Source organism: Amphibalanus amphitrite, unplaced genomic scaffold, assembly GCF_019059575.1.
Source record: "Amphibalanus amphitrite isolate SeventyFive unplaced genomic scaffold, NRLGWU_Aamphi_draft 001198F_arrow, whole genome shotgun sequence".
Lineage (NCBI taxonomy): Eukaryota > Metazoa > Arthropoda > Thecostraca > Balanomorpha > Balanidae > Amphibalanus > Amphibalanus amphitrite.
This window is the reverse complement of record NW_024882692.1, coordinates 10,888-82,707: the sequence shown is the minus strand read 5'-3', so window position 1 is coordinate 82,707 and position 71,820 is coordinate 10,888. Positions and strand designations below refer to the sequence as shown.

Genomic DNA, 71,820 nt, shown 5'->3' with positions numbered 1-71,820 from the left:
TCCGCAAAACGGTAAAAAATGAGCTTTGGGAAAAGGTCACATACAATTTCTATTATTTCAAGCTTCTATGATGACTAGACATCTTAATTTTACACATGCTGTTAAGCTACTTAACCCTATTAGTGGCAGGGGGGTTGTTTTTATCCACCCCTCAGGTTTTTCGGGAATATCTCCGAAACCGCTGAAGCTACGATGCTGAAATTTTCTGACTTTTCCTAAAACTAAATTGGGCACATTCCCTGAAAATTTCAAGTTCATAACTTTACCAGGGGCGGCTCCAGAGCACTGGGAATTGGGGGGTCCTATTCGTGAAGCGAGTCATTTGGGCGAAGATCACGATGCTGCACCAGTTTTACGAACAGTGAATGAAAGGTATTATGTGATAACATATACAGTTATTGTGCATCCTCTTTTGACACGTTTTTGCTATAATAGGCGGATCCAGGCGTCCAAAAAGGGGGGTTATGTTTTACCTCCCAACATAGGTGCCCTGACACCGCCTATGCATGACCATTGACCAATACAATTGTAGTCGTTCTCTCATAAGAAAATTGTAACATAACAAGACCATTACCACCCTTTTTAGAAACAGTACCAACAAAAACCTTATTTACTATAGGGGAGAGTGGGGCCAGTTGAACCACTTTTTATATATTGACATGCACAGCGAGATCTAGTTGTCATATCGAAAAACGCACAATGCCATGAAAAAATATGCTCTTTTGGCTTTATTCTAAGATATGTAAAATTATGTTTCAAACATATTTTGCTGCCAAACGCATGCTTATAAAACAGCTCTACGCCCGTTTCAAATGACCCCGATGCGAGGGTCAATTGAACCAGCCCATGGGGTCAGTTGCACCTATCCTTAACAATGGGATGTTTTCCTCTTTAAGGCCACTTTCTTAAGGAGATATTTTGTCCGGTTTACTTTTCCAAATGCTACATTCAATAGGTCGTTGGAAAGCTAAAAGTGCAAAGTTCCTCATAATAGGTGACATAAAGTACATAGACTATGGTAAAATGGGAGGATGAGAAAAATGAGAAATATATCAGGCTATAGTGTGCTTTCAAGCAAAAGGCTGGAGAAAAAGGGGTAAAAAATTGAGCTCTATTAAACTACTATTTCAGTTTAAAAGCTCATTTCAAAGGTGGACTATTTCCTTTAATGTTTACAGCCCCTGAACAATAACCATTGCAAAGGTCACCGGGGTCCATTGAAACGGCCTGTGGCCCTGTTTCAACTGACCCTCAGAGAAGCGTTTAAATTGACCCCATCCGCTCCCGCCATCTCGCACGCGCCGTAAAGCACATGTCAAACGAGCTGGAGGGACGGCATTATGCTGAATGAAGGGCCAAATAAGGTGTTATTCCGGAGCCAGGAGTTCTTCTTTCAGCAAACAAAGGTATATGAGATATCACAAAATATTCATAAAAACGATTTCTCCCAAACGCCCCTCAAAAACACAAAAACAAGTGTCAAATCAAAATTACCGTCCGTTTGCCGCCCAAACGCCGTTAACAAAGGAAGTGGTCGAGCGCGGATGCGCAGTGGTGTCGGCAACGCCATATGTTGCATATTGTTGAAAATAAAGCCATGTTTCATCTGACCCCGTGTTTCAACTGGCCCCGCTCTCCCCTACTTTTTGTGTACCCCCAATCTCAATGATCTGTATCCGCCTATGATTTTTGAAAATGCATATTTTTAGGATCCATGTGAATTCCTGGTTCATTCTCTATCGATCGGCAAAAGTTGCGTTAAGATTGGTTCAGAAACCTGGCCGTGATAAACGGTCTAAAATGTATCTGCAATTTGCCCGTTTTTACCCCTCTCTACCCCCCCCCCCCCCCTATTGACATTTTTTAATTTTTATTTTTTAGAAATGTAGATCACGTTGAGCAAAATCGAATGCCGTTTGAATTTTGAAAATCGGCCCGTTAGATCTCGAGATATCAAGGGGGGGTCGTAAACAGCCCCCCCCCCTGCCACTAATAGCGGTAGCCAGGAGCCTGCCACTAATACACACAGAAAAATATTAACACCGTTAGCGGTGTAATTGCACAGTACATATCTGAGCACTTGAGGAAAGTTAATTTAGTCCCTTCCCCGCTTAAATTACTCGCGCTTCCAAATGAACACCAGGAAGAAGGTAATAGAACACTGTTAAGAGGGTTGGGTGTTTTGCTACATGTAGTAAAACACCCAACCCTTCTAACAGTGTTCTATTACCTTCTTCCTGGTATTCATTTGGAAGCGCGAGTAATTTAAGCGGGGAAGGGACTAAATTAACTTTCCTCAAGTGCTCAGATATGTACTGTGCAATTACACCGCTAACGGTGTCAATATTTTTCTGTGTGTAGGGTTAAGTCGTTTATCGTTTTCGTGCTGGAAACGAAAACAATAAACGACTAGCGGCCGAAAAACGTAGATTGGATGCATATAATTTAGGCTCATTCATTGAAAGGATGTCTAATTGGGGTTTTGACTGTCTAAAAAATGTGCAATTTACACCATTTTATTGTCACGTTTGGATGGGAGGAAAAGGTCGAGACGCTTCAGGCCGGCCGGTGCCGCAGAAACTGGGCCCGTCCTGTTCGGATGGTGATGTATCAATGGGAGGGGGGGGGGGGCACGTGACCCATTCGCTCAGACGATCCCCATGGAGGTGGATTCTATCAGAGCTGCCCTCCTCCTCGAGCGTGCTCGAGCACCAGTTGAGTGATGGGGGTGAATGTTAGCCGGGCAGAGAAGTGTGATCGGTCAGGTTCAGAGGTTAAAAGGGACGAATTAAGGTCGTTTCAATGAGCCATCGTAATAAATTATTTCTTTGACATTATCTGGAGTCAAGAGCATAAGCTTCTTCTCCGGACCTTGCTTGCCTATCCAATTCGGGTGTCCCCCATTCTACGACTATTGACTGAGGTTACGAAATCCAGCGATAGCGGAAGCGCGTAATCTCCCCAGAATATGACGCAGAAGCAGCCGACCACATGGTGTTTTCTCAAATCCGAAAATGTGCGTCACAAAAACCAGTCGGCGGGCGGGCGGCATCTGCGCGCCTGGGGCCGATCAGCTGACCGGCCACGCCACCGCCCGGCCCTCTGACGTCATCGCCGCCCTCGGAGCGCCCATCTTATAAGCACGGAGCCGGCCGGCCGACGCATATTCGTTCGTCTGCTTCGAGAGTCGGTGGTCGTGTGTTCAGCTCTTCCGAGGTTTCGGTAAGTCTGTCAGCAGGTGAGAGTGTCTTAGTGGCGTGCATTTAGGTCGTGCACTGTTGTAAGCATGCACTGTCTCGTCGGGTGGTTGCCTCTCGCGAGTTTTCTTACACTACGTGCTTCTCATAATTGTCGAAAGTTGAAGCTACTTGCAAAATTATTTTGTGAACACTTGATGGTATCAGAAAAAGAAATATTTTTAATGCACCGTTTAAAGAGACGGAATTTTACAACCTCGAGCGAGTTCTGCCCTCCTTGCAACCCTGTGAAGATAAATCCCTGTGCACAAGTGCCGTCTTCCATGGTACTATTTCGGGCCCACTACGCTGTGACATTCAGGGACGGAATCTTCCATCGGACTCGTGGAAAGGTTCCTGGCTCCCCATAGGTGCGCATCGGCACCCGTAGTTTTCCATGGCGTTATTTGGGGCCCAGGTCACTCACTGCGCAGAGAGTCGTTCATTTGAATGTTCGGGTGACGTCGGGTGAAAATAAGAGGAACGTCGCAGTTGCCTGCTTTGGCTTGCACTTGCAGTAGTGCCCATAATGGCCATAATGTTAGACGATCATTATTTGCCTCAAGATATTGCTGTTCAAAATTTGTGGTCGGTTATGATGGGCAAGATATCAGTCTACTTACTTCGCTACAGATTCCTTCAGTGTGGAACCTAAATTATTGATCTCAAAGATGTTTGAGCCGGGCTTTAATCCCATCGGTTTGAGGCTTTCAAAGGACTAAATTTGGTATTTACTATTATAAAGTATCATGTAATTCAGCGCCTAAAATGAATTGACTCCCTAGTTGAAAATATGAACATTAAAGGGACCCTCCCACCTTCGAAAAAGTTTATGAATTGGCATGAAAGTGATGTCGCTCGGTTCAGAAAGAGCGAAAACGAATATCTACCAAATTTCACCGAAAAATATTCACCGGTTTTCAAGATATTAGACTTTTACTTTTGTTTACTTTTTTTGGGATCTCCGCTGTTTCTAGCGACTTTATTTTAGAAGTGCGGCGTTTGCGGCAGATGTTGCGCGCAAATAGCATATACCACCGCGTACTACAAAACGTTTTAGTCAAACATTTAAAAATCGTTAGATATTTGCGCTGACGTCACACATTCAGAGGGGTATTCCTAAGCATTAGCCCCTCTGAATCAAAATGATGCAATTTTGAAATTCAATATTTCCGATTTAAGGCATTTCTCGATGTTGTGAGTGCCGAAACCGGTAATTGTGAGCCAGGGACCCCATTTTGGCTATCTCAACTCAAATTTAATGTTAAGGTGGGAGGGTCCCTTTAAATCAGTTCCTAATGCAAAACCAGATGTAGAGCCCAGCCAGTTTGCATCACTACTTCAAATATGAAGTGAAATATAAATACATCCGGGAGTTCTGACTTTTCTCAATAACACAGTTGGACTGATTCTATCGAGCTGCCGGTATTATTTCACCGCTTTGGCCCGCTGGTGGAGCTGCATCAGCGGTGACCCAGGAGCGGCGAGCTGAGCATAGCAACGGAGCGATGCAATTTGCAAGTAACCGGCCTCTCACTGAGTCGCCGACCGGGCTCCGGAGAGAGGAGGGGGAGCGGAGAGAGGAAGGAGTGCCCGGTGTGACCGCAGGGCCGCGATCACTCGGTCCGTCCATGATCCATGACCGTGCACTCTCGGCCTCGGACTCATTCGCCCACTGGAGGGTCTGCTCGAGCCGAGCGAGCCGACTGGTATGACCACTGACCACAGTGACCAGACCAACCAGACAGGCTCTGAGCGGGTGCCGAGTGGCGCTGGACAGATCCGGACACATCCAGAGCGCCGCTGTGGCGTATGTCCAAAATTCTGTCCGGTTAGCGCAGGTCCGTGCCGTCGAAACGACCGTAAATTCTGTCCGGTTCGCGTAGCGCCGCGTCACTGCCGCGGCCAACCGGCTGGGTGTTCGGCGGTACAGTCTACCTTCCCAGTCGCCGCCCAACACCCCAAGGATAAGCGCGCACCGTAACCAAAGTAACATTGGCCTAAATGGCCCTCCAGGGCCCCAGGCTAGTCTTAGCAGTAACAGCCGATGATTGAAGGAAGGGTGGAAGCTAGGTCAGTGTTCAGACTCTCTCCTGATACTCTCCGGGCTCTGCCAGAGGTTAAACGCTAGCCTCTGACGGTTGTCCGCTCTTGGCCGGTTTACTGCCGCGAAATTTTTGTTTTGCGCAAGAAGAGCTTCCACTTTGAACTTTTTTACAGCGATCTCCAAAATGAAACGCTTGGGTGTGGGTGGTTCAGGAACCTTTTTTGTTTGACCTAGCGGTGATTTAGCAGGCCGGGACTTTGATTATACGGCTGAATCTCTAATTTGACTATGCATCAGTTCGGCCCTGAACGGTTGTTGTGCTCGGGCCCAGATTGCATGTGGTTCATCAATGCTCTGATTTCCGGCGCTCAAGGGCATTTCGGTCACACCGCTTCCTGCGGCACAGGCTTCAATTTACGCTAATATGCCCTCGAGGCACGAAATGAACTTCAATTGCGCCCGAACGCTAGATCGGAACGGCCTAAATTGGCGCCCGTTGCGCTTTATTGTGCAATAAGGCACAGTGATCATCGACGCATATTTCCTCCGACCGACGTATCAAATTATTTCGCTCTGAGCAGAAAATAATGAGCGACTCTGTTCGTAAGGTGGAGACGGACACCGCATCTGTATAGTTTGTTGGAAGTATTCCATGGGATCTAAAGTAGCTAATAAAGCTATCAACATTAAAAATGCACAGCATCTGTCGCTTATGGAAAGCTAACAAATTTTCTTTTTGTTGCAGATATAAAGTGACAAGATGTTTACCAACAAGACTGTTCTGGACCGGTGAGTTTATTTTCTTTTTGTTTTGTGGGTGGCGGGTGTTGAGTTGAGCATGACGCTCTCACGTCTAGGTATACATAGCTGCATGGTTTTACTGTTATCTGTTTGTTATATTGATATGGTGTCCCAACGCATAGGACTATCTAGGCAATCCTTTCCGACTTCGTCCCATAATTGCATGAAGGATTTCGACCGTTCTATACGGCAGCCATGTATACTATTGCAATATTGCATGAGTAGTTTACCGCCGTCTTGTCAAATGTCGACTAATGTATTGAATACTGAATAGCCGTTAGCATATAATGTGATTTCCCCACAAAAATGCATGTGCCCCTTTACGTTATCTACGGCATTGAGCTAACCATTAATTTGCATGCATTGGGCATCACTCTCCGTTTCGGGTCAGTTCTGTACCTTAGTGCACGCACTAAGTACCTACCACCGGGACCCCCTTCCCACTCACTCGGGCGCCGCGTATTAACTATGTATTTCCGCTGCCCCCGGCCAACCAGGCGCCTGCCCTGCGTTCACAGGTACCTGAGTCTACCGATACCTGACAACACCACGCAATGCATGTACGTCTGGATCGACGGCACTGGAGAGCACGTCCGTGCCAAGACCAAGACGGTGGACTTCATCCCCAAGAGCCCGTCAGGTGAGATGGGGGACATGGTGAGGTCGAGACCTGAACAATCGGTGTCTTAAATCGTCTGGTTGGCTAGGATGGCTGCTGAAAAAAATGTAGAAGGTTCACAGGCGGACCACAGCGTGCCAGATTGTTTCTATCGTTGCACTGTTGGCGATAGTCACCATACTGGTTACTTAGTGTCATGTGAGCGATAGCTCTCTCTCTCGAAATTGTATACAAACCACTTCAGAGTTGATGATCATAGCGGTAGAGACGCTGCGATAGAGCTCTCTGAGAGTGCTTCAGATGACATTTTTTATAGCGGGCTGACAGGACACTAGACGTGATAGCTGATTATGCAATTATTTCAACGGCAGATAGCTACATAATAAACGGTCAATACTGGGCATTGGATGTAACCGTCCAATGGTAATTCAATGTTCAGACGCGGGCGCTGGCTTCTTAAAAGCACCGTCCTCCACTAGGAAGGAAGCAATCATGTAAGCTCTGGCAGAAACGCGGAAGTCATTTTATTTGTCATTTCGTTCTCTGTAACCCTTTCCCTCAAGGACGATACTTATCCATCACGTTTGAGCTGTCTGCCTGCAGGAAACCCTCTCGTGCACGCTCCTCTAACGCGCTCCTTCCCCTCTGCAGAGCTCCCCATCTGGAACTTTGACGGCTCGTCGACCGGTCAGGCGGAGGGCAGCAACTCGGACGTGTACCTGTACCCCGTGGCGCTCTACCGGGATCCATTCCGCCTCGGCAACAACAAGCTGGTGCTGTGCGAGACCTACAAGCACAACCGCAAGCCCGCCGGTAAGTCAGAGAGAAGGACCGTCCATGTAGACAATTGTTTGCTATAGTCCTTGACCTACAACTGAGATACATTGGGGGAAGGTAGTGGTAGTATGTGGTTGCAAATAAGGTGTTAGCACATTCGGTTTGAGTTAGTTTTAGTCAGTTAAAGCTGGCGTGGTATTATGATGTCACGTCCTTGGGGTAGGCATTTAATCCGCTTACATCTAAAAACGTAAAACCCTGCACGATGGTTTGCAATAATCTCTTGCAACCACGAGCGTCCAAACAAAGCCCTCATCCGATGCTGAAATCGAGCATCAAGTGCGGCAATCTACTCGCGATTGCTAGTTGCCGCCACGTTATCGAACATCTATCTCGACATCATCCGGGCCGTAACTCCCAATTCGGCGCTCTCTGGCATTGGCGCGCTATCGCAGCCCATCCGCCGCTGCATCAGTTGCATCATCGACAGAGTCGAGGCTATGGGCAACATAGGAAATCATTCGATTAGGAAGTCAGACATTGATCATGCAGTTGGCACTGCGGTGGAAGTGACGCCCGTCGCCGGTTATACCTTCCCTAATTCCCTTCCTCCCTTCCATCCAGGGTTATGACCCTGGGTCCCACCGACGCGACCAGACACACCCCCTGTCTCGGCGACCACGCCTCCTCAAAGCGAGAGGTTCTCATCAAACGGAACGACTTCGGTGGGCCGACCCCACGTCAGGAATTTATCTGACCTTGCGGACTGTGCGCTTCGTGCGTCAGGACGTGTTATCGTACACACGCACACGCCCCCTGCGGTCGTCCCCAACAGGCGGGCTCTTCGCACGCCTGTCCTTTCCAAGGTCAACTCTGTGGGTGGAGTCGAGTGGTGGGTTGGGCCCAGACGTCCTTGGCTTCACGTAATTCGTGGTCTAGCGGTTCTGGGTGTGCGGTTGATGGCCGCGTGGCTGGAGACCCTAGGGCGAGGGTCGGGGTACAGACCCGGTTCGTGCGACCCGGGCATTAGCGCTGACCTGGCCGCGGGGTTCGTCTGACTGGGTGGCAGAATGGGCACCGGGATCTGTAAACTCTGCCGTCTCGCTTTGTGAAACTCTCCTCCCGTGCTGATTGCGACTAAACTCTGTTTACGGGCACCCGGGGCTGCGGCGCACTGCGCAGTAGAGTCTGTCTGGTTACATTGGGATGTTCCCTGGAATACGTTCCGCATAGCCCAAGTGTTTATATGTCTGCCAAAAACATGATTTTGTGACTTCAGGTTTAGTACATGACGCAACGCTTTGACGTGCTCGAGCGTCACAAGCTCGGAGCAAATTGTTTATTCAGATGTATTCCACATGGAGATTGGATAATGTTAATGAAGCTTTCGGAGCATATGCCCTCATTAAATAAACATTCAACTGCAACCGTCTGGGTTTGGGACTTCACACCAATGGCGTCAAACACGACGGCAGTATGGTAACAATATACACATCCAACAGAAAAACCTTCATTCCTCTGAACAAACCCCGCCCCCTGAGCTCTGACGTCCTTCTCCGTCTCTACAGACACCAACTTCCGCCACACCTGCAAGGAGGTGATGGACAAGGCCGCCGAGCAGCACCCGTGGTTCGGTATGGAGCAGGAGTACACCCTGCTCGACTCCGACCAGCACCCGTTCGGCTGGCCCAAGAACGGCTTCCCCGGACCGCAGGGACCCTACTACTGCGGCGTGGGCGCCTCCAAGGTGTACGCCCGCGACGTGGTGGAGAGCCACTACCGCGCCTGCCTGTACGCCGGCGTCATGATCGCCGGCACCAACGCCGAGGTCATGCCGTCGCAGTGGGAGTTCCAGGTGAGAGCCGGGGCTCAGGTATGTACAGGAAGGGGTGCGGGGAGAACGCAGAGCGACGCGCCGAGGTCATGTTTTCGCCGGATGCACAGAGCGAAAACAGCGTGTTGATAATGCCGCGCGCGATGTGCAGTCACGCATTAGGCACGCATGCGATTGTTGTTTGCGTCTGCCTCGGTCTTCCGTATCTGAGTGTCGGATGTCAGCATTGCCCTTGGACGCAGCGGGGCATTAACGCAAACCAGTTTCCCTTGCGCGGAAGATAAGGCTAGCGGTTAGTGTAGGTCGCCTGCTGCCGTCGATTAGCGCAGCAGACGACCTAAATACAGCGTGTCGCCGATCGCTTGGCCGTCTATCTTCACCCCGATCTCACCGCTCCATCTCACTCTTGTCGACAGGTCGGTCCGGCTGAGGGCATCCGGATGGGTGACGACCTCTGGATGGGCCGCTTCCTACTGCACCGCGTCGCCGAGGACTTCGGCATCAACGTGTCTCTGGACCCGAAGCCGATCCCGGGTGACTGGAACGGCGCCGGCTGCCACACTAACTTCAGCACGCTGGCCATGCGCGAGAAGGGAGGAATCACGTAAGTAGTCGAGGGACTTTGGTGTTGGGCTGTTGGGTGCGGATTGGAGGAAGAAGGCGGCCTAGTGTAGCGACGCCATTCCGCGATAGAAATGCATCAGATGCACTTGGTAATGCAGGGAGTCCGACGTCATAGGTCCCGTTATTTCTCGCCCGGCCGGTTCTGAGGCCGCTGAGCTGCAGCAGCTCTCAGAACAGGGAGTGCCGAGCTGCAGCTCTCTCCCCTCTCCCGGTCATCTCTCTCACGGCGTCCTTGCTCGATCACGAGGTGACAGCGTGCCTTGAAAGGCACCGCGGCGGTCACGTGCACCAAAAGAGCTGCACACGTGATCATGGCCGGAACGGGCTGACCCGGCGCCTGAGGCGGCCCGTTGCGAAAAACGGCACAAGCTGGAGGCAGCCTTTGCTGAGATGGAATCGCCTGATGGGATGGGTTCCACGTAACACGGGCAGCTCATGCCAAATTAGTAGTCAGGCTGGGAGAAACCAAATGGCCAAATAGTTGCTGTAATTGTCTAAATTGCAGCACGCTATTGTGTCTGCCCGAAGCCGGTATATGGTCGAGAATAGCAAAGCTGATTTTTAATATTGTGTGTCCCATTGTAATGGAGAGGATCACCAGGGACCAAAAAGATGCTATCCGGGTATCTTGTTTGCTGGGACGAGGGGCCGGAACGGTATTGGACCCTAGGGGCTTTTCAAAAGCATTGACGTCATCAGAGTTTACGAACGGTGGCGTGAGTGCGGCTGGGGGCCGGAACAACGCAATTTAAATCACGCCATCTCCATAATGGGCGTGTTTGAAGGTCGCTCGTCTCGCGGACCGGGAGGGGGAGAGACAAGTTGTTTAATCTTATTGGGACTGGGTCGGACGGGGCGGGGCCGGGCGGAGGGCACGTCCACTGTCTCCGGGGCCCGGATCGCGAGCTCACTGACCTCGCGTTCCGCGCTAACCTGAAGCTGCGAGACGAGGCGAACCGGTAATTTCGGTTGTGAAACGCAGTATCATATTTAAACAATCATTGTCGGACAAAAGATGTCATTAGGTACCTATCGCAAAAAGCCTAACCGATAGGTTGTCAAACGGGACCGTTATTTGGGAAACCTACGCTTCAACACGACGTCAACGGCCCGCAATTGGGCCTCTGTTGGAATGGCGCGGTCGATGCTAACTGTAGGTCTCCTCTGCTCCACAGGCACATCGAGAAGGCGATCGAGAAGCTGGGCTCCAACCACGCCCACCACATCAAGATGTACGACCCGAACGAGGGCCGCGACAACAGCCGCCGGCTGACCGGCCGGCACGAGACCTCGAGCATCCACGACTTCTCCGCCGGTCAGTACCTACCCCTTCGAGCTGGTACCTTGGTACCATACGGTACTTGAGGTGCTCTGTACACCATCGCTTCCTCAGCCCATCACGGGTACACGGCTGGGACCACTCACGGCTCGAGGGCTGCCCTGGCCATGACCGATCGGTGACGATAACGCCCGCTCCTCAGCTCCGATCGCTGCTGAGTAGGCTAAGGTGCAAATATACCCATAAGTGGGTCAGTTAGACAGATAGGCATCGTGGACATCTAGTGCCGATAGGACGCTAAAACACCGTCCGAACTTTTTCACGCCCTTATCTCGAATCACTTGAGAGATAGCTTCGAAAGTTCAGAACGCAAACAAGTGGTGTGATGGATTGCTTGTCGAGCGATACAGTTCATAGCGCTTTTGTCCTCAGCGAGGCATATCAAATTATATCTCATAAATTTGGAAGGGTATTGACAAATAACGAAGCGTATGTTGATTTTTTTTTCTTCAAATACGGGAAGCTGCTCACCCTTATTTTGCTGCGCGAGCGTTTCCCGTTTGTTTCCGTGTCTGGCTCGTCACCACCAGTCGTGCCAAGGCCGGTTCACTCGGTCATTTCTTCTGTCTAGCCGGTTATGGCCAGTTGTATCCCGCCACGTCGGTGACTTCAAGGTCTCACGCACCCCAAGGAACGGTGTTACGAGCCTTAACAACTGGCTTCTCCGAACCGGGCTGGTAAAAGGCGACCAGCATTTAGACCAACACATACCAAGCCAATGACTGGCTATTACTTAATATTCGCCACTTTTCCGCTTTTTAAATTAACTGAATCAAATAACAAAGGTTCGATAAAGTTAGAAAATACCGGAGCCTTTGCGCGTTAACGCCTATCAGCCGGGCGGGGCGTGGTCTATCCCTTGTCGTGGGCCCGCCCAGACGGTCACGTGCCGCCTGTGAACCTACCGTCACGTGTTTGTCTGGGCCGGCGGACTTGTCCGCTGTCGCATCAGCTCTGTCTGGACCGTCTCATACCGAGCGATGTGCGTCTGAGGCGACTGATGTACCGGTCGAAGGCCACGAGTGACGAGAGACCGATATAAGTCAGATCACAAACTATAAATAAGGTCAAACAATCGACAGAGCGCGTCTGGTCGTCCACCGGAAAAATAGTCAATAAACCAATAAACGACCCTGGCTGGAAAAAAAGCCCACTTGAAGGAGATCCAGCACACCACTTATGAATCATTTCCCGAAGCTTTTGGGCGACTATTGAGCTAAAATGTTGGGCACTCACTGCTGCCCTAAACCAATAACTTCCTCCCGTTTCTGTCGCTGACCGATGCGTTCTCTTGTCCACAGGCGTGGCAAATCGCGGCGCCAGTATCCGGATCCCGCGCCAGGTGGCCGAGGAGGGATACGGATACCTGGAGGACAGGCGGCCCAGCTCCAACTGCGACCCGTACCGGGTCACAGAGGCCATCGTGCGCACCACGTGTCTCGACTAAGCGGGCCGCGTCCGTCCGTCGAGCCGCAGCCACATTCCGCCTCCGTCAGAGCAGCGTCCGCTGCCGATCGGCGTCCGGACAAAGAAGTTCGCTGTGGTACATGTCCTCGAGCGTCGTCAACTAAGATGGAGAAGTTCGCATCAAGATTGTACTGTGTGATTTAAGCCGAGCGTCGCGTTTGCCATTCAGCTGTCGTTTTTAGGCGGTCATTTTAACGCATTCCAGATTGACTGCCCATGGTGGTTGGTTTTACACGGTTTTTATCGCCATGGTTGTGGCTGAGGTATCGTGTTATAATATTTGTGAGCGAGATGATTGATTTTATCATGCGTTTATAAGAGAACACAATGACTTGTCTTCCTGTTGTTTGGGCGTACGGAGGGCTTCTCGTCTAGCCGTTCTGCCTGATTGTGTCATGGTAGCTATGCCCTGTGTGTCCCTGTATCAGGATTGCGATGGGACTCGCCATTCATCCTCGTGTTGTACATAAGTGTCGAGCTGTCTGGTTTGTCGTCCAGCCAGCTTTGATGTAATTTGTAAATAAACGGCGAAATGATCAGAGACTGGAGTCTGAGGAAGATGGAGCGAGAGGGGCGCGACGCGAGTCGCTGAGTGACTCCACACAATCGTAATAACGTGTTCACAAAGCATTGGTACGTTGACGGCACAGGAACACATACCTACAAATATAATGAATATCGATTCAGCAAACAAAAAGACAGCATATGGCTTTGATACAATGTATCTTATGGCTGGTTGATCTGTTTGATCGTCCCCGACGACTGACGATCAAATTAATGTCGTCTGCAATGATCGAACGCGATTGCGGATGAAAAGGGGCAATACACTGTAACGACGGGCTTACTGTTTTATGACCTGAAAATGGACGTGATTAACCCTCGTCCTGGCAGGGCGTTTTTCACAACATGGCCTGGCAGTGGGGGGGGGATGCGACCCCCCTCGCGATTGGCTCCTATGGCACCTAGAAACACGAAATTTGGTAGGCATGTGGGCCCCCTGGAGTTTTCGCCCCTGTGCAAATTTGGTTGCTCTATGTCAATATTTAGGGGGGTTTTGGGGGTATGAATGTAAAAATTTCGCTAAAAACAGGTCAAAAGTTTTTCGCTTTTAACTTTTGATCTAATTTAGATAGAGCAAAAAAGCACCAGTAAACTCAGCACGTCAAGGCGCGTCGAATGATATACTGTTTTGGTACTTAAAAAGCTAAGCACATCTTAAGTAGGGTAGCCTGGGGCAAGACGCCCCAGATAATTTATTTTGCTACACAACTTTTGTCCCACATCACCTGGAAGGCTAAATTTGACCTACATGCGTTCTTTGGACATTTTACTTTAAACTCCACCCCTAAAATTCATTCACTTATGATCGGACTCCTAGCTAGGAAGTGATTTGTGAAGCAACTGCAAATGGGGCATTTTGCCCCAAACCCAGGGCAAAACGCCCCACAGCCTGGGGCAAGAAGCCCCATACTCTAGATTAAAGATTAAACATGCTAGTTGACTTAAATCTTATATGAGAGGCCTGTTAGACCTTGGGAAGCACGGCACTAAAGTTAGCTCCTTCCACCCTATCAGGTGTTCAGCTAAAACACCATTGTATGAGCAGGTTTTTCACGTGCCTCATAAGGCCAAATAATAAATTATTGCAATGGAAATGTTAACAAACTACTTCCTTTGACATCCAGTTGCTGAGAAAAGTACATATAAATGCATAGAAACTTACTGTTAGCCAGCTACCAAACATTAGGAAGTGGGTAGTCCGAACAACACATGAGGTAAAACGCCCCATGGGGCGTTTTGCCCCGCGACCTACTGGGGCGTTTTACCCCATCACGTAGTTCGGTCAGAGAACAACGCCTTGCACTCCAGCAAGGCATAATTTAACACGAACCAAGCCGGCATTATAAGCATTAGATAAAGTTGTTCAAAATACATTAAAGTCGTTAACCTGATGCGGACCATAAAAGAACGCCATGATGCATAAGCTGACAACAAAACATAAAAATCACTCCAAAAACACATTTCTGGCTATATCTTCCTAAAGAGTCATCACAATTTCTTTCCAGTCTGCTCATATAATGATCATATAGTGCACGTTTTATAGAAGAGATGATGTTTCTCCAGAACCTTGCCAGTTCCGAGAAAAATCGGTGAGGCGTTTTACCTCGGCGGGGCGACTTGCCCCGGTCTACCCTACAACTTAAGTCTTAAGAATGGTTGAAAGGCTTAATATTGCATATCATTCGACTCGGCCCTTCAAGAGGAGCAGAATGATACCATTTTGAAAGCTGTATCTTTATTTTGTGACAAGTTATTGGCACAAACGTCATTTGACCTCAGTTGACCTCATTTGACCTGATCCATGGATAAGTACACCAAACAAAGAAACACCAAGTGATATAATGTTGAGTACTAAGATTTCAAAGCACAAAAAGATAGAACGAAGCGGATGTCTCCAGTACCTATTTTCCGAATTGAATATTTTCCCATAGGCTTAACATTACGATGTAATGACCTCTAACTGACCTCAGGTCAGTGACATAAAAAACGAACTATATGTTATACAACTTGGTAAACTTAGCACATCCTGAATGTTTGAGGGAAATCAGTCCAAAACTGTGAGTTGGACAGGTGCATAAAGAAAATTGAAATTTGACCATGATATTGTACCGGTTTTTCTGACCTGGTGACCTGACCCAAGGTCACCCGGACCTGAAATTTTGAGGTCATATGTAAAAAGGTTGCCCCATACGCTGTGCCAAATTTGGTGGCGCTGCCGTTTTTACGCTATCTTTGAAAAAACCTTAGGGGGGGGGGGTCGCATCGATCCCCCCCCCCTGCCAGGGCGAGGGTTAACAATAAGGCTAAAATTGTTGAAAAACAATGTAAAAAATAAGACACTTAATGCAGTGGAAACACTCAATAGCGCATAGTAATTATTAATGCGCCTTAAAAGGCTGAACTGAACAGCAACAAAGAAAAAAGTGCCCATTGCATAATATGCACGAATGCTAAAGCTACTGAATAGAAGTTGTAAAAGTGTTCACAATTAGATGCAGTTTGTGTCATACCGTTTGTGTGTTTACTGCTGAGTGTTGATCGAAGCTAAACTCGAAGCATCAAATCCCTGTGGTTTTGATACCAAATTATTCGTCACTACTTACTAATCGGAAAAAGCCATGTTAATCTTTTCGAAGGCAAATACAAAGGATATCAGGAGATTTAGGTCCGCCCGGAGTGCACGGCTGTTATGCGGCGCAGTCTAGCTGCCAGGGCCCAGAAAAAAAAAACTCTTAGAGATTGGTGGGATATAGGTATTCATTGTTATCGCTGACGACTCCGAAGGGTAAGGGGGCAGGAGGGTCAATCGGCCTCTCCCACATGCATCCAAAATTAATCAAGAGTTGTCCGTTTTTTTTTCTCCTAGGGAAAATTACAGTTTTTACTTGAATAGTTTGTTTTACGTTCTGCGGCAACGCAAACGGAAACGAACCCCCAGTTTACACAACTTGGAGAGTTTTGAAGAGCCCTCCCCCCATCCCCAACGGCTACTATGACATCTCTGAATCCTTACATGCGTACCTATAACGCTCACTAATTCGCAAATTATCAGACCATTGACCATTACATATAATTGAAAATGAGCACCTCTCTAAATCAGTTAATAATGCACATTGCACGTAGAAGAAAAAGATAAGAAGCGTTCGAAATCTCATAAAAAGATCAATAAGAAACATTTCCGTGATTTTTCCTCAGGCCAAATTTGAGGTCACCCGAGGTAAAAAAGGGAAAAGTTAACATACTTCGAGCATAACAACATGACTTCGAAAACCTCGATTATCCTCGAGAAACCTCGAAACCTCGAAAACTAAAATAGCGAAAAAAAAATATGAAAAGAACCGGAGAGGTTGCTCAATTTTCCATTAATAAGGTGTCATCAGATGCGGCCTGTCAACACTTTAGGCTCCAGAGGCTATCAAAGTAAAAAATGTACCTAACGAATATTTTTTTTCCTAGTCGGGATAGGAAAATAATTTTGCCACAATCGTGTTTCTCGCGTCAAGCCAGTTCGAAATACATACATGCTTACCTTGAAAGGTCAATTTCAAAATATGACCTCAGGTCAAGGTTACGTGATGACCTCACTAGGTGGTGTTGATTGTTTCATATGAGTCGATACGTCTTGACGAAACAAACACAATGATACCAGTCCAGTTTTGCTTTTTCATTTCCAATATTCAACGAGTTAAAACAGTTTGCGACCTCGGATGGCTTTTGATAATCTTTCAGAAGGAATTAAATCGGGCAAAAACAACACCCATAACGTCAACGATTGCCTAAGGAAGCATGATATTGAAAGAATAGGAGCGATTTTATGTGCACCCTGGAGGAATTATTTGCCCAGTTTTCTATTGACTTATAAGGGAGAGGTCCCGGTAGCCAGTACCTATCAGAACTTACATAGGAAAAACCGAGCAAAATGAATTTTAGACAATCCTGTTCTCGTCATTTTTAAAAAGTTTGGAATTGATTGCGTGCAAACTGTAATAATGGTATCTTCTCAAACTTTTTTACGAAGGTGGGGACGGGGTCACATCAAGTGACCTTGCAACTTGACCTGAAATGAACTGGTCAACTTAAAAAAGTTGTTTAACGCTTCTATGAACATATTTGAAATTGTTTTAACGGACTTCCACTGGGTAGTGGGTAAAAGTTATTATTGGTCCCGGTACTCCGACTTGTATTGAAAAGTCTTCGATGGGGCACACATAGGTTTAAAATTAACTAAAACTTAAATTTAAAAAGATTAACTATTAAGACATGACTCTTCAGTCTCACTTAGCTTCTATGAACGGCACTAAACATCTATACATAACCCTACGTCACACCGGTTTGTTCAGATAGGCATAGGCGAAAAACCTAAGGGGTGTCCAAACACCCCTTTCCCCAGCCCAGCTAGAGTTGATGAAAACCATAAGCCAAATATAAACAATCAATCAGTTGATTGACATAACGAGTTATTCTACATTAAAAATTGTTGTTTCTTTAACATCTAAGCAATCACTTCCCCAAAACTGGCAGCACCATTCAACAGTAAATCCTAAATAATATAATTTATAAAAGTCGATCATCTGGCGCACAGCATTGCTCGCGTTATAACTGCCGACCCCTCCGTACCCAATCGTGCCAGGGCCAGGGGTCTAGGTGCCGCGCTACGTACCCACTCGTGCCAGGGCTGTAAGCGACGGGCACCGACCGGTGCGGTATGTCGACTGTCCCCGAGTTTCCCGATGTCCACCCGTGTCAAATTTATGCACAAGTAGGTGAGACTAGAACGCTGCGCAGTCACTTGATAACCTGCTGAAGGATGCGCAATGTCTGCGCGTCTAGCATAAGTCAGGGTCCTTGTCCCGGCCCGGTGGCGCACCACAATACGAGCATCGTGACAAAACCGAGCTACGCGGTGCAGAGATTGCGAAACTAACGGCCCTGCATCAGCACGTACCTATTACGGTCATGGAAATGTTCAGAGGTGAGGTAGCAATGACCATGCGACTGTTCTTTCGCCTCAGGAGGGATATTTTAACCCGCGCACCGACGGGGGTCTGCGCCAACTTCGCACCGACGGGGGGGGGGGGCGGATGACCGCCCCCCCTGAGATCTCGAGAACGAAGCAAGATAGCGACAAGCGGTAAACGGCATCGGATACGCACGGCCAGGATCTACAATTTTTACTAAGGTCATTTTCAGGTCAGGTCAAAGATGACGTCACAGGGGTCGAAAAAGTCAAAATGGCGGCGCTAGATATGGAGAGAGTTTTTCTCGAATAACTTTCGAATTAGTCAAGATAGGAACAAACTAAGGGCATCATCGTGATCCTCTCGTCAATCCGCATCGAATGATTTATATGTTGACCTCGAAAGGTCAAGGTCAAAGGTTGACCTCAGGTCACGTGACCTCGAGGTCATCATGTATATCATTCGATGCGTCTTGACGAGCTGAACACAATGAGACCATCCACGCGTCTGTATCTTGTTCCTGTACGGAGTTATTGGCCAAAAACCTTTGGTGACCTTTGATGACGTCACATGACCTCACAGCTGCCCAACAGCAAAACAGACCTCAAGGTAGTGAAGGTTGATCGTATATGAAGTCATGTATGGTATATGGGGCCATTCCGACCCGTTTTAGTGGTAAAAACAGGGAGTTGATTTTTCCCCCATTGACTTATAATGGGGAGGTCGCGAAATTGACCTGACCTTAGGTCACCGATATCAAAATTCCGAGATATACAAATTGTAGCTACTAATGACCTAATAATATCCTGCGACTTTCAAAGGCCTCCGACATCTACTGTAGCTCTGGCACGGTGACAAAGTTGCAAAAAAGTGACTTGAGGTTGGGTCATTCAAAGTGACCTGTTGACCTGACCTTAAAAGGTAGGAGGTTCAAACTTGCACACCATGTGTAAAATTGATGAGGTTATAGTCATACCAAATTTCGCGGCGCTACGCGCCGCGGTTTTCCCGCTATTCGCGAAAAACCTCAGGGGGGGGGGCGGATATCCGCCCCCCCCCCCGTCGGTGCGCGGGTTAATGAGGTGAACTCTGAACCCTCTTTAACATTCACTGGAGCATTATTATTGTAATTAGCATGAAACTAAAAAGATGTGTTTGACTTATGTTCCTTTCAAAATAATCGATTTTAGTTCAGTTTTAATCTTCGGTATGTTTTCTTGCTTTCTGGTTAATGCCATAATGCTGTCATTTTACTGTTATTTAACGTTACTTGAACTAATGTGCCTAAAGAAGAAGTCCAGAGGATAAAAGTCATCTATCGATGTCAATAATCTATCTTTTGTGATACCTACGATCCACCAATTCTTTCGAGAGTCACAGGGTGGAAAGACATTCATTAAATCCATTCTCATATTAAAACTAGCCCAACCCAAAACCAGCCACAGCCAGATTCTTCATGAAAAGTTCAGCAGTAGACCTCCACCCTCATGGTTCAACATGAGCACGGGTCCAGCGGCCTGGCTGCTGACCGGGGTCTGCAGCAGACGGGTCGCGGGGTCACCTGTATCACGCCAGCGTCACGTGCAGCGTGACAGCCGGCGGGCGGTGTGACGCCAGCGGAGCCAGAGCCGCTGGAGGCCAGTAAACAGGTCAGCCGGTACGGCGGGGCACGTGACGCGGTCCTGGTGGGCCGGCACTGCCCATTAGACGCAGAGGAAGGCCGTGGCGCAGTGACGGATGGTGCAGAGATCGAGTGGGAAGAGCGGGAAGTGGTATAAGAGTGATGGATGCAGCGCATTCCAAACAGCCTTCGGAAGTTCATCAGATTGTCCGTCCAGCTGCCAGTTTCGGACTCGGAGAAATACTGGAGGGAAGGTGATCGGTGCCACACCTCTTGGATGTGGCCCATTAACTAAAGGAAATGAGCCTTTTTATGCACTGCCGTTGCTCCTTTACACAATATATGTATAGTTTGTCCTCGGCATGAGGATTGGGGAAGCCGGGCAAAGGCTGCGAAGGTTATCCTCAGAAACAGGATGCTCGGGAAAGTAACAACGCAAAACAGAAGAACTGGCTTTAGTATACCTACGTCTCTGAGGACCTTCAAAACGTTTGAGACAATCCCTGTCTTCACAATGCGACATCGGTGTAGTACGATTACGTAGGTATGTGCTTGGTCAATAGACGTAAAATAATGCGATAAATCAGGAGATACCGGGACATGATTATATCGATCATTTACAGACTCAAATATCAAAATGCTCAAAATAAATGACAGCTGAAACACGTTTTATCTAAACAAAGTCTTAACAAAGTTAAAAGCGGAAACCTTAATCCTTAGCGACGGGTACAGGTATTCGCAACCAACCTTTCAAGTTCCCTTTGCCAAACATGCATTGATTTTTTAACACCATGATACGTGGAGCACACGGAAGGCGCCGCCGTGTAATACGAATGAAAACCGATCTAGGCATGGCGATCACCCAGACCAACCAAACGTGCAACTGGGGTTCGCCACGTCGAGCCTCCGTTCACGAAGGCCTGGTACGGCAAAAATATAGTGTGCCTGCAGTTCGTGACAGGATATTTCCCTGGCTAGACACCGGATATCACGGGCGAGAGTTGCTTATCATCGAGGCTCTACGCTACACCCATGTGCCTATGGTGTTGCTGATGACAATGATGCTGGCCCGCAGAGTACAGGTCAGGGACTGGGGTCGGCCGTGATTGATACCTTACACTGGCACTTGACTGAATAACGACACTCACGGCATGTATGAGTTAGTACTTATCCTACAGGAGTCACTTTCTCCGAAACCATACCACGACTGCTAGCTGAGCTGCGATTCGAAATGCAAATTGGCCATATACAATGGAAAGCAAAGCTGGTTCAAATAGGATCAGATAGCCTCGGAAGGCAGAACTTTTATGACTTTATGCGTAGAGAAACTATTTCTCAATCAGCGATGACAGTTCCCCACTTTTTCTCTGATGAGAATTGGCGAGCAGCGTGGCATGATCATTGATCATTTAGTACCTACTATCTAGTGCTGATTAAAAGAGCACGAGACATAACTCGCCGCCCGAAATAGCTTCTTGCAAAGAAAACGATCACGCGATAGTTATGAATGCGCGTTACGGAACGCAACTAACTCTAAAAAAACGATGAAAAAAGACTGAATAAAAGAAGACTAAAAGAGACGCCTAAAAAATTTAATAAAATCCCTTTCGAGAAGAATGCTACTGATAAATAGGTGCGCCCGCACCGGATGCTATTATAGTATGATATAAACATGTTCTGGAAGCTGGACCATATGAGCCACGCCCAAACATGACCACATTACACAACTTCCTTTACGCCAGACTCCAGTCATTACGCAACCACGCCTGCGTAATGACTGGAATGACTGCGTAATGACGATCGACTCTCTGGCCCAACGAACTTTGACCGGTCAACCACGCGTATTTGACGAGCCCCCACGCGCCAGAATCTGGCTGCCACAGACGCCTCCCTCTGTGCAAGCTGTTATCGGTCGAAACTGGCGTGAGTGGTGCTTGGGGAAGTAGTTTGCGCCAGTCGGCGACCGGTCCAACCCGACAAATCCTGTGCGCCCGAGACCGACACACCCCCGACACACCTCCGACCGGGGCACACTGCACGTGCCGCTGCAGGACGAGATAGTGCAGCACTCGGCAGACACGAGAGGGCCGGCACGAGACCGGCCTCGTGCTCAGGTACTCGATACTTTGACTCACTTGGAATAAGGCCGATATCGCAACGGGAATTGTTGATAGGTATTCGAGGAAAGCCTCACGTGACAGTGAGGGCACCTTGCGGGTGCGAGAAGATGGCTTAAAAGAAGGGCATCTGATGGCTAGAAGCACTGAAAATGATTGTGTCAAAGCACATGTCCATTCACCCGCGCTTGATAGGACGTTCAGCCGAACGCTTTGGCTGAGGGGTGAGATTCCTTTGCGTGAACTGGACAACACGGGCCGAACGCTTTTGGCTGAGGGGTGGAATTCCCTTGCGCCCATCAAACAATACGGAAGGGATTCTGTTGTTTCTGAAGGTTAACGCTGCGAGACAAATAAACATATACATACTTATGTATGCAAATACCCAGGTGTTTGGGTCTATAGTGGCCGATGGGCAGCAAGGCGGAAGCATCTCCAGATAGACAACACGGACTAGGAAGTTGATGTTCAGGGCCGTATCCCACGTGCCGTTCTATCCAACTCTACCCTGTCAACCTGGAAACGCACCACGCAGCATGACGGAGAGCATCCAGTTCGAACCCATTCCACTTGAGTTGTTCACCTTCACCAATGTATATTATATGCACGCCGTACAAGGCGCTACAGACGGCAGTAAGTGCAGGATATAGCACCGCCTTAATCACTGGCGGAACCAGGGGGGGGGGGGCATTTGGGGCAGATGCCTTCCCCGCAGCGCCCGAAATCGACGAAATCGACGAATTTTCGGTATTCGGGAATAAAACGAGAAATGAACAAACTTTTATTAGCAATAGTTTGTTTTAAACTGCACAGCAAAGCGTTAGAAATCGAAATCCAAGAGTTTTTGGAATTTGGAGGAACTTTTCTTGGTAATATGCCCCCTCAGCGTCCCAGGCCACCTTCCTGGATCCGCCAGTGCCTTCGTTAGCACAACTCATCATTCTCATGATGCAATTGACTGCCAAAGTTAATGCAAACGTCTAACGAGCACCCAAGAGAGTGTCTTCTGTCCTAAGCTATCGATTACCACATGGATTAGATGCATGATATACAACAGGTCCCTCCGACGGCATATGCACAGCACCCTTTCTGGCTATATGATCTGGACGATACCGGACCCCGGTCACGGCATAGCACCTGCCAGTCATCGCAACAAGAGAATATTACAGGAGAAACCGGACTACAATAAACATAGACTACATAAACAGAATGCTTAATGACGTGTGATGCAACTCAACCCGGAATCCGGATGAAGGAGGGATTAGAGCAGACTTAAAAATGGCAAGTGTCCAATTCAGTATTGAATGAACCCTCACTAATAGAAAGGACCGATGAGTCATTCAGCTCGAACATGCCCTGCCGATGATGGGTATACGTGACCTCTCTTTGCGTTTTAGACGAGCCTGGAGCCAGAGCTTCATTATATAAGTAGACAGCAACCAGCCGACCACTAACGTCAGAGCCATTGACGTCCGTACTTGTGGAACTCAACGTGTCTCTAACTGGGTCTATTTACACATTTGCTTTTTGGGAACGTTTCCGCGATTCTGCAGTGAGATGGCGTCATGACCAGTGAATGCGCCGTGGACGGCGTAAACAGGCGGCTTTTGCCAGATAACGAGCCGGCCGCATGACCTTTCTTATGTAATGGCTGGGGGCTGTGCGGCCATGATAAACAAGGGTTTGGCCAGAAAACTGCGAATGCATCTCCTTCGCAGAAAACTGCGAAGGAGATGCGACCCATCCTATCAATGACGTCATCGGCTCTTTAAAAGAGGTCATAGAGAAGACGACGCATATCGTAACCCAGTCACCATAGCGAAAAAATCAGAGCCCAGAGGAGTTACGGCATGCAATTCGTATTTTACGAATCTTAAGAGCATTGAAATAGCGTGGTAAAAACACTATAGAGGAATTCAGAGGAATTCACACATGGTCCGCAGAGGAATTCACAAAATTCTACTACTTTGAAGTCCAACATGTTCAGATCATTGTGAAATTCTGATTTTTTATAGCTATCTAGATAAAGTAAATTATCTGATGACCACCACACGTGCTCAGTTCAAAAGCACCGGCCGGCTTCCGGACGTTCCGCTGCACCGGTCGGCAACGGTCTGTCCTGTCCTCTGCAACCGTGACACGCGCGCTCAAAATGCGACGCAGTTCATTCAGCCATTCGATATTCTTTTTTATCGAAAACCGGCCATTTATCGGAGAGTTTCACGCATTTATTCTCTGCAGAAATGGGAACACGAGTACGTGTGGATATGCCTGGTTTGCGCAATATGTACGGAAGTATTCGCCGAAGATATGTGCACTTGTTGGGGCCTCTCGAGCCTGCCTAACCGACTAGATCTAGATACTATCGCATTTTACTCCAAACGCGTGCTGTGCGTAGACATACCGTGCAAGCGACCTGAAGCCGTGTGCGTAGTGATCTCAAGCTGTCCGATAATGTCTCTGTAGGTCAACAGTTATAAATCCAATAACATAGTTCGGAGGCACACAGTTGCAAAACCGCAAAAACGACCCAAACAACATTCTTTGGCCTCTCAAAGGAAACAAGGACAAGTCTTCCACAATCCAGATTTACGATCTCTTTCTACTACACAAAGCCTCTGTGTCGAGGGCGCGCTGTGGGACCGGGGAGGGCTGGGGGGGGGGGGGGCTGGGCGGATACGGTCAAAGTACAGAGGCGAGTTTTTAACCGCTGTCGGTCGACAGATAGGGAGTGCACTAAGCACACAGTAACAGTGACCGGCCGGGGCGCGGGGTGGGAGGATAACCATTGGAGGTGGTCAGTTGCTGACTGGTGGGGATGTCTGCCCTTGACTGCCGAGTACGCTGGTCAGCCTCACCGCTGGGCGCTGACCGGTCAATGGGAGCCCGTCGGTCTCTGGAGGAAATCCATCTGGTCATTGGTCAATAAGCGTTCTACCGGGCACTGGAAGCGTCTCAAAGGACGTCCCCGCCGTACGCCGGCTGGGCGCAGTCATCCGGCCAGACAAACACGATCACGCCGCAGAGCCGTGCACACAGCACAACACAACCAAAGGTCGTGATCGAATACGACGGTCATGATATTTGTGAATCAATGTGGCTATAAATAGCCCTCAACTTGCATGAACTGTATTTTTCCAGCGTCTGGCACGCTGCTGCAAAGGTGTGTCGAAACCACACCCTCCTGGAGCGTGTCATGAGTTATTTCAAAATCAGTTTAGATATCCTCTAACAGATCATAGCCGAGAGAGGTGTCCCCATAGCATTACACAATCCAAATCCAAACAGACTTCCCGAAACATCAATGTCAACCTGACAGAGATTGGAAACAAAGGAGCCTCATCTGCGCGGGTTTATTGTCTCCGACACACGAGCACGAGCCAGGTCCCCCGACCTCACTACAGCAGCGATAGCCCTCTGATCGACCGTTGAAACGGTCACAGAGTCCTAGAGCCTCTCTCACAACACTCACTCACACACGCCGCGTACACAATACAGCAGTCTGGGCGCGACCCGCACCCCGCGTCAGACCGCACAAATGACGGATACACGTCGACGGACTGACAGACAGAGAGAGCGGGCAGAGAAGAGAGGAGAGAGGGAGGGAGGCGACCGAACGGGGAAGACGTGGGGATAGCGAGACGGCGGCGGGGACGACGGATGAGGGAGGGGCTCTCTGGCGATCACCAGCTGACCGAAACGCCGGCTGACGGGACTGAGATGCCGCTGTAACAATTGACGGCGCGCGGGCCGCCTCTCCGTCCGATATGTCGCTCAAAGTGCCGGCTGACAGAGTCCAGCGGCCGAGCCTTCCCGCGGAGCGTACCCCACCTAGACTGTCCCTCCGCGGAGTAGAAGCGCCCGCGCACACCGCAGAGACAAGAGCGACCGGCCAGAGACAGCCGCAACAGCGAGCGGAGCTTACCACTTAACACCGACTCGTAATATCTTAGGTTAAAGTCTGGGAAACGTAACAATGGGACGCGGCACCCCGGCGGCCGGCGTCGAATACAATCTCTATAGCACGACACAATCAGTACGGCGTGAGTCTCTGCTGGCGAGCGACTGTAGCGCAGCGTTCTGGCCTCTACACTGCTGGCGCACTGGCGCCGCCGGCCGCACTCACCGAGACCTCTCTACGCCCTGTGGCGGCGCCCGGGGCGGCGGCAGGGTCCTCCCTCCCGGAGAACGCACACGAGTCGGCGCGGGCTCGCGCGGCGCCGCCTAGCGCGGTAGCGGGACCAGCACCTGCACGTAGGTGGTGGGGAAGTAGCCCGTGCGGCCGTCCAGCGTGCCTTCCAGCCAGTTCTCGTCGATCTGCTGGGTCAGTGTGATGTTGTCGCCCTCCTGCAGCCGAACGGAGAAATACCAGCGTCAGAGGCAGGAAAATCCAGGGACAATGTGGCACGGGGCACGTGGCTCAGTAAATTGGAAGAGGAGGGGATTTCTCAGGACCTGCCATAATGCACAATAAGATCACTCACGATCATTAATACGAGTACGTACTTCCCGCTCTACAATACCGTGCAATCATTTACCAAATTTCTTTGTTACATACGAGCTGATGATTTACATACGAGCACATACGAGCACTTAGCTGATGATTTCTCGATCGACTATGCAAGATCCCAAGCGAATTCCGTCTAGTTTTCAGTCTAGTCTGAAGCACAGTCGCTCACCTTGAAACCGAGTTCTCCGGGATTCTCAGGCTCGAAGTCGAACAGAGCCTGCGCGCAGGGGTTCTGCGGGTTCGGCGTCCGCGCCGGCGACCGCATCGGAGAGGGCAGCGGCGAGCCTATGACGGAGAGACGGAACAGTCAGAAGGCGTCAGACAGGAGGGTGGTGTCCCACTCAGGAGGATGTCACATTGTCACAGCCAACAGGGGAAACGAGACACTTAGGGGGATGAGAGGCTACGACGGCCTTGTCACGGAGAGCACGGGACAGTTAGGACGGCGGAAATCCAAAAGCTTTTACAAAAACAAACGAGCTTCTCAGTTGCGAAGGCAATTAGAGTATGAGGACAATCAAATGTCTGAGAAGATGGACAGCTGCAAGAAAAAAAAAACGAGAGCTTTCCGTTAGGGAACACACAATGAGAATGAAGCCAGAGAATGACAGTGTCTATAGGCAAGTGGGAGAGGACATGACCCGCCCAGCAACCAATTCATTTCAAAGCCAGCTGAATCAAAGTCAACTGAAGTCTACAGATAACCCAGCTCTCGACTATAAGCAGGAAAACTTTCCGTGATTGCATTAGTCAAACAGGATTCCACCGGTTGCCAGTGCGGATAGGGCGGTGGGTAGAGGTATCACGACGCTCCTCAACCGGAGAGGATGTCAAACAGGGGCTGGCGTTCTGTCAACACTCGAGCTGCACAATCAGGGAGCAATGCGGCCACTCAGAGGGTGGACCGAGCAAAAACTCCGGTGGAGGGCTCGGCACTTCAGGCCGCGCGAGTTTATCGTCATGAGGGGACGCGACAGACTTTCCTAATGGGGCTGATAGATCGTCATTTATGCTGGTATTTGCCATGAATCATTTACAATTGGCTGATATCGTAAACCGAGTTAAACAGGATCCCACCGATCAAACGCCTTCATAGCGTTCTTAGTCCAATTATAGATGGCACAATCAATCCAAATTTTTTAGATGTACTTGAAAACAAGCTTTTCATTCATCTGTTCATTGTGTCAGGCGAAGTACGCCGTGCGATGAGCACCACTAGGATGCATGTCATTAACTTGCCCGGCCCGTGCAGTGCACCTTTCGGTCACTGTCTAATGGTGACGAATCGCTACTGAATGGCTCAGACACAATAGCCGCCACAGCCAGACACAATAGAGACAACATTTCACAGACCGTCCCCAGAGGTGTTTGTATCGGGTCTGGACCCTGTCGCACCGTCTGTGAAGGGACTGCGTGACTGAGAGTCACGTGGCGTGGTCGTGAAAAGTCCTTAAGGTCATGTCAGGGGGTGTAAACAGGATGATTGACGTTTCAAGGTAAGGGTGGGGCGGCACCCGGACCGCTGAAAGAGACGCGCAGTTATTCAAATAAGCAAAGTCGTCTGGACTCGAGAGCTAGTTCATACATCGAGGGCGAATGACGACAGTTATGCAATGAGGTGTTACAATTCGAAAACAAGGCATCGCAATGAGTACTTAGATCACTTGGGATATAAAATTGAGACATAGGGTTATGTCGATAATGCACTTCAGGTGAAATTAATTTCATTGTTTTCGATGATGAACACAGTTTTCAAAAGAACCATCACATATTGCGTTGCTTAGCTATCAGTCTTTATAAGCAGATATATTGATCGCTGGAATCTAACTTACTATTCAAACAGAATCCGTCTGTGAGTCTGTGAGTCTGTGTGTCCGCACATCGTGTAGTGGGTTCAATTAACCTCGCCTACAGGGCAGACGGTAAGTCGTAGGAAGTTGAAATTTGCACACCTTCTAGGTGACAGAACGGGTCAGCGCCATTTCTAGGTTCCGACTCGCTGGGGTGCACGGTTCGCGCGTGGGGCGCGCTGGAAGAACGCCAATGAAATTTTGATCGGTTCTTATCAGCGTTACCGCTGGCGTCTTGCTGGTTTCCCCAGATTCTCACGAAAATTTCCCTATTTTGAAAATCATTTTCCTAGATGCGGCTATTTTCCTGGAATCTGACGTACTTTCGTCATTTTAAAGGGACCCTCCCACCTTCAAAAAAGTTAATGAATTGGCATGAAAGTGATGTTCCTCGGTTCAGAAAGAGCAAAAACGAATATCTACCAAATTTCATCGAAAAATATTCACCGGTTTTCAAGATATTAGACTTTTACTTTGTTTACTTTTTGGGATCTCCGCTGTTCCTAGCAACTTTATTTGAAAGTGCGGCATTTGTTGCGCGCAAAGCAGCATATACCACCGCATGCTACAAAACGTTTTAGTCAAACATTTAACGGACGTTCGAAAGCCTGATGACGTCATCAGACTCCCGTAATGGTTAAGAGATAGGGACCACGCTGGTCCCACCCTGCAAGTAAAGGGAAGAAATTTCTTGAACACCATAAAGCTGCGGGGGTTGCGACCAGGATAAATGGTGGTTTCTGAGCCTGGCCGCAAACTTGGCTATCTCAACTCAAAACTAATGTTAAGGGGAGGGTCCCTTTAACCATTCGTGTTATAGTCGCTGCGTCGTAAACAGCAATTAACTACATTCTGTACCGTAACGTAAGAGATTGTAATGAAATTGCTGGCATACCTATAGCAAATTACTCTATGTGGTATAAAATACGTGCGTGGTATATCGCAAATTGTGGTGTGTTGCGGGACGCGGGAAACTATACCGTATTATTTCTATAGATGGCCTTGTACCGTATAGGTAGTGCTGGCGATAAGAGACGAGTCGATGCATTATTTCCCATGCCGTCAGTTTGACCGTAAAGAAGTGAAATGCGCTAGAAATTGTAAAAATATTTTTACAATTTTTGGTTACAATCGCGCCAAAACAAAAACTTTGATGTAAAAAATTAGCCGCACCCGATATGGTACAATACAAAGCATGGAAGCAGTTTGTTTGAAATAATAGCAAGAATCATATATGCATGTATAATTATGTAATTCTCCCTATGTATTTCAAACGAGAGTATCAAACCTGAATTTTGTGAAAAAATGTTCTCATATCTATTTCATATGACATGCGGAAGAATAATTCATGACAACAATGATTTCGATTGTTGAAAAAACAACAATTTTTCGGGTTTCTGGTATTTCCCTAGATTTCGTGGCAAATCCATATATCCCTAGATTTTCGCTGTTCCATAGAAAAGGGAAATTTCCCTAGCAGCGGTAACCCTGGTTCTTATATCATCATTGAGAGCCTGGGTCGACGAACTTACTGAGCTAAATGCATGCCGATCGGCGCCGGGTGCCTCGCATTGGCGGATCAGCAAGTTATTGATTTTAATAAATGGTGGCGAAAAATGTGTTGATTGTCGCAAAATGGGTACAGTTTGTGATAGGAATTTACAAATGCACCGCATTTGCCGCAAGGCGTCACACTGGTCACAAAGCGTCATTTTTGCCGCAAATTGCACAGTTTTGTCAAATATAGTTCGATAAGGGTACAATTTGGTGCCAGGATGCATGCTCAACCAACAGGTTCAGATGCGCCGCGTTTGCCGCAATGCGCCACGTTTGCCACAAAGCGCCATTTCTGACAAATTTGATTAAGGGTAATAGAATGCCACGAATAGGAGCAGGGCTAGGAGCAATTTTAAAGTCTGATTTTTTTTTAAATATTTATTGGATCTAATTATTATGTGACCTGACATGACCCCAGTCGCAGGTAGTGGTAGTGGCAGGTAGTGGTAGTGGTAGGGGTAGTGGTAGTGGTAGAGGTAGGAGTAGTGGTAGTGGTAGTGGTAGGGGTAGTAGTAGGGGTAGGGGTAGTAGTAGGGGAGTAGTAGGGGTAGTAGTAGGGGTAGTGGTAGGGGTAGTGGTAAGGGGTAGTGGTAGGGGTAGGAGTATGGGTAGTAGTAGTGGTAGGGGTAGTGGTAGTGGTAGGGGTAGGGGTAGTGGTATGGGTAGTGGTAGGGGTAGGGTAGTGGTAGGGGTAGTGGTAGGGGTAGTAGCAGGGGTAAGGGTAGTGGTAGGGGTAGGGGTAGTGGTGGGGGCAAAAGTAGAATTGTGGCCCGGGCTGATCCCATCGGACAAGAGGTAACCTTTGTGACCTGGCCTGACCCAAAGTGACTGGGGCTGACCCTCTTGACCCGTCTAGACCCCGTATCAGCCAAATTTCATCCAACAAAGCCCTCAGAACAGTTCTTTTTTAATTCTCTTCACATTTCCGTCCATATCTATGCTTCTAGACGACACATCGATTTGAAACGAACACCATTCGAAAGCAAATTGGCTGGTGCCGCAATTTTTTTCCTACCACGCAGCAGAGCAAGTGGCGCAGCCGCTTGTCATTCCACAACTTTTGTCAATATTACTATTTGAGGAGGGTGCGTCTGTCCGTTACCGAGGTCCCGACTTGGTCGTGCTTTGCGTGGACTACAGGTCAGACCGTTGCACCTAGCCCGGTGAAATTTGCACAACTTATAGATCAAGGATGCGCGACGTGCCTTTGAGGGGTCTCAGCTCGATCGGGTCGATAGGGAGCGCGTGGCGCGTGCTCAAAAAGTGCAAATTCGCGTCATAGACTTTACATGTAAAAATCGGCGTGCGAAATCGGGCGAAAACGGCTAATTTTGGCCGACACGGGTCTAGTTCCCGTGCAATATCTTGGTGACCAGGGGTCCGACCGGCACGGGGAAAACAGCATCGTGTACAGAATTGAACGGGCTATTGAATGGTGTGCAATGCAGAGGATAGCACGCGCCACGTGCACCGGAGAGGGCACTTTTATTTGAAAAATTGCGGTTTTTGAGGGATTTTGGAATTAATTTTATTTTTAGGTGACCGTTAAATGGAGCGAGTTGAATCAACGCCTATTTGCAAGAGAAAGGTACCGCCTCTCATATAAAAATTGTGAAAAGCTGATTGATCCAAACCAAGGTGGTGCAAATCACAGGAGAAAATGGTGTTTGTCAATTTTGTGCCGTTTTGTTCATCAAAATGGTTTTGCTCCATGATCTGATATATCTGGCGATTGAAAATGGCACCGTTGGAAAGAGCATTCAATTCTGTCCAAGGTTCAGTCTTCATTTTTGCATGATGAGCAGCAGTATTCTTAAAAATGTAAATGTTCCAAACCATTACATCGTCATTTTTAGCGAAATTCATCGATGGCTCTCAAAAGACTTCACGCCAGTTTTCGAATCATTCTAAAGTAGAACGCATGATAATACGACATGGGCACCTCGATGCGATGTATCTTTTTTATTACAAAAAGCTTGGCCGTCAAAAAGCAATCGAACGAAATGGATACCAGTCAAATCGACACAGACCAACCCAATACCCACGGGTCAAAAATAACCCTTCTTCGCGTTGCGGAGCACGCGGGTAACCCTAGTTGCTCCTATAACCAAAACAACTCTAAAAATGATAAAATGGTGGATAGTGGCTGTAAGATATTGCCAAACAATTATACGGTGAATTATCGCATCAATGTTAATAATACCGTACGCACTTACGTAAATGCAGACATCAATGCACAAGAGATACCCTTCGGCTTTGAACTCTAGGCAACTATTCGAATATATTGATAATCGACAATACGATTCGATATGCGAGTAACGTGCACCAAATGCATTCCCTTGCTGAAATATCGATGTGAGCGACACCTATCCGCTCCATGCAGGAAGCGTGCCGTAAGGGAATCAAAATAAGCATATGCTCAATTGGCAATAGAAATATTTACCATCTAATCATTTTCATCCATCGCTAAGTTCGATCATATAATTCAAAACTCGTAATCAAAACTATCATAAATGAACACACAAATACAATTAACAGATATAGCATAGGAAACACTTCACTTGGAGCCGCGTGTAAAACCTGAAATAATCCCATCAGCGAAACTAGCATCCTCTCCCATCATGCCACACCAAGTACCACACAAGCACCAAGCAACACAATCATAACACCAGAAAAGAGAAGAAATAAGCGAAAAGAAGCAGTCATTAAGCAATGCGGCGTCGTTTGGTTACCGGCTGGCGACTTGGGCGGCTGGCCGGCCGGGAACAGGGGCTCCCAGGTGTTGGCAGCGCCCGCGTCCGGAGTCGGCAGCGGGGAGCGCTGCGGTGTGCTCTCTGCGACACCGAGGGAGCGAGCGGATACGCTACAGAAACGTTCCTACAGAGGTGCATAGCCTCCGCGGGGTGCATAGACACAGAAGGGAGGGAGGGAATGAGGCCTAGCGCCGTCCCGAAGGCACATAGAGACACAGATGAGAGTGATCGACACGGAGCTGTCCCAGAGGCACACAGAGACATACGAGAAGAAGGTAGAGATAGAGGGACGGGGAACAGAGCCGTCCAAGCAGCACATATAGACACAGAAGAGGGGCGAAAAGACATCCCAGAGGCAGCAAACACGGAACGAAGAGACTGATGTCCGCTAAATAGCAGTCCCTGGAGGCACGCAGACACAGAAGGAAGAAAGAGACTGAACGATCTCAGAGGCACACAGAAGGGAGACCGAGACACACAGCCACCTCAGCTCCGACAATGTGCGAACCACCACCATCTTAGCCGTAGGAGGTGACAACACATGGAAAGGGAAGTAGAGAACAAGACAAAGATATACAGAATATGAACAGCAAGGAGCTGAAAACAGTTGAGTTCAGCTAGAAACACCAAAGCCACACACGTACTTAGTATATGTAAGCATGTGTTATCCAGCGACAGCTGAGATCTCAAGTCAGTTAGTAGAAGCAAACACCATTGTTAGAAGACCACCAACACACTAAACCCACTCACTCACGTCTTTACCACCACTCATGACACGCCCTCTGATTCTCCACAGTAGTTTCCGAACTCACCGCTAGGGGCGCTGCCGCTGCTGAGCGCGCCGTTGGTGCCGTCCGGCTGGTAGGTGGCGTTGCTCTGGATGCCCAGGTCGGCCAGCGTCTTGGGTCGGAACTCTGGTCTCGCGCGCGACGCCGCCTCGTTCTTCTTCTCCTGCAGGGTCTCCTGAAGGGCGGAGAGGATGTCTGCACACTGCCGGTGGTGCTCAAGAAGTGACTCGGTGAACGTCGCCAGCTGACTAATCTGCTCCACCTGGCGGGCAGAGGGTAACAGACACACGGTCAGAAAGTGATCTGATGGAAGCAGGGCATATTTTAACAAATTTTTACTGCGTCCCAAAGTTGAGCAGAGGGCACGTGCTACGACTAAGGGCACAGGACAAGGAACAGAGTAGGGCACTGAGGAGGGCAGAAAGTAGGACACGGCAGGTTACAGGGCATGGCACAGGACATTTTAGAGGGAAGGGTACAGGTCAGGGTACACAGCAGGGCACAGGTGAGGGAACCGGTCAGGGCACAGGGCAGGGACGCAGTGGGTCAAATCAGCAGGGGCTACGTCCCAAGGCGAGGGGGCTGCGTCCCATAGTGGGACGCAGTAAGTGCCTTAAAATATGCCCTGGATGGAAGTTTCCGCTACCCAGCATACATGGGGTGACTGTATATACCTGTGCAGCATTTAGCGCAACGACAGAGAGCTTGAGCGCATCACAAGGGCAAATATGAAGGGCGATAAACTTACGCCGTCTCGTATAGATATTTTCACACAACTGGACACTGGCCGGGTCACGGCGACAGCACTAAGGAGTAAGAACGTCGTCTTCCTCTCACACTGAGATAAGGATACGAATTTCCAACGGTAAGAACAGGGTGTAGCTAAGCTGGCAGCCACCCAAGTCAGCCAAAGAATGGGCCAGGACGACGCATTGTTTTACATCAAGTGAGACGGCGAAAGGGTATTGGAGACACTCCTGGCGTGAGGCCAGATGGGCAACTGTTCGCTTCAACTTCGAGGGCACGAGAAACGACGGCAATACATTAATTTAATAAAGTTCTCGCTAAAAGCTTTAGAACTTCTCTGCTATGACACTAACTTATTAGTGATATCGATTGAAGCATGATTTCGGAAATGGAGTTCAAATGTTCTATACAAAGTCTTTGACTGATCGAGCGTCAATATCAGGGTTTACAAATTGTCAATCCCCATGCACCCGATCAAACACACCATGTAATCCCTGCCAAAAAACGCACTCAAGTCATTGGCACAGCATCAAAGCTATCTGTCAAACACCTCATCACCTTTCACCACAAACTGCCAAAACAGAGCGCCAGTGTTAAACCCACCACCGTGATTACCGTGTACCTACCGAATGACGAAATCACCAACACCCAGTGACGTCACCACTTACGTCGTTCTCCAGCAGATTGTGCATGCTCATCTGGGCGAGGTGGAGCGATTCAGCAAACTTGTCCTCGGCGATCCTAATCTCCTCATCCGGAATGTTGGTCCCTGGGGGCGGGAGGGAAAGGGGTTATACTCAGGTCATTCACCGGGTCATTGAGAAAGGTTACGAGGTCATTGGCCCGCCGTTACGTTGCCAAGGAAAGTGAGCACGCCATTAAATGTTTTACGGGAACACAAGGTAAGCAAAGTCAAGGAGGAGATGGCGAGCCTTGGGAGGTGACTGAAACCAAGATTTAACTATAGGGATGAGAAAAAAAAGCAGAATGGCACACGCGTCATGCAGCAATGATAGATTGACGACTTTCTAAAATGTGCCGCCCTAAAAAGCAAATACAGCAAAATGCAACGCGATTGAGGCAAAAGTTTCTCCCTTCTACCAAGCAGTGTGTCTGTCGAGTCTAATAAAATTCGCTTTCCCCATCTTGACCCCGACGCTATTCCTCTGCCTCATTCCTCCTCTCCTCTGCCATCGCCTGTGCCGTCTCAGCTCGCCAGCCCGGCTGACCTTCCGGGCTGGCTTTGACGTTTTTGCGGGCCGTCTGGATGGCGGCCCGGCGGCGCCGCTCCTGATGACTGGCTATATCTCACCAGGCGACCGACGGCAGCGACGGCGGCCGGGAGGGAGGGTGGTGAGATGATGAAAAACCGCCGCCCGCCGCCGGCAGGTCATATCACCGAGCCAGACAGGCGCCCGTAAACGAAAGATGAACGGACAGAACGACCCGGCTATGTCTTCTGCAGCATGAAGGGTGATGATAGTGAGACTGGACACTGGAAAACATCTTCAAGTTGAACCATTAAAGCTTCAGCTTCTCAGCACTTGGAACACCAAAAAGTACGTGTTCCTAAGACTCTGCCGACCCAGCGACAGCCATCCCCATAGAAACGACCACCACGCGCCCGGAGAGCGACACCCCAGCTCTGTCAGTCATCAGCAGCCGCCGGAGATAACAGTCTTTAGCGTCAGCCGGCAGACCATCACCTCCGCGGCAGAATAACGCAGTCCGCAGCCGAATAACGCAGTCCGCGGCCGAATAACTCGGTCCACTGACGGCAGCTGCGGGCGGCAACAAATAGAGTCGGCCAGCCGCTGCAATATGGGCCGACAGAGTAGCCGCCGGGCCGGACGGGAGATTGGGCTCATCATGCGGCCACGGTCTGACGGCCGCCGGGGACCGGGCCGGGCTCTCAGAGCGGCTAACAGCTGTGTCACATCCCGTCTCGTGGGATTGCAGAGAGACAGAAGCGGGAGGTGTATAGGGGGCATGGCACGAGTCAGGACTGAGGCTGGGATGGAAGCCTCTTTGAGAATCCAGCAATCACGACATGTTGAGATACTAGGACTCCTTGGTCGAAATAAGTCTGCTTGTAAAATGCGACACCACACGTCCAAACAAAACAAGACTCTAGCCAGTCTGCCTGCCTCTAGAGGGCAAACTCGAGTATTGGTGACCACCTGGGCAGATCAGGAGACATCATGAGACCGGCACAGCGTTGGGACGAGTTGTCCGCCGTTCATTCTGACACCCCGGTGAAGCAGCACCGTTGAGTCAGAAAGGCAGCCATTCGCACAGTCCACAGCAAAATGGCGGACCACCCCAGAGCCCGTACCAGTCGGGCCGACATCTGGGTGACCGGGCACAGGAACCGTGACCGATACCGCGAACAGAACCATATGGACAGATACGGCTGGTTCAGGCCAGATAACGGGTGCTGAAAGCAGGAAGCGAGACATGCTAGGAAGATGTTCGAATACATTTATTGGATCATTAGGCTTGATATTCAAATTGGTCGTCTAACGACGAAAAATAACAAAAGAACAGCACAATGAACCATATGGTGTCGGGGTATTAGAAAGTCAATTAGACACGCAACTGAATTATGGAAGCAATCAGCCAGGCAGGCCCAATGTTGATTGCGCGATGCATCATCAAATTCTTGCTGATGAGTTTCTCCTACAAGTCATGACCAGTCAAAGCCAATTTAGTGACGGCTGTCTGTGCAGATGCCAAACTAAGTTTCAGACTGACAAAAATACAGCCCAATAACGGAACTGACCAGCAATACATCATTCTAGAACCCCGAGCGCAATCTTTCCACGTCATAAACCAAATAAAGACACTGCAGAAAGGAGTAATAACCCAATATGTCGACTCCACAGCTGCACCGGAAAAAAAAAAATTGTCGAGCCGCAAATGTGATCAAAGGTCCAGCGACAGCACCACACACGGACGGATATTAATACGGAAACGGATACAGACTCACATAAAAACGGAAAAGGAAATTGACTGACCAGTGACCACCTGTGCTGCGCCGAACGCTGCATATTTGTCTTAGCTAGTCGCGAAAAATACAAGATAGTTAATGGATCCTCCTGAGTGTAAGTGTAAGCTGGGAAACAAAACAATCTCAGACAAAATAAGCACTTCAGCAAACGCCTACTTTTTACGTGCAGTCAACATAGCCAAGGCAGAATCACGGAGCTCTACAGGGACCAGAGATGAATACAAACGACCACTGCGGGTACCAAACGACACCTATACGACTCTCTGGGGGAGGTGTGATTGTATCAGAGCGGAATGAGTGGCGCGCGACACTCCCAGAGTCGCCGGCAACGGAACGACACCCCAGGGACTGCTGTGATGACAGCAGGTGTGAGGAATGCAGCGCCAGTGGCGACGGCGGCGACGACACGGACAATATGGTGGAAATGGACGAGCAATGTGCATGTACCGCAGTCTGAGGTTTGTATATACAGGGATGAGCAGCGCGGTGTTACTCAACTACGGTATATATGGTATAGGCGGTACGGGGTACGTGCGTGCGGGCCCGTAACTGGGGAGCGGGCCGCATAACTGGGATCAGTACGTGTATAACTACACTAATAAGGTTGATGGGTGGGGCATTGCAATACTGCGGCAAACACATGCGGTACGGTCGGTACGGGATAAGAGAGGTACGGTACGGGCGGTACGGGGTACGGGCCGTACCTGGGGTGCGGGCCGGACTGCCCATCACTGGGGAAGGGCTGACAGAGCGGCCTCCTGACCGGACAGAGCGCGACAGGTCAGGTCAGCAGATAAACGACACCAAACACATAACCCGGGGAAGACAGCACATGGACGCTTAGTAGCTCATCACAGCTCAGCCAAAAAGCAGTAAACACTAGCATTCAATGGCGGGCAAATTATTCTTTTTGGCGCCTCAACTAAGCAAACAGTTTTGAGCTAACTCGCAGCACGTTAAGAAGCAAGCAAATTATTCCACAAGTTGGAGCACAACGAGTTATGAAAGGGAAATATCATTTTATAGCGACAGTGATTTTCCCTTTCATAACGAATAAGAACTACCTGGCTATGACAAGCAAGCCAGCCGGTAGGAGCACTCAGACACATCAAACACAGGAAAGCATGCTTCGATCATTCACATATCTGGGCAAAAATATCAACGGACATGCCGCTCTAATCCAGCCACATAATGCCCCGCAGTTATGCCGTGGGTTTATCCGAAACCCCACCCACACCGGTAAACCCCAGCCACCGAGCCGAGAGCACGCCACGTTCCACACACCATCTCTTCCCCCAGCGGCGCCGTGTCCTCACCTCTGTCCCGCTTCCTCTTCTTGCAGTCGTAGTCGAGCCGGCGGCCCTGCAGCTTCTTACGGTGGTGCTGTGGGGAACAGGAGAAGATTAGTGATGACGCAGACGTAAGATAAGTACACAGGACAGGAAATCGCTTAGAAGCATACGTAAAGCTGCGAACAATCTCCGATGCTCAACTCATCACCTTCAAGAAGCGAGATATAGAAGTGAACACTTTTATCACTGTCACAGACAAAAAGAAAAACCAACAGCAGTGCAAGCTCAATGAAGCTGAACTTTGACCAGAGCATGGCTAAATAAATATAAAAAGACAATTGCCCCATCCCTGTTCTTTGTGTGCCAATTAAAATGGAGAAGCGTATAAGTCTGACCCTACAGACTGAACAAACATTTCAATAACATTATTGAGTGACCTTTATTGAAGTCCCACAAAAGCGCATTGATGGGATCATACTTTCGCATTGTGAATTTCAAAGCTGAAATATTGCCGTCGGTGGCTCAACCCAAAGTTAAGGTAAAAGAAAACATTGAACGATAATTGATGTTCATGAATATTCTTCGCTGCTTTAATCCAAATACGACTGCCTCAGGAAACTTCTCGTTAGTTATCAAAAAGTCATGGATCATCCAATGCATAATTAAAATCATTACTGCAACTTTACCTCGCTTATGGTTCACAAGAGCTCTTTGAAGGCATAGCATTCCCCATGCATCTCTGGGTAGAACATAACAGTTAATTGTTTATTGTTTATTAGGCATTGTCAGCCACAGGCAAAACCCAATGACGGCTGAGGTCAAAGTAAAATATAAACACGCACACGCACACACGCACACACACAAGACACACAATATTTCATCACACCTGCCTACGCACATGCATATGCCTATACCCACCACAGACAAAAAGCCGCGGGACACTTTAAGACAGCAATAGCTCGTATAAAAGTGGCAAAAGGCCAAAACACTGAGATACAATAAAAAAGGAACAATAAAATGACACATGATCTGTAAAAAATGCAAAAGATAAAAGTAATGCAAACAATAGCAGCCTACGTGACTACGTCATACAAGTACCAAGGCCTCGTGCGTAGGCACGGATGCGCGCGGTGCAGTGGGGACTAGGCTGAAAGAAATCCTCGTCTGGATATTTGTTCAGGAACTCATTCACTAGTTTCGGGACTCGTACGCCGAGGCCGTTCTTCACCGTATCAACCCGTCCAAAAGGTACGTTGAACAAGCCCGTCTGCCTAGAGCGCCGGCCAGGAACACGCAGCGAAAACATAGTCACAAGTAGCCCACAGTCCAGTCGGCCGGCAAACACAGAGCGTATGAACTTCAGGTCGGTCTGAACAAGTCTAGCTTTGATGGACATACAGTGAAAATGTTGGAGGAGAGACTCATAGTCCATCGAGCACCGGCTATGTGTCTTGGCGCCTAACCACATCAGGTAACGGTGTTGCAGTCTCTCCAATCTCGCAAGGTGAGTAGGTGCTGCGCCACTCCAGACGACACTTGCGTATTCCACAACCGATCTGACATGGGCATTGTACGCCGCCATGACTGCCCGGTGATCGAAGTACGGCAGCCGGGTACGGTGTGAGACCTGCATGCTGCGCATAAGTAGACCTAGCATGCGGTTGGCCTTGCTCACACAGGCGTCAACATGCGCGCCAAATGTTAGCCTGGAGTCCAGGATCACACCCAGATCTCTGATCTCCGTACACCGCTCGAGTGTACGGAGCATGCCAATTAATGAGCATGAGAATTAATATGCATGCCATGTTCGATTTCTAAAGAAGCTCGGTAACACCGAGCCTCGACCATGCCCATCCAGCAGACTAAGAATCGTCCGTCCCTCCCGAAATCCATCCCTGCCAACCGGCCCATTCCATTGGCCAGTAAAGGAGCTATGAACTCTGGATGACACCAAAGGACCTGGATCTATCAGAAGCCGGCAGTCGCATCCCGATGGACCCTCAGAGGTTCTACCCAGCTGTCAGAACCTGTTAGTATCACTGATATTTCTCTGAAAGCCTCTAGCTGGGAGCACATCTTTTTCGTAGATTCCCATGCGACTCAAGATACGGTTACCAAAATGCTCTATAGAACCCCTCGAGGAGAGCCCATGATCACCATGGTAACGCTGAAAAACATAGTGTCTGGCAGGAGGTGGGGAGCCGATGACGTCAGTCTGCTTCTTGGGAAACCCACTAAGACTGTTAGGGGAAGCCATCAAAGAAGATGCGAGGCCGGGTGGGGTCAGAGCGCAATGGTATGACGGGCAGAGCCGGCAAACGGGGCGAGGGTAAGGTAGAGTAAGGCGTAATTGGGCACTGAACAGGACTCGGAGTTCACAGCTGAGTGCAGTGCAAATGAGATAGGAAAGCAAGGCATTTGTATATAGGCTGTCAATGTGTTGGAAATACGTTTATATGTAACCAGTGACATTGATAAGAAATGACAAATATGTGAGGATCACTAACAGATCACTAGCTAATGATCACTAGCCTGATTGCTAGCAAGGAGCAAACGTCAGCGGAACAGTCTGCAAATATAAGCGTCTGTCAAGACACGACATATAAAGAGGTCTTGAAAAATGGAAGCGCATTTAGCTGACACCCCGCCTTTCTAAAGTGCCGACTGCCAGCTTCCACTCACCATGACTTCCTTGAGATCCTTGCTCTGCAGGTGGTGCAGCGGCTCGAGGAAGTTCTGCTTCATGTTGTCATCCAGCGCGTATTTGATGTCGGCGATCTGCTTCATCGCCTCACCAGTCTCGATCATTGCCTGGGCTGTAACGGGCAGGACCAGGACGGTAAGAGAAATGCGGCTGGGAGGGCGGCGACACCGGCTATAATGGGAGACATCCGTCCGTCCGCCCTATCGGTGAATGGGCCATCTGCCGGTGGATGTAGCTATTTCCGCGGCCGACGCCATCCCATCGATACTGGTGACTAAATGATGACATCGCGCGCGCCGTAACAGGATCAGCCAGCCAGCCGTTTGCTGAAGCCGGATCGATGTTGTACCAGAGCGGGCAGTGAAACGGTACCAACCCAGCCCTTTGAACACGCTAACTCGAGGAAGAAGTCATGGACATTGAGCAAGCAACATCAACAGCACCAACAGGCAGACGCCTACCGTTAAAGCAGCACTTCAATAAGATTACTGCCATCCCACTCACATCAAAACTAACGACCGCGCTGGCGGCGGAAGCGGGGGTGGGGGCGGTGTGGGCGGTGGCAGCGGTGGGGCCGGGGCGGCGGGCGAGAGGGGATGGAGGATCACTCCGGCTCACCGAAAGGCTCCTCGTCGCCCAGTTTCCTGCCGAAGTTGACCATGCAGTCGCCGAGCACGCCCTCCGGCTGCGGATAGGTGGCCGCCTTCGCCTGTCCGGAGAGCTTGGAAATACCTGCCGAAGGTCGAGGGTCAGGTCACAGACTGGTGGGTGTTGCTGATTGGGTAGAACCACGGTCCAGAACAGCGGGGAAAGTTGGCGGAACAAAGGAATGGAATACTAGAGATACGAAAAGATACAAAGGGTGTAGAGTTGCTATCAACAGTGTAAGATGATAGTAAGAGAACAGGTTGCATTCTGGCAGAGCATTCGACACACGGTTAATTAAGATATTTCAAATGTAGTTATTAAAAATTCATCCTAAACCCGTTCTAATGGAGCTCGGTGAGAGAAAATGAATAATGATGTCTACAATGAGAAATATCGGGAATATTTACAGAGTAATACAGGGAACAATGTCGACGGACTATGCCGGGACAGGGACGTCCGTTACCGACAAAACCTGTAGAAAACGAATATTGTGAAAAAAGATAAAAGCCAATAACTCTGAAATAGTTCACAGCAAACGGTAAAATAAATGCGGTAAAAAGCACTGTGCTAAACATTTCAATGTAAATGGCAGGGTCATTCGAGACTGTCCCGTTTGTCGTGCAGAGGTTCGCTGAAAATAAAACAATGCTCAGAAGCGCAACATATGGCTGTCGGGAGTCTATACAAAAACAGGCATCCACACAATCCGATCGTGTGCCAGTGCTTATATTGAACTAAAGGTGCATGACTACTCACGCTTGAAACTGAAACGAGAGGTGCCTGAAAGTCAGACATAGCCCGATGACTACTGAACTCAAATTGGACTGCACAGAATTGCTACAAATGTCGCGAAACTAAACAAACCGGACAGCTCCTTAGGTGTGTAAAACGATTCTGGGTATTTTCACGGGTAGAATATCAAACAAAACGACATTTGAGACATCACTGGTTTAACGTGAGGCGTAAATGTCAAATTACGAAGGGAAACATTTAAGCATTCATATCGAGACCTTAGTCTTGTTAAAACACTTTTAGATAGGGAGACAATCATTTAGAGACATAATATTTCTATTCCATTTTATCACACGGATCACATTTTCTCTTGCACAAAGACGGAGCCTACGCCCACAGCCCCAGCTACTTTGCACCAATTAGGCACATCAAACGCGGAAGTCAGGCTTCCTTTACCAAGAGCCGCGGTACTGCGAGACGCGAGCGTGGCATCGATTTGTCGTGTCCCCTCCCGGATGTTGTCTGCAACCCGCGGGGGGGAGAGGGGGTCGTCGACGCCGACCATGCGGGTTTCGTCAACACCCGGCCGACGGGAAGACGTCCCTTCTCTCCACCGCGTCTGGAGTAAACTCCCGGGCCCACTCGAGACGAGGCGGCCGTGCGTGAATCGTTTGACGGCAAACAGGACTAATACCGCTGGGAGCCGGCAGCTGGTCGCGTCTCTCGACATACACGGGGCAGTGTCTGACGGCTGTTAGTGCGTCCGGGAGACGCCTGTTTGCTGCGGGTCTGAGCCGGCGCGGCGCCAGCTGTGCGGTGTGTCTGAGCTGGCCCAGTGTCGGCAAAGTCTGGGTCACTGTCTGCCACCTGGACCGCACACCGGCGGTTGTCTGTTGTCTGGACCGCCCCACGCCGGCGACTGTCCTGTGTCTGGCCCAGGTCAGGCCGCCGGAGTTGATTTTCGGGCGGACCAGATGGTGCTGTCATTTCTCCGTACCAGTCAGGCATGAGACCGACCTAATAAGTGTTCCATGGCCAGCTCGGATCGGGCCAGGCTCCACGAAAAGGCTACAGCTCATATGGAGCCAGCCGGAGCATGGGAGCAGACGACGGGCCCAGCTGTAACGTTGGATTCCAGCCGCACGGTCTGCGCTGCTGCCGTTGCTAGTGCTTCTATATAGGAGTTGGGACATGCACAACTGTCCTGTCGGCTGCCCAGCGAGGGATATTGACATGGACTGTTGAACCACGATACCTCGCTGCCGAACCGGGATCCCGGCCCGTGACCAGTCCTTAGCGATCAGGGCACGGCCGCGGCATCCGGGTCAGGCCCGGTGGTCGGCTGGAGGGCCGCTTGGCAGCCGGCCGGGTTCTATTTGTCGCCACAGGTGTTGGCCAACAGGAGATCCGAGACCGGACAGGACCAACACCGGGGCTCGGTCCGGAATACGAACGGCCGACAGCAAAACCAGGTCCGGGATCTGCGCCGGAACAACAGCCGGTTCGGAAAACAAGCCGAAATTGAGGAGGCGTGGTCTGAGTGCGATCGAGACAAGCATTAAGGAGAGAGGTTCAGGATCAGCTACGTGTCGGCATTGTGATCTGTTACCGAGAGTATTCGGTCAAATACCTACATAATTCAAGACTAAACATGACAAATAGGTACTCGAAACTATGCATCTTGCCTCTTCGTCACAATCCGATGTTTTACTCGTATATCTACGCGAAATACTCATCTCAAATGAATTCCTCTCGATTCCTCTCGTAATATCTCTCCACTTTACCGGCGTATAGATTGGTTCCGGCCGACATACAGCAAACACGCCATTGCAGAGCGCACATCAATCAACATATATGCATCCAATCTCTCCTGGGAATCTCATCTTCATCATTCTCCCCGCATCGCCCATCTATCTATCGCGCCGAAAGGCATACTAAACAGCACACATTCCTATGCATTCGTCCGCAATCAGCCGGTATATTACTCCTTTGTAGTCGATACTAGTGATATTCGATGAATGGAATAATCTATATGATAACATTTTTATCTAAAAAGGTAATTCCCTCTTTCGATCAATGATACCTCTTCCGATCAATAGCACCTAAAGGTCACCACTGTCTGCAGCATGGGCGATGTATTTACACCGATGACAAAGGCTTAGGTTCGCCCACGCCTGGTCACGCCATGAAAGCACGCCGGTCCCACGTCCCTGTCCCGACCGACCTTCGGTTAGTTCTGAAGGGCGGGGACTTGTGGGAGGTTCACAATAGGCTGAGAGGAGGCCGGTGGAGCAGAGGGGTGGGTGGGTTCTAGCGGTAAAACGGGCAGGCCGCTGTCCCGCCCGCCCTGACTGTAAAGCCGGCCGCAAACTGTTCAGCTGTCTGTTAGCTGTCTGTCGCCGAAATCAGAACTGGCAGCGGGTAACAGCGATAGACAGCGACAGAAAATAGCAGACGTCTGTCACTGGCTTACGGTAGCTAAGAGAAGACGGGTATTTCTCAGTTCTCACTTTGAGTCCCAACTCACAGGTAGGTCATGCTACGACACTATAGCTTGACCACGTTTCGCTTATGGGAACGCCTCTGAAGGTCCCAACCAGTAAGTGATAAAATGCAAGGCATCGTTATTTTCAACGTACACAAAGCCTTCCTTCTCTCGTCCCTCCGGCGCTTACAACAGCCAGGCAGCGACATCGCTCACCACCCGCCTGTCACGGTGCTGCCACAGTAGCTGGACTTGTGTCGGTCGCACGCCTCACAAACATCGGACCTGTCACAGTCTGTCATCCGCATCAACCGGACCTGTCACAGTCTGTCAGACACGTCAACCGGACCTGACACCTCACCACCCGCTAAAGACTCGCTGATATACAGCCCGACGAGTGCCGAGCCTTCCAAGGTGCCGTCGCAGACCTACGAGCTTTTCCGGACCATTGAATCGCGGTCGTGCAGGAGTTATCTCCGTCGTCGAGCTGAAACGACGCCGGGCGGCCTCCGGAGTCGTTTTGGTCAAACGACGACCGGCTCCGCTTGGGGCTTTATGGTTGGCCGACGGTTTCGATAAGCTACTTTTGTGTTCATCATTCTGGGCTCAAGTACCGTTCCCTTCATAGACGGGAACGGAGACCAATATTTCACAACAGAAATACGTGAACGTCAGACGTAAAGGGACCCGGTCAATGCACAGATAGCTGCGACCAGTGGCATTTCGTCCGTCCATCGGTGTCCTGACCCCCTCCCCGCCTTTCACGACATACCCAGCAGTCACCGTTTTCCCTTCACCCACGGTAGCGTTCAGCGCATTCCGTGAACCGTGAGCCTGGGAGAGACCGGTCACGGTCGGCCGGTCCCTGTCCCCCAGCTGACCGATCCGGTGACGTCATCATGCCGCCAGTGACGTCACGGCTGACTCAGCGTCTGAGCCGAACCGTGACGCATCGACAGGTGTCGAATAAGGGAAAGGTGCGCAATGGAGCCGGTGTTTGAGCTGCCGCTGGACGAGACAATTATAGCTGCTAATGTCGGGGCCAGAGAAAAACACGAGCAGGATAATGACAATCAAGGGCTACTTGTTTAACTAATCTCAAGTAAGCGGGTCACTCTGCATTTCGTATGCGGTTTGTGCCGTGCAGTGCATTGTGCAAATGCATTGCGACTGTCACGTTGGAAAACAATATATAGCAGTGAATGGGGCTTAAATTTCCAAGGCCGACCACGCTGCGAACTCCGTGGCCGTGGCATGGCGAGAGAAATGTCCGCCACATATCTGGTCATACTGCCGAAAATGGAGCTCGTAAACATCACGAGTGTTCGGGAAAGGCCGGCCGACCGCCAGACGGCCAAATAGGGACAGGTGACAGACGAGCTACACTGGAACGAGGCGGTGATATTACTGAACTCTGTTGAGCAGTAGGTACGAAATTCGCAGCATTGCTTTGGGTCAGCGAGTGAAGCCAATTCCCACAGAATAAAAGATGTTTGAAAAATAGTTGGGAGGCCAGCAACAGCTTCGGTATTTAATTTTCATCAAGCTTTTAAGCAGAAAAGGGTAGAAAGACACATACGCCCAAGTTCATCAAGATAAACGTCTCGTCACAAAAAAAAAAACTGAAAATAATCTATTGCATCAACAATAACTACAAACAGTATCAAAATACTCGATTACGAAAAGAGTCTCAATTTCGCCGAAAACGTACGCAATCACGGGCCCACTGCGGTCTGTCCTTACAATACAACGCTCTCGGCCAGCGGAGCATCGCTAAGAGCGGTTGGCGTCTGTGGCTACCGCTTCAATTAGTCCTGGATCGTCTGCTCAGCACTGGGGTCATCTGCGCCCGACGCGAATAGAAATTTCACGCGCCAGCGAGTGGTTGTCCAGCCTGGCAGCAGAGCCGCCGACGGCCAAACCAAATACCCGGTGACCTGGCCGGTCGGTCAGCGCTCCAATGCAACGGGGGGAGCGGGGGCAGCGGGTTCAGCCGAGAGCATGGTCCATGGAGCTAATCAGATACAGGGAGCCATGGGATTGAGCGATCAGCGAGGGAAGCCAGGTTGATGGTGGGAGGGATGATTTAATAGAGGGATGTATGTCAGCTGTTGTGAATGCTTTACTTGGTGTAGTTCCTCCTAGATATAGCAGATCTCAGGCAGAAGCCAGGGAAGCCTGGTTGAGAGGAGGATGGATGGGTTTTTAGAGAGATGTGTTCTGGTTGTGGGGATTTTACTAGGTGTAGTTCCTCTATCATAACAGATCTCGTTGATGCTGAACAGCTGCTATGCGGCCGTGAAAACAGATTGACGTAATATCTAGCAGCCAAAACTGGGTACCTACATGGAGGTCAGGCACCCATCAACACATACAGGTATTGGTGCACCGGCAAGGAAGTAATTCTCTGGCATCATCATTTCATCAGCATCCGTAGCTGCGCTCGCAGTCGGTCGCCAAGTTCTGTGACCATCGAGGTCCACCTCACCAAAGATCCCCCTCCCCTCCCCCCTCTCTCTCTCTCCCTCTCTCTCTCTCTCTCTCTCTCTCTCTCTCTCTCTCTCTCTCTCTCTCTCTCTCTCTCTCTCCCTTTCTCTCACCTTTGACGGCGGACATTTTGGCGCGCGAGGCGGGGTTGGGGTGCAGGAACTCCCGCGTCTTCACCTGCAGCTCCTCAATCAGCTCATTTGTGACGTCCGTTTTCTGGGAACGCAGAGACCGCGGTGTCACCAGGGGACGCGGTACAGAGGACGGGCGGGCTGGACAGTGTGGAGGATGGGATGACGAGATATTGCTCTATTATACAGGGGTGTGTGAAGGAAGCGGCGTCTCCAATCTCCCAGTGGCCAGTCTGGGCGGTGGGGTCACGCTCACGAGATTGTAATGTTACACAGAGGCGGAGTGTAAAGGAAGAGGTGGGCGGTCAGTCATGGGGCGGAGGCAAGGTCGTTGAAGAATGGAAGGCGTTGATCATATGAGCAGGCGTTGACAAGGAGGGATGACAGGAAAATGAACAGAGGTTCTGCAGAGGAGCTGAGACTCGTGTGATCAACAGGGTGGAACACAACAACTAGGGCGGAACCACCGGCACGAGAAAGGCAGATGGCCTCAACACCCACAAAACCTGTCCATTTGTGTGCATATTTCTGCGGCGAGAGAGGCCATATGGCGTGCCGAGTGTCCGTGAGGCGATTCAATATCCATCCAGCACGCGGGTCACGCAATTAGCAGAGGTCGAGGACCGGCGACGGGCTCAGCTCTCTCAAAGGCACACCGGGCTAGCCGAGCGCCGGATGGTGCCAGTAATCAGCTTTAGCAGTATGCCGAGTTGATCTTAGGTGATCCCGGAATGACATTTACTCTTGATAGCAGATTAACTTGTTAAATTACTTCCCAGTCACCTAAGCATGAAAACCGTTCATTTTGTTAAGTGCATTACGTAAGATGCAACATAGTCTACCTCATTTTTGAATTGAGAAGCTGTTTAGAACTAAGCGTGTAGCTAGAAAAACAAAACACGAACACAAACAGTCAACTCACAAATTACCAAATTAAAACCCACAAATATTCATGGAAAACAGCCTTCCGTTGTGAGCTGACGCAACTCGCCGGCACCCTCCGTTCGTGACCGAGTCGGTGGCAGCACCGGCACCAAATTTGAGCCCGTGCATTCCTGAACACACGCGGCGTGCGACGCGTGCCAACGGAGGCTGTCAGTCGGACCCCAGCCGGCCGGCAGTGCCCGAGGCACGCCGGCTACACGGAGCTCAGCTCACAGGGTGAGTGCACCTCCGGTGGCGAGCTGGTGTAGGCTCCGGTTCACGGATCATACTATCCTGCCACCGAACACTACAGAACCAAGAGCTCAGCAAAGTTTATAAAGTAACAAACAGGTAACTTCGTTTCCGCGAAAATGATACTAAGGAGCTCGACAATTATGCAGAAACCGTTCAAGCTGCATACAGCGGCGCCTACAGAATGCATTCAAATTGATATAGCCGCCTCATAATATCGCAAAGATCAAGATTCCCAAGGTATCGTGGGGATTACAAACCTGAACTCAAGGAGAACTTCCGTGTTATATGTATACCTATGCAATATGCATCGTAGCTAATCAAGCTAATTCAAAAGAACCCATTGACATTCAGACGGTGTATTCCCAGCGAACACTTAATTAATTTTTGCGAGTATCCAATCTCAATTCGAATGTCTGAGAAGAACGCCATTTGCCCAAAGAGTCGAGCTAAGCCTCATAATCCAATCGCGTGCCTGGACATCACTGATGATATATCATCTCCACAAGGCGTGAATATGTTGTAGTAATCTTGGGCGTGAACGATGCACTAAGGCCAGGGACATTTCTCGCTGACACTCGCTCAGCCCCTTAACATACTCACCCGCTCCATTTCTGTGAACTCGTCGTCGAGTTTGGTGCCCTCGGCACCGCCCATCTTCTCCGACACATATTGGTTGGCCTTGTTGATCTGCTTTCTCAGGCCGGCGAACGCCATCTTGCCAGACTCTGGAAAGGAGAAACGAAACGGGTCAGTTTGGAACAGATACAAATAAAGAAGTTAATTCAGGCACGGCCAGCTCAGTAAGAGAGCTAACCTGGTAACAGGGCCCTGAACAAAGTAGCCCCGAGCCGAATATAAGGAGAGCAAACTAATTCAGATCTGGTAGGACTATTGAATATGGATATTGCTGAAAGTTTATACTTTTCATTAATAATCTGGGAGAAGTCCAAGGCTTTGTAGCTCTTGCAGATATTGTTCGGACGATAAGACACGCAGTGGTGGAATTAATTAGTAAAATAATCATGGATGGAGTCAACCAGCCGTGCCTAAAAGTTAGTGGCAGCGGCTAGCGCTACCAGGGAAACCCGATGCAGAAACCAAAGCCGCGCTACATAGCAGCAGACACGGCAGCAGCAGCCGGCAGACAGAGCAGCTGTCAGCTGTTAGCCTGTCTGCGGCGCCCGGTTTCACCAGCTCGGGGCCAACCAACACCGAGCGGCAATGCCAAGGTTTCCGCCACCCCGCTCCGCCACCGGTGGGCGGGGCGGGGCAGAGGGCGGATCGCAGGCCGGTCACGGCCACCGCGTCGCCGCCGAGCCCCGCTGATTGTCGAAGATTGGTGACGTGCCGGCCATGCTAACCAGTGTCCGGCGGCATCTCGGCTCGTCGGCATACGGCGACCGTCGCGTCGGTAGCCTCGGTGACCGACTCTCGGTATCAGTCCAGCGCAAGGACGGTGATACGGCACAGTATGATCTCGCGGCGGATGGGTGGACAGCAGCAGGCCGCATTAGACGGGCTGAACTAACAGCTCGCTGGAAGGCAGACGGAAGGTAGCAGATGCCAGCACGGCAATCCTTAGCGGCCTTTCAATATGACCTCAGCAGTCGGCGCACCCAATACTCCGGTCAGTAGCCGCGCCGAGGTCAGCAGCCGCAGTCCGCAGGAAGATGGATAGATGGATAACAGATGGACGCGGCAGCAGCAGTCATCTGGGACAGGACATTCACAAGAATGGGAGCACAGACAGACTCGACGAAAGAAGCCGGGCAAGCATCTGACATCGCTACGCCTCGCTGCAAAACAAGGAGAGGCAGCACCCGCACCAGCCGCGCTGCTGTCACCTCCACTGTCACCGTACCACGCCCTGTCACGGCCACATCACGGATACTTCACGATTATATCACGGTAACACCTCAGCTGCAACTGTGACCTACAATGGAGTAATTGACAGCTCCGATCACTTACCATCAGACTCCTTACTTGCCATACCGCGGCACGAATCCCACTGCGTGAACAAGCTGCAGGCGTCGGCACGATTGGGAAATTCAGACTGAGCACCGCTCGCCCAAGGGACTTTGGCCAGATTGTCTATCTGTGAGGGCCTCTAGAGCCGGAAACACACCACCGCCATATCAGGCACTTGAGTTCAAAGCTCGGGTGAGGCAAGCCACCTGGCGCTGTCGAGTCGGGTTTTAAAGTCGCTCTCAGGAAACGGGGTTGCACCCATCCAGTGAGTCGGCTTTGAATGAAGGCGGATGCTTTGAGACAAACTTGGTTGGAGTGTTAAATGATGAAACCGCTACGAGCCTGAAACTGAAGGATCTCGAGATCTGAGATGGCACTTCAAAGTGTGAGAGCTGAAATTTGGCGGCCAGATGTGAGATTTAGACAGACATAGGCTGTAGTGCACCTTAGCCCTGGACGACCTTGGGGCCGCCTCCATCACTGAGCATGACTCAGAGGCAAACAGCGCCGGTGGCGCCGCGAGCAGGCGGTGATACACCGCCGACACCAGACGGAGAGGCGCAGCCAGCCACCAGACACATCACTGACGCACCGCAATGACGCAGCCGTCACTGAGACCACACTCGGCTCATGTCAGCTCGCAATATTTTGCATAATGCTGAGTCGATAAGGAAACCTATACCACTCTCGGGCTAAAGAACGGGTCCCAATGATGATCGCAGTACGCCGCACGACTGGAATCAGCTGCTGTAGAAAACCAGTAAGTCCGGTTCACACCGCACGGTGACTCCGTGATAAAACACCGCGATGGTATCCGGAAGGAGGAAACGGTTCACATCCGATGAAATTAGTCACTGTATGACAGCGTCCAGTTATTGCCGATGACAGGTGAAACGGAAAGTCTTCGACCCGAAGTACCATGGACGTTTGGTGACGTTTACACAGGACAAGGAAGGAATACCCTTTCGCCTGCAATTGGATGAATGATTCACTGCCAGTTTAATAAATGCATCTTTGAAATGCAAAGCACTTATGAGAAACAGTAACACAGACCAAAGACGAACCACGTCACCCTTTCATCACCGATGACGGTAGATAACCCTCATCTGAGCGTGATGAAACTATCCAGCCCGGCAATGCCCCGCGGGGATCTCCATGCCGGTCGGACCCTGTACCCCGGTCCCATCCGCGCCCGTCAGAACGGCCGTAATCTATAGGAGCGGTCGCTATGGCCGGCCCGGGTGACACAGGCCGACCTCCCTGCCCCGCTGACCTTTCCGCGCCGGCTCCGGCATCGCTGCGCCGCGTCACCACTGCCGCTGTCGCGCCACCGCTCGCCGCAGCTCCTACCGCACACCACCGCACTCAGCGGAGTCCGCGGACCGTCTCCCGGCGGCGGCGGAGGGCGGACCAGACCGGGCGGACCGCCGCTGGCCGGCCGCCCACCGTCCGACCGGCCAACACGGCCAATCCGCCCAGCTGGCACCGGCAGCGGCACGACGCGCCCACTGCCCGCTCCGGCGGTGGGTAATCTCAGTAGGCCAGCGGACAATGGGCACCGGACGCCGGATTACGGACATTGGGGTATATGGGACGGCGGGTAGGGAACACTGTCGTAAAGGCAGTGGAACAGACGAGATACCCCGGAGAACCGGCAATAGGACATATGGGATACCATACCGATATGAGAACAGTGGGGTGTGCCATCAGTGGAACAGATGGAGAAGGAGGATGTCGTCACGTCTGTGCCAACTATCCGTGCCAGCACCACCACCATCAGACTCACGGCAGACAGTACGACAGGCAGCATGACCGCCAGCTGCATCAAAGTAGTCTTTGTCTGCCTCTGAGCGCAGCACGCCTATCTAAAGCACCCCTCCAGGACCCGTCGTCTCATGGAAATCGGCTTCCGAGCAGCAGTCCCCGTCGCCATGCCCGCTCATGGATGAACGGAGAGACGACACGTTCGTATCAATTACCCCGTTTACATGACTCATTCAGCCTATACGGAAATATCCGATTAGCCAGGGAACGGAAAAATGCGTTTTGGTGGCCCCGTTTACATGAGCCTTATCGGAAAAATCCGTTCCGGAACGGATAATTCCCTTTACGCCGGCAGCCCGAAAAAAACGGATATTTTGCGCATTTTTACATGTCTGGCGCAGCTCCTATCAAGCATTATTTGTGCCTGTTTTAGGCTTAGTTTACTTGATTCTTTAAAGTTTTGTATGTAGAATTGGAAATAATCATGGCACAAGCCATTATTTTACTTGTGTGCTGTAAAAGAAGCGTGATTAACTGTCAGAAAGCAAGAAAACAATTGAGGTCTTGGACAACATTGAAGAGCACATCTATATTGAAAGTCTTTTTGGTTTCAGAAAAAGGCTAAGACAGCTCATAATAGTCATAGCTCATCATGATGGACCTCCAGTAAGTTGACAAAATGAAAATGCATGAAAGGATGTGCAGGATGGTGCCACACTTCAGAAAAAATTTGTATGAAAGTGGGTGGTGCGGGTTTGTGTGTACATTTTTGGTTGACACATTTGAAGCACTGGAATATTCCAGCATTTTATTTTCATTTTGTGCTTTTAGCTGCTCAGTTCTTCAAAGACAGAGGTCAGATCAGTACTAGGTGAATTGTGTAGTAGATGTGACCTGTGCTGTGCATTGCTTGACTGTCGGGTGCAACACAGTATCCATCAGTTCCATGTGTTTTAGTAGTCATAACAGAAATTACATCTTACATCTACTCACCACCAAACTTTGAGACACTATCAGTGCAATTTTCAAAATGCATAGAATAATCCACTCTCAATCACACCAGGTAAGATGTGAAGATGAAGTCCGAGTGGTACCTACTACCTATGTGGTTTGGTAGGTTGGTTGACCTTGTAGATTGGTAGGAAGTAGTTTGGTATAATAGGTTGTAGGCATGTAGGTGTGTTTGTAGGATGGTAGGTTGAAAGTTAGGTTGGTAGGTAAGGTTAGGTATGATTCTACAAATTCCACAAAACTTGCCAGTTACCTGCTTCCACCATCCGAGATTAACCAAACTTTCAGAGACCTTCCCACCACTGAAGAATCTACTTCTTTGGAACAATTATCTAAGTACATTTAAATATTGGTGGTGGTGGTGGGGGGGGGGGGGGCAGATGGCAGTGTCACTGAGTAAATTTGGCTGTGTGTCTTGTGTATATTTTGGCATGCAGCCAAGTTCCTGTCCCAACCAGCCTGCGTGCCCTGCCGTCTGGTGGCTGTTCGCTGAAGCATAAGTTATCTGAATCACTGCTAGGAAGTTTGCAGTACCTAGGTAGAGAAAATTTTTGGGAGCATGTACTAAAGCAAAATAAATCAAGCATCATATCCAGTGTACTAAGCACTAAATGGCACTACCATGCTGTTCCAAGTGGCTATAGGGAGCGACTGGCTGGGAAGGCTATGTTGGTTGCCCTGGAATTGAACCCTGATTGTTGAATCTAAGAAATAAGGAAATTACCCCTCAACTAGAATGCTTCCGTTTTGAAGCATAGGACGTTCCTCTCAACACTTATGTAGGTACTTCATGAATCTGCCACAATGGCGCGAAATCAGGGGCAAAAAGTGGATTTCATTGTCATTAGACCTACCATTCAACATAAATATGTATTTTGATGTGTAAACTAAAAAATTTCATCTATAAAACATGCATATTCATGTCATTTTCTGCTAGATGCGCAAAAAATCCGTTTAGGCCTGACGTCCTAAACGGATTTTTCCCATTAATTCATCGGATAATTCCGTTCCGCGTAATCGTCATTTTTGCGCGCCCAATCCAGTTTACATGAGTCGAAACTTGCGCACTTTTCGCTAAACGGAAATATCCGTTCTAAACGTCATTTTCGCTGACTCATGTAAACGGGGTAAATATCCGAGTTCCAAGAGCGTTGAGTGCCGCTGTCGTCTGGTACTCTGCACAGCGGCATTCATTTTCCATGTCAGGCGCACGCTTCTAGAGGATATCTTGGCCATCGATCTTTTACGTCGCAGACGCAAATGGCACACGATATCACTCCTGAGATTTCACCTCTAATACCAATTAGCTTATACAATATACATATTCCGATCAAATATCAGCATATGATATTCAGATAGAGGTCCATAGCAAAACATACTAAAAAAGCGGACAGCCTGCGGCAATCCACAGAACACAGGAAGGATCCACAAGCATACGATCCTCAAGGAGACAGGACCGGAGCTCCGCCCTCGGGGAGACTGTTGACCGACAGGCCAGCGCTCTGCCCTCGGGGTATCGGGCAGGTCAAAGTTCGGCTCTTTGCCCTCGGGGCGGCTGGCGGAGCAATATCCGGTCGGGTCGACCAGACCCGTATCGTGTCGCCCGCGTGTGCCGTCCGCTTCCGGCGCCGTCCGCAGGCGGGAGGACGGACGTGCGGGGCGGTGCGCAGCTGAGAAACGAGAGAGGCTGGAACACCAGGAGAGAAGTTGACAGCCGGGCCGATATATAGCTGGAGAGGCAGGAGAGACAGCACGCATGCATTCCACTGCGCACTCTGTGTTTGAACGGAGCAGGCTAACGAACGCCCGTGTGCACCATCCAACCCCCGGGACGAAGACAGGTGGCACAGCCACTCCTATGAACTTAAGTGTACCTTAAAAAAACTTATCCGACTCATTGGAAAGCATTCTTCCACCGGGAGAAATAACCCAGGAATCTGTTGGACCGTGCTGGGCCATGACACCCAAGCGACCAAGCCCGGCCTTATGTCTTCTCCATGCCACCCAATTCCATGTTCAATTTCCATCGCCTGGCTAGCATCAGAGCATTCGCAGATATTTTTCAAAGTAACGCGCTTTGCCCTAGTTTGAGCCGTCATCGTCATCAACGACCGAACAGATTGACACTTTCTGAGCGACCGCCCGCTAGATTGAAATGCACGGGTCGCTGAACAGACGACGCTGCAGTCTTCCGCGCGGATGTGAACTCGTCCGATTGGCAACACTCAGCACTTCCCAGCCCGAGACGGCGCAAGTTAGGGCTCGGAAGAGAGGATCAATTCTGTAGAGCCCATGGAAGGATTGGCCCGGGGGACTATTGACCGTCTTTTGAAACTAACGCGACATCTCGAGTGCAATAATCACGCAATCTCAGACGATCTTGAGAGGAAATATAGCTGATATACATAGTGCACTAGAAAACTGAAAAAATACATTTTCAGCGGACCTGCTGCTAACATTTAATTGCCCAAAGGGTTGAAGTGACCACGCTGATATCGGATGACCATACACCGCACTGGACAGGGGAAATCCAGCAAAAATACCCCACACCGGACGTATTACGTAGACTGATCCGGTATCTAATTGGCATAATCGTGCCGAGTTGGAACCATAATGACCCATGGAAGAACGGGGGGTCATGAATAGATGACATTCATCATACCGGGTACACCATACAACACATAATGGCAATACCAATCCACCCCGACTGCTATAGCCTCGATCGAAGGATCACAACACACGCCCATGGGGCGGCGAGGGCAAAGGCGAGCCCCAGCCGGGGGCCGACCCACCGCCCAAAGGTCGTGTTGCAGACTTGGCAGATTGCCAGGCCCCGAGCCGCGCCGCTCAGGCTTTCTATTGATGAGCGACCCCCAAACAGCGGATCAGTGGGTCTCAGCGGTAGGACCGTTCAATGCAGCCGGCCGCCGGAGACATTCGCCACAGGCTCCTCAGACAAGGAGGCGAGCGAGCAGATAAAAACTGAAAACCTGAACAAACTTTAGACCTCCGGAGGGAAGCCATGTCTGCAGAGGTTGTTCCAAGGGACGGAGAGACTAGACACCCTGGAGACCAGACAGAGTCGAGAAACTTTGACCGATCTGGCCGACGCCATTGGCAACCGAAGGGCGAAGGCTCTAATTGGGGACAATGCCAACTTCAAATGACCCCTTCATCCTCTCACAAAGTTCAGAGGCGATAGTTACGACCTCACGTAGGTGCCACCATGAGACCCACCACACTACACCACCTCTGACGTACCGACCGACCCGACTCTGCCGGTGGGCTATCGGGCAACCCGCCACGGATCGGCCACACATCACCCCAAGCTCCGCCGGTTACGGGCCATCGTGTCGCCCCCAGTCAGCGACATGTAGCGGCCCACAGATCGTCCTTTACGACACAGCCGGCTAGGACGTGGGACCGACCCGGCACACCGACTGACCCGAGGGCGGGGTAGGGGCAGGCAGGGAGATAGGGAGAGTGGCGACATGACGCCGGTTTGCCGGTCAAGACGTGATAATCCGGCGATTCGTTGCAATGCATGAATGCCATCCAAGGCATTCGTTGATAATATAATATCTCAAAGCAAAACTATATGTAATAAACATATATGTTGGCGCAGATGATCTTATAAATTAAGAGACTGGTAGAATATACTGTTGCAGGAAATCAGCCAGTTTTTTGGTCAAAGGCTTAGCACTGAGCCACCACTAAAAACTAACACGAAAATAAGGCCATAAAAAGTAATCCAGGCTATGCTAAATCACTAGCAAAAATGAAGATTACGAATGCGTAAGTGGTAATAAAGACGATAAATAAGGAAAAAGAACAATACAAAAAGGGAGGCATAATTACATAAGAGAAACAGTGAAGCCTCAGAAGTCCAAATAAGACACAAACTGTTACAATTCACCATAAAGAATGTCTAAGAGGAATACGAGAAGATAAATGAGCCTCTTGCGCGTCAAGCGCCGTCTCACTAATCTCTATCGATGATCATTATCCAACGGCAAGTGTTGATAGACGAGGAGCCGAGAGAAATGTCGGGAGTACGGAATGGGCACTGAGCGGTGCGAAAAAGGGAAGCACATGTCGTGCTCTACAAAGCAGTAAGTCCTGCCACCTGGCATACCGTACCGTTGATCACATGTTGCATAAGGGTCCGGTTTGGGTGGCCACAACTGGACGATCAGGCGGCGAGCCGCATTTTATCGCAGCAGACCGTCCCAGCCCGTTCCATGACACACAAATGCCAGGACAGTCCACCGGATCAGCTGCAAGCTGAACACTCAGCTCATTTATGAGAAATGTTGGTGGAGTGGCCACTGGCCAGGACAGTAGTTTGGGTATCGGATGTTCTAGAGTGCTTGCCGAACATGTAATTGTCACCAGCGAAAAAAAAAATTGTATCATAACCGGCAAATGAACCGACCATTTAGTAAGCGAGATCACATCAAAGCCAGTATCTATTACAAAAAGCTTTCACTCAATTGACCGAGGCGAGTGAGGAGCAACTTTTAGGCCTATAATCACCATAGGTATGTCGTACACTAATGCCGAATGACGATATTTCACTCAGAGACGGACCCTGGGAATGACCCACTGCAAAGGACCGCTAAGAACGCGGAGCCGTCAGCCACTGCCCTGGGAAGCCGTACAACCCAGCCAGCTGGACTGCAGACACCGCAGAACACCGGTAAGGACAGAGGTTCAGACCGGGCGGTGCACTGAGGTTATGTAACGCATAGGGCGGCTCCATGATGGACTCAGTGGCAACCCCTGCACGCAATGATCATTATTCATCAATCCTGAACAACGTAGGTACGGAATACCTGAACAGAGCGAACAGGCAAGTGGGCTTCACTCTTACGTTTCAAAAGTTGGTTTAGTTATTTTACTCACTTATACGTAACCGGGGGAGCAAAGGCGAAAATAACGACAAAAACTCTCCCTCGTTACAGCCAAGGTCGCACAACGAGCTGTTGAATGACGCGAGCTTCTACATAGAGCTCGACCGGCTGACGAAGCGAAAACCACAGTCAGCCAAGGCGGCAATCTCACCCACTATCCCGACTCGACCCTCAAAACCTCACCGTATTCCCCCTGGAGTTTCCGACTTTCTGCCGACAGTCCCTCTCGCCGCCGTCGTCGCCGCCGCCGCCGCCACTGCCGGCCGGCGCTCGGTTCGCGTCGACTCCGTCGTCGGCAACGATCAATCGGCGCGCACGGCGGCGGCGGCGGCGCGGCCGGGCCGCAGCACCACCGCCGCCGCTGACACCGCCACTCCAGGCGACCCGCGGCCTCTGCCCGGGAGCATCGATTACCCCAGGATGTGGGTCAGGGCGAATGGAGAGGGCAGCGCCGCCGGCGGTCTCTCTACCCGTCATACCAATCGCTCGCACATCGGCGAGCTGTCTCCGTTGGTGGGTTATACCGGATGACACCGGCTCAGTTCGACTCCCAGGTCACTGGGAGAGCTCCGGGTGGTAGCTCGTCACCGAACCAATCGACATGCGTCGCAGTGACAGCGGCAGAGCCGACGACCTGATGATGGTCCCAGCGGGGGATGAGACACGTCCTGGGCTGGCGAGGGACGGGCAAGATAAAAACATCGAGAAGATGAGTCTCAGAAGCCATCAGACGTAGGAAGATGACGCCAGCGGAAACCTAGCTGTCATCAAACGTGGCAAGAGGCGGCGGCGTGCAGGGCAAACCCATCTGGCCAGTCCGCGCCAGTGACCCGCCAGCGACGCGGAAACAATCTAGCCGCCCGTGGTCGGCCACCTCCTGCAAAACAGCCGTTACACAAGGCGAACGGCCGACCGTGGGCCAGACACGGCTGGTTTCAAATGGGGAACGGTTGACGTGGGGTGGAGAACGACTGTCTGGGGTCCCAGCAACGGCCGCCGCTGCTGCAAAGCCAGGCAGAGCTGTGCCGAGCTGGAACGAAGCTGCCCGGACTGCCAGGAACAGTTCGGGAAATGCAGCAGCAGATCAGCCCACTCCCCAGCTCAGCGAGCTGCAGAGGCGCTAACTGATAAATGACGAACCTAAATGAAAACGTGACAGCGCAAACGACAACTGCAGGACAGTGATGCGTCTGAGTGAGTGCCTCTTTCTGCACGACTGTTGTGACACCGGATGAATGATTCAGGGCACGAAAACGCCCATCTGGATGGACGGACGGAGGACCCGCCCCTCCATCGCATGACCCGCGATACGTTGGTCTGAGGATCAATGAATCTTCGGGTTAGAGGAGAATCGGCAAGAAGTGTGCCTCTTTGACTTAAATTCAGCGGAACCCGCTCGACTTATCGAAACGGTCTGTTTCTCCGTCCAGCATTCCTGGCCTATCGTTGCATATGAAGACAGCTGGAAAAGTCCAGCCACCAGGTAGGTATCCAGCCACTCCTCCGTTCCCATTGCGGCGACCTGCCGGCCGGTGGTGTTCCCCGTCCGGGCGCGGCCGCCTCAGGAAGCAGGGTCGATACTCTCGGTCGAGCAGACGGCAGGCCCATCGACCGGTTAGCGAGCCCAACGTGGCGGCTATGACACCATCGGTGCCGACGGACCGCACCGGCCCGTGAGTTATGGCCCGGCGGACCCAGACGGGCGGGTGGAAAGGAAGGGCAGACAGTCCTAGGCGAACAGCAACGGCGACTGCCTCAAAGTTAGGTGGGTAAAGGGCATTCACGCTCGCGAGGAAACTTACAAAGCGCATCTCCAATTGTTCTTTTGCCATTCCAAAGGAAACACAAAAGTTCACACAAGAGGCCCTAACTTGGGTCAGCAGGAGATCTTTAAGATTGAAAATATTTCCAACCTTTATCCACGAAAATGGGCAATGGTTAACTTAAACTTTCAACTAGGCTTTAACGAGACATCATATACCTATTGGAATAAAAGTTCCGGAATGTCAAAGTATGTTCCAGACATACGCTTGTGAACACCAGTAGGTACTGTCACCCGACACCAATTGAAAAGTGAAAAATATTGCTATAACCATATCCCAAAGTACGTACAACGCCTTGACAGCTGACTACAGCCGCCATACCAGAATAAGCCACTATATTCGGCATCCGCTCATAGTGGACGTCACAAATATCAAACGCAATCCTACAATTTCAGAAACTTTTGATGTACACATCGCAAAAACGCTTGCGAGGCAATGTAATTAAATGCATCTGCCAAATACACGTACATGGTCAAAGAAATGCTGCCAGAAATACGATGCTACCATGCTGTCTGTTTCCATCTCCTCCCGCACTGACAACACACCGGGCGGATACAAATCTCATCAACTAAATGGCCCGGCAAATAAACCTACGCCATTAGGTTGGAAGGCAGACAAAAGACACAAGGTATCCTAGCCGTCGCCAGCCAGGAAGTAATGTGCTCTGTCTCATTATACATGCAATAGGTGCCATCAAAATGTGTCAACGAGACTGGGGGCATCAGGCACCATTAAATGGCGAGCAGGCCATATTGCGGAAGTCCACTATTCCACACTCCACGCCATTATGCAGCCTGCCAATGACCACCATCGTAACGGCATTAAAGCGAACATGAAACATATTGGCTGATGTAATGAACCACATCGCCAAAACGTAACAGAGTTACCTCACAGATAATGAAACCAGGCCACGGACCAGTCAAGACGATAAATTTCTACGCCTGGCGATCGTTCGGAGAACATTCGACCCAATGGTGTTAGCATTGAAATGAAATTGAGCCCGCACTGTGGCAGCATCCAAACGATTCTGGCAGAGATTCAAAGCATACAAAGATGCCTGAAAGAAAAAAAACAAACACACGTTCAGTTCCAACTTCACTGTATTCGGGTGAACTTCAACCCGGGTGCGATGAAGTGCAGTGGCTTTTGGACACTCATCTTTCCATATCGTGTTTTGTCTTATCGCAACAGATCCTTATCTCGCTCAATGGTATGGCCCTTGTGTGAACAACATGCCACTCACTCTACGAAGCAGAATTGACCATTGCCCTTTGTTAAGGCAGCTGTGTGAAAAGAAGTTCACAGCAGAGCGTTCTGTGGTCGATTGGCGAGCATGCGCCGTAAGCTGAGACCAATGAATGGTGGTGTTTATGGCTCACCATGTGATATTTGTCCAGAGGAATTTACTTATCGGAAAGACAAGTTAGCACTTCAAGCAAGTTAGTGTGACGAGCCTTGTGTAAGTTTCCAAGAGATATTCTCTAGTGTTAAGTTCAAAGTTCAAAATACCAGTTCAAAGCCAAGGAAGTTCAACTTATGAGTGTCACTCGGACAGAAACCATCGCTAGGAAAAAGGCAAAATAAAGCAAATCGTGCAAATAATAGGTGCAAACGCAATACGCACATTTGCGATTTTTCCTCTCCTCTTTGCTGGATCACAAAATAACAGCGATCTACGACCACTGTCCACTACATACATCTCAGCACCGGTCAGCGGACACCTGCGTCCACTTCTGTGCAGGGGGCGGGCTGCCAGGTCCGACCCGACCGCCACCGTCAGCTGGCACCAGCCCCACCGCCCCCGCCCCCGCCCCCGCCCAGGGCGGCCAGCATCGATCCCGACTGGTCGTCGGGAAAGGCCCGGGCCGCACCGCCCGCGTCCGAGCGGTGACATAAGCGACGCAGCCCCCTCCGCCGCCTGAAACCACGGTCAAAACACGCCGCGCAACGAGCACCGAGCGCGGAGGACCGTCCGGACACTGACCAAAACCGTAAACAGTTGGGTGGCTGGACCGGCAGGACCACTGGAGCCCGGAGCGCAGCAGGGACCACCACCGACGGCAGTGGGCCGAGGATCGATCCTCAGAAAGAGCCGCGGAAGTAAACGGACCGGAAAGAAGCCAAGGTCGTCTCCGTGGCCGAGTGAACTAACGTGCCGTTACAAATACGAAGAGGATGTGGCGACTCAAGCACCCGCAAGAGGGGCACTCGGAAGAATTTTAGTAGAAGTGGCGAAAAGAAAGAGGAAAAACAGAGAGGGAAAGACGAGAGCGAGAGAGAGATGGAGAGAGAGAGAGAGAGAGAGAGAGAGAGAGAGAGAGAGAGAGAGAGAGAGAGAGAGAGAGAGAGAGAGAGAGAGAGAGGGAGGGAGGGAGGGAGGGAGGGAGGGAGGGAGGGAGAGAAAGAATAGGGAGAGTGAGAGATGGTGAGAAGCAAGGGTAGTGAGACAGGTGAACAGGGAGGCAGAGACGGAAGGAGGGGAAAAAGAGAAATAGTTTGAAAACTCAGCGCATAACCCCCGAGCAACTTGCCTTCATTATGAAGACTATCATGCATTTTATGTACAAGTTCCAGGAAAGAACCTATTTAAACAGAAGCATTAATGAAAGGCATTTCACAAATAAGCCTCTTACTCTTGAATCAAACTCAGACAGAAGCCTGCAGAATGGAACACAGCAGACTGGAGAACAATACCGAACTATCAAACAATATACTAGCCAAGCAGTCAGGCAGGAATGTGACCGCTGACCACCTCGCGCTGGAAATATACCTCACCTTACCTACCCTGGAATTTGAAGCCGATCCGGATCTGTGACTCCGTACTGCGATCTGCAGTTACGAGGGGGTACCCAAAAGAAACGGGAATTGTTTCATATCTGTTTATTCACTGATCCCTACACATCGTCACTCATGTCATTCTTAAAGTACTCTCCCTGCGAGACAATGCACCTATGCAGACGCGTTTTCCAGCTCTCAAAGCAGCTCTGGAACTCTTGCAAGGTGATGCCTTGCAGAGCCATCGTCGTTTTTGCTTTTACCTTATCAAAGTCGTCGAAATGGTTTCCCTTGAAGTCTTTTCATTCTGGGGACCAGGAAAAGGTCACAGGGTGCCAAATCCGGTGAATAGGGAGGGTGGATCCGTGGGGTCATGCATTTTTTGTCCAAAATTGTCTGACACTCAAGGCGGTGTGCGCTGGCACACTGTCACGATGAAATCACCACTCCCCGCTTCGCCACCTGTCGGGGAGTTTTCACCTCACCGTGTTTCACACACGCCGCAGAACGTCCAAGTAAAAGGTCTGATTGGCAGTTTGACCAGGGAGGAACAATTTCCTTTTGCACACTTCCCTTTGCATCGAAAAAACAAATCAGCATTGTCTTGACATTTGACTTCACTTGGCAAGCTTTTTTGGGGCGCTTTTGGGATAACATTTGACCACTTTTGAAGTGCGAAAATCATTCATAAACCCTCGTCTTGCTCACGGCAGCATATTTGTATGCTACTTGAAGCATTGGGACCGTTTCAGTCGCGGACTTCCCCAGCAGGAAACAAAATTTCACAGATGCGCGTTGTTGCTCAGTTCCGCTATGCATAAAAAAAACGACGGATCGGGCGGGAGTGCTTCAATAAATACGTGCGCCACGCGGCCGCGCCTCTTTATTTCGTCACCTCACCGTGCAGACTAAGTCCCAGGGGCCAGACTGGTTTGCCCCTAGCAGGGCAATGCCGAGCTACAACTGGCTTGGCCTACAGAGAACGATTCCCGTTACTTTTGGGTACCCCCTCGTATACTATTGCCGGCACGCCGACGCCAGGTCACGGTCGTCCACTGTCCTCACGTCACACATACCGGTCCGCCAGCGCAGGCACCGCCGGGGAAAAACTGTTTGTCCTGCTCGGACCGTCTCGCCCGCCAGCGTCCACACTCGACCGTCCCGCTGGGATCAACTGACTGTGCGGTGTTGACTGTGACACCGGACGGGGCGGGAGGGGAGGGGGATCACGTGACACAGCTCCTAGTAATGTGACACACGCCCGCCTCCCACCGCCATCCAGGGCAGCAGAGGCGGGGGGGGGGGGGGCTGACCGAGCGCCTACGATGGCCACAATGGTCCATATTGACCGGAGCTGAGTCTCCTCAGACAATAGGTCACCATTCTGCGGGTGCCACGGTGGCAGATGGGAGCTGCAGACTGCAGAAACTCGGCGTGTGACCGTCTCATAGGTCCCCACACAGCCCAGTACCGGACTGACAGTGCCGAACTACAGAATTGGCAAGAATGAAGAAACTGGTTTCAACAAAGATGCATATAGAAATATTATACAGCAGCTATGAAATAAATGCCAAAATAAAAAAATAGGAAAAAAAGAAAAAAACAGTGAAGTGCCCAAGCACATGAAATAAATCAATAGTAGTAAGAAGGCAAGCAGGTACATAGTCCAAATTTAATCTTAATAATGCAAGGTGAAGTGTTAGAAAATTAAAGAAACCCAGCATCATATGCATCTAATACAGACCAAAATCAGCAATAAAAGTGACTGGCAATGTTGATCTGGTGAGATATCATCAGTGTGGGGCACTCAGCAGGTGTGTGAAACAGATTTTCCATGGAAGTGTGCAGATTTAGTGCAAGGTATCACAGCCATAACTCTGTACTGTGCTGACCTGCTAAAGTCTACTGGTGCAGCCCTGCATTGCCCAAAGACATGATGTATGTGAGACACAGTTCACATTGTCAGATAATAACTACCTACCCTCTTATATTACAGTTGACACATCAAGTACAAAGCTTTCTCAAATTTACAACATTGTATATTGTTCAGAGTGGGCTATTTCATATTTTCAGCCTATCTGGAGTGGACCACTGGCAGATCTAGATTCCAAGGTGGGGGTGGGGCATTTGCAGCTGCCTCGTGCGACTAGCATGTGTGGCAAATGCATCCCCCTGCAGTGCCCAAAATCAAAAAAAAATTGTCATTTTATATACCTAGCAGAGAGAAAACTGAACCAATTGAATCTGGAAATATTGGCTTTGAACTACAGACCAAAGCATACAAAATCAAAATCAGAGTAAATTTGAAGGATGCTTTTTTATATTCCTCCCACTGGTGCGACTTCCGAGACTGCCTCACCTTTCTGGATCTCCCTATGATGTTGGCTGACGAAGAATTACTCATCACCTAGCCTAGTGTGGCACATCACATCATCTGCTTCTACACTTTGCAAGCTGGTAATCACAATTATCTTGGACAAGCATAGTTGTTGAGCGCAATGAGCGGTACACAAATACTGTAAATAAACAATTAGGTACGAACATACTGTAATTCCATGCGGACTAGTTTCATTTTTTGACCTCATCAGCAATCTTTGAAAACGATCACAGATACAAACGATCACAGATACAATGTAACAAAATGCAAGGTATTGGTTTATGGGAGAAGAGCACATGACACTACTTGGCGACTAGGAAACGAAGTGATTGAAGCAGCAGAACAGTACACCCACCTGGGGATAATCATGGCACCAAGAGGAGTAACCAGAAAAAGAATAGAAGAAGGCATGAAAAAGGCCAGGCGAGCCATGTATGCACACTGTAGCCATGGTATGAACATAGCGAGGATGAGTCCACTCACTCTGTATACAACCTGGCGAGTCTATGCAGAACCAGTGCTGACTTACAGTCTCGCTGTAACAAGATTCTCAAGAGCAGACCTAATGTATATGGAGGGAATGCTCCTACGCATGTATCGCTTGATGCAAGGACTCCCTGCTAAAGTACAGAAAGCAGTGGTGTACCTGATGATCGGAGCACTCCCATGCAGGATCATGATCATGAGAGTGGCCTTACAAGCTCTGAAACTTCTCACAGGAGCAGCAAGATACCATGAGCTAACCCGGTACGTACTGCTACACGGTGCGGTGAATGAGGAACGTCGGAGCAGCTTGGCTCGGCAATGGGAGGACATGTTAGCAGACCTAGGACTCCCAACTCTGACTCAAATGATTCATGGCTCAACTTCCCAGGAAGAAAGGAAATGGAGCAAAGCCTTGAACCATGCTATACAGCACCACACTGAGGAGGAATACCGGAAGGTAGCGTCTAGCATGAGAAGCCTACACTGGATGAAGCATCTGTTGCCACTAGCTGGACTGCTACAACCCCCTGACCAGTTTTGGCCAGCCAGCAGATACAGCGCAATAGGAAGACTGGCGACCGCCACCAGGATCAAACTACTTACTGGACATTCCTGGGTGGCGGGAGGAATAGTCAGGCGACACAAAAAGGAACAGGGCATCTGTCCTCTATGTAAAGATGGGCTTGAGACACTGGAGCACTTTCTCTATGAATGTATCGAGCTACTACAAGCAAGGGAAGAGGTACAGAAGAGAAGTGGAGCAGTTCTACCGAGAAGCCACAGCGCAGAGGAACTAATACTGGAAGCTAGCCCACAGGTCAGCTGGATGATTCATCTGCTGTACAGGATGAGAGTGCAGGCAGAAATCAGTGAAGCAGCAGGACATCCTTAAGCCCATCCTTCTATGACCATCCCTCGATTTTCTGGCGCCTGTGACGTAGTGTTAAAGTGTAACTGATGAAAGGCTAAGCATTGCATCCACTGGATGGAGCCGACCACACAAGAAGAAGAAGATCACAATATATTTTTTTATAATGCTGATGAAGACCTAAGAAAAAAATGTTTGCCACTTGGGAAGGTAGCTAGGTACTTATTTATTTTACTGATAGACAAGCCAATTGTAGCCGATCCACAGTCCACTGAAACACAGATTCATGGAGCACGTGAACTCAAACTGAAGAAATGAATATTGACTTACCTTTTTGAAGTCGACGACAACAAACCTAATTACAAAGTGAACAAAACTTATGACTTTGAAGTGGACTGTTGACCACTGACCACTGACCACTGGGGACTGACTCGTCAGGATATTGCAACAGCTGGTCGCGAAAACGCTTGAAATAAAAACAAATTATTTCATCAATTTGGTTCAAAAAGAAAAAAACTTATATTTTAAATCCACAAAAATATATATTTTTTTGCAAATTGACGCTTATGATGTTTTTTTCTCAAAACAGCGTTTGAAATAACGACATATATCATACGACTTTTCGACCTAAAGCATAAATCATCTGAACACTTTTGCTGTTCCGGCTTCTTATAACTCTTATAATGGGTTCATTGCATACCCCAGTACATGAAGCAAGTGATTTGCGTAACATATGCGCATTTTATGTATTAATTTACTAATTTACTCAAGAACGGGCAACGGCTTCAGTGGATTAAAAAAAAAAGGCTTCAGTGGAAAATGGGAAGGTCAATTGTATTCTGCAGTCGTCAGCGGGGTATATCAATATTGGTCGTCGGTAGGTATAGGTATTGAATGTAGGTTGAGGTATAGAGACTATACAGCTCGGATGCTGATGCCTATTGCCTACTGGCATTTCTTCGTTCAGCGCACAATTGTACGTTTCGTTGTCATTAACTGATATGGAAGCAGCTTTCCTATTATAAGGAAGCTTTTGGCTCATCTTGTTTTCGCCGGTGTCATAAATCTGAAGCCAATTTACGCTGAATGCTGTAATTTGGAGACTTGGTCGTAGTCTAGCGTCATCTATAACTAAGCATAGTTCCACGCGTAAGTATAGGTGTCGCCACCTCATCGTTTGCTCAAATCCCCTAAAACCTTTATACCTCGAAAACCTATATAGTCCTGCCTAAAACATTCTACAGTCTACACTTTTGCTAACGTTGGTCAGGTGTGCAGGGTGGCTACATGAACCCATTTTTCGGTTTGCGCCTTTCCTTCCAGCGTTAGCAGATGGGCTCTATATGAACTGGGCCCTGGACCCTGGTCCTATATACCAAGATAAGATTACTTTACTACTCCGTACTTGCTTTTACTACCGCCGTACTTGCTATATACGGCCTTACCTCCGGCTCCGGTGACCGGTGCCCGGTGGGACAGGCCATCCAGCCAGCCGCTCAAGTTCAATCGGTAACTAGCTAGAGCCTAGAGAGGCATGCTTCTGGTTCCTTACTCGGTGACTGGTGAGGTGACTCGACTCAGACTGTTTGTCACCGTTCCCTCTTGTCCATCCTCGGAACTATCAAATCCTTCGCTGCGCCTCAAGAACCCCATTCCGGGCTGGACGGTCACCTTTACCCGACGTGAGTCGCTCCTCAGGGGATGCTCACGTATACGGTGGCGTGACTGTTGGCGGGGTACAGGTCCACGTGACGAGCTCAGCCCCGGTGGTGAATCAGGGCGCCCCCTTGACCAATGTCTCCCCCTAATTCCCATAATGTTCCCGGCGCCCGGCTCCGTGAAGGTCTGCTTAAAACCGAACGAAAGGGCCAACCCTACAAAACATACAAACAAATAGACCATGACCCTAAGGGCAAGGAAGTGTGGCAAATGATCAAAATAATTGGTCTCGAATACAGAGGGGGAAAGACATGATATTGAGCTGTAACATGCAGGGGCGCGGGAACTACTTTCCGACTGGGGGGGGGGGGGGGGGCACACCATAATAGAGATCAACCTAGGGTACCCCCAAGTCTAGTTTTCTCACCGGTTTTAGGCCAATTGTTTTTCATCCCTCGGCTTTTTCAACAAAAAAGAAAACATTTGCAAAAAAGTGTGGTATTCCGTCTCAAAGCTGTGGGGGCACCGCCCCCACGGCCCCAGAGTTGGGGGGGGGGCAAGCTGCCCCCACTGCCCCCCCCCGGCTCCCGCGCCTATGGTAACATGAATACGAGTGACAGGTAATACATATATTTGAAAGTAAGTGACGGCTTGGTATAAATCATCACACCCACGGATCACAAGCTTATCAGCAAATAAATAAGCTTACCTGAGTAAATTAAGCTTATCAGAAAAAGTTTATCAGAGTACCTAAATTTCAGCCCGCGTGATCGGAGCTTATAATAGCTTATACCTCATCATTTTCGGACCCTGCGACCCAATAGAATATGCATCCTTGTATCAACTATCGCCGATGTACCGTGGAACTGGCTCCTGTATCTAATGAGGCCCCATGAGTGACCCCAATGTATCAGGTATACACTATGTCCTTGTGATGTCCCGGATGGTACTACTACTTACCTACATATATGTGCATGCAGAATCCAACGGACTCTGCTCTGGCGCTGCCAGTTTTATATTGGATGATGTTCCTGGTCCTTTTGAGCACCGTTCAACTTGCACGGTTTAACCCGGCAGTTGCTGGGGTATTTCGCCACCCACCGTTTGCTGGGGGGGGGGGGGCGTTAAACGCCCCCAGCCGATAACTCGAGAACCGATAGGCGCAGCGAAACGCACGAGGCGGCAAACGAAAGAACGCGACGAGACGCTTCAGATGAGTACTTTAAAATTGAATTTTGAGGTCACAGGTCGGGTCAAGGTCAGGTCAAACACCTGAAATCGGGCTTTCAGGAGCATGGACTTCAGGACTTCGCAATGGGCGCCTCTCGTCATAAACTCTGTGAAAACGGTGCACAATCCATCATATAAGGCCTACAAGAGTGTCAGCTCCATGTAGGGGTCAGTCAAGCATAGGTCAGGGTCAAGGTCAGGTCAACCGGGCAGGCACATATCCCCGAAAATCAAAACTGATATTCGCAGCCTGTGACACATGTTTTATGGGTAATTTGGGGCGTAGAACACGATGGTGACATTCATTTTATCATATGTGTACGTATTTGGCTAAAAAAGTTCAATTTAAGAAATGCATGTTTCATGGTCCTGAAGTAGTCACGAGAAATTGCCAAGATTCAGTTCACGATTTTGGAAAATGCGTAACGATAATCAATAATCGAAGATAGCCATTTGATTGTTCATGGTATTGGCAGTCTAATGGCGTTTACGGCATGTCTGTATGTCTATTCTGTGATTTTATATGATTTTTTGAACATATGCCGTTTTTGGTCGAAAACTCAAAACATGACGTCACTAACACCTCGATATCTCAAAAATTTTCCGACCGATTTTTTGAAACTTTGTCACAATAAACTTCAATTAATTCCCAACAGGTACCCAAAATTTGGCGGGCCTGCGGCGCGCCGTTTTTATGCTATGGCCCGGCGAAAAAAGTGGGGGCGTTTAACGCCCCCCCCCCCCCCCAGCAACTCGCGGGTTAATATTGATATGCTTCTCCGTTTGCAACGCCCACCGACTGAACCACGACTCGACATAATGACGCCCGAGACAACGGGATGCGTCGTCCGCTCCGCCGAACACCTCATTGGCGATGTGTTGTGATACGGACTGGGTATTTTGGCCATTTCACGGTTCGACTCATTTTCACCGGGGTGTCGCTTACGCTTTGTTATGCAGCCCATGGTAATACACCTGTAACCAATACACTGAGAAGGATTAAAGGTTAAACCATCTCACACCGGCTCTATAGGTTATTAGTTTGACAGCAACCGGCTCAGATAAGAAGAATCAATCATGTACTCAACTACTCATCACGCGCGGTTAGATGATAGCGTCCCTCCGCCGTTTTTCAGGAATGCATTAGTGAGGAGCGGACAACACAGGAGTGGGGAGCACCGGCTCCCCACTCCGACAAGCAGCCAGACCATTAACCACTTAGAGGTGAGTTTACGCCGTACTGCGCAGGGAGCATCGACACGCAACGGTGTCTGAGGGATGGGTATATGTAGTAAAAATAAACCGGTGTGATTGTGGGTAATAAAACAGCAAATACCTACTCAACAACCTTCGGTAGGGTTTTATTTTTACTGCGAAGTGCGAGGTCACCAGTTTAACAAAACTTTACCTCAACCTGAATGTCATGGTGTGCGGCTTTAAAAGATGCGGCATAGTTGGATATTTGAGCAGCTGTTGTCTTCGGTATCCCGCAATCGATGAGATTAAATTACAGTTTTTAGTTGTTGATTTATTTTAAGCAGTAGATATTGAACCACTCAAGAACAATGATAGCTTTCTGGACTCCTAAACATACATGTATACGGTCGAATGCAAGTGCGAAAAAAAAAAACGCCGCTGCGCGAGCCGCGTAAATGGAACTACCGCGTTTACTCACTCAAGTTATGCGGTACAGTATGCATTCAGGCGCCGACTACTAGCGACATCTATGGAGCGTATGAGCAGGTCTTCCTACTCGGGGTAGCGCAGGAAGTGAGACGGCCAGTGTGAATGAGTCCATCCTGATCCGGTAGCTGTTGGTTTGTGGTGCGTTTCACGACAAGTGGTTGTGACAGACTCACATACGTACTCTGTGATGGCAAATCAAGAAGTTTTGCTTGCCGGAAGGCGTGCACGTGAATCCCATCCCGTGTTTAGCGAAGTGGTAGCTAACAGTCATCAACTGCATGACACATCTGAAATTATTTCATGGAATGCTTCAGAATCGGCTCATTTTCCATCGGCCGTTGAATAGGGATGTGCACGAACGTTCGTGTTGATGCATTCCAACTATG

General features: G+C 49.7%; 2 protein-coding genes across 16 annotated transcripts; one reads left to right on the top strand and one right to left on the bottom strand.

Moving 5' to 3' along the window:
* Positions 1 to 2,678: 2,678 nt before the first annotated feature.
* Positions 2,679 to 13,285, top strand: LOC122371045 (glutamine synthetase-like). 2 transcript variants are annotated; one of them, XM_043347092.1, is made up of 8 exons: positions 2,679 to 3,222; positions 6,029 to 6,072; positions 6,603 to 6,724; positions 7,355 to 7,516; positions 9,049 to 9,335; positions 9,731 to 9,918; positions 11,114 to 11,253; positions 12,579 to 13,285. In XM_043347092.1, the coding sequence occupies exons 2-8, from the start codon at positions 6,044 to 6,046 to the stop codon at positions 12,722 to 12,724; spliced, it is 1,074 nt and encodes a 357-aa protein (XP_043203027.1). In that variant the 5' UTR covers positions 2,679 to 3,222; positions 6,029 to 6,043; the 3' UTR covers positions 12,725 to 13,285. The 2 variants fall into 2 exon arrangements, with proteins under 2 accessions (XP_043203027.1, XP_043203026.1); XM_043347091.1 differs by having other exon boundaries at positions 6,582 to 6,724.
* Positions 13,286 to 25,339: 12,054 nt separating this feature from the next.
* On the bottom strand, positions 25,340 to 67,324 carry LOC122371047 (endophilin-A-like). 14 transcript variants are annotated; one of them, XM_043347102.1, is made up of 11 exons: positions 67,190 to 67,324; positions 49,475 to 49,599; positions 47,678 to 47,780; positions 41,831 to 41,944; positions 41,191 to 41,324; positions 38,533 to 38,599; positions 34,875 to 34,975; positions 33,484 to 33,721; positions 32,651 to 32,752; positions 26,681 to 26,796; positions 25,340 to 26,348 (listed from the first exon to the last, which is right to left on the bottom strand). In XM_043347102.1, the coding sequence occupies exons 2-11, from the start codon at positions 49,586 to 49,588 to the stop codon at positions 26,226 to 26,228; spliced, it is 1,212 nt and encodes a 403-aa protein (XP_043203037.1). In that variant the 5' UTR covers positions 49,589 to 49,599; positions 67,190 to 67,324; the 3' UTR covers positions 25,340 to 26,225. The 14 variants fall into 14 exon arrangements, with proteins under 14 accessions (XP_043203037.1, XP_043203042.1, XP_043203041.1 ...); XM_043347107.1 differs by lacking the exon at positions 67,190 to 67,324 and adding an exon at positions 67,086 to 67,109; XM_043347106.1 differs by lacking the exon at positions 67,190 to 67,324 and adding an exon at positions 67,082 to 67,107.
* Between the last annotated feature and the right edge of the window lie 4,496 nt (positions 67,325 to 71,820).

What these genes read in the sequence shown, in the direction of transcription:
- LOC122371045 (XM_043347091.1), top strand. Translation starts at nt 6,044, where the DNA reads ATGTTTACCAACAAGACTGTTCTGGACCG. An exon ending in CATCCCCAAGAGCCCGTCAG is followed by an intron (nt 6,725 to 7,354) that starts GTGAGATGGGGG and finishes TCCCCTCTGCAG; the next exon opens with AGCTCCCCATCTGGAACTTT. An exon ending in CATCCACGACTTCTCCGCCG is followed by an intron (nt 11,254 to 12,578) that starts GTCAGTACCTAC and finishes TCTTGTCCACAG; the next exon opens with GCGTGGCAAATCGCGGCGCC.
- LOC122371047 (XM_043347100.1), bottom strand. Translation starts at nt 52,137, where the DNA reads ATGCCGGAGCCGGCGCGGAAAG. An exon ending in GAAGAGGAAGCGGGACAGAG is followed by an intron (nt 34,976 to 38,532) that starts GTGAGGACACGG and finishes TCCCGCCCCCAG; the next exon opens with GGACCAACATTCCGGATGAG. An exon ending in CAGCGGCAGCGCCCCTAGCG is followed by an intron (nt 32,753 to 33,483) that starts GTGAGTTCGGAA and finishes TCGGTGTCGCAG; the next exon opens with AGAGCACACCGCAGCGCTCC.